The sequence below is a fragment of the Pelobates fuscus genome, chromosome 5 (assembly GCF_036172605.1).
Source record: "Pelobates fuscus isolate aPelFus1 chromosome 5, aPelFus1.pri, whole genome shotgun sequence".
Taxonomy (NCBI): Eukaryota; Metazoa; Chordata; class Amphibia; order Anura; family Pelobatidae; genus Pelobates; species Pelobates fuscus.
Genome location: NC_086321.1, coordinates 335309527 through 335381615, shown reverse-complemented (window position 1 = coordinate 335381615; position 72089 = coordinate 335309527). Strand labels below are relative to the sequence as shown.

The following is a 72089-nucleotide window of genomic DNA, read 5'->3' as shown; positions in this document are numbered from 1 at the left end:
GATTGAAGGCACACGAAGAAGGGGACGACATAGATGGAGATGGATAGATGAGGTCACTGAAGCCACGAACATGAAGTTGTTGGAGCTCAGAGGGGCAGGGACTGACAGATGTACCTGGCGGGTTATGGTCCATATGGTCACGGAGAGTCGGACACGACTGAACGACTAAACAACAACAACAACAAATAAGCACAATATGGCTGCTTTTTAGTAAATTACAAAATGTTTGGTCTTAGACACCTACATATATATATATATATATATATATATATATATATATATATATTTACATCCTGTCCACAAGGGTAGAGCTTACAATCTTGCTATAAGCTTTCTTACCTTGCTACAACGGCCTGCCACGTATCACAGGAACCAAAAAGAAGTGCACACAAGGGTTTGCTAATAACACAATCTTTACTGCTTTATTACTGTATAAGTAGGAAATCATAAAGATGACTGATTCCTCTCCTGCAACTGTCATTAAAAAACACGTTAGTGAATACTATTCTACCAATCTACTTTTCTAACCCAATCATTACCTTTTGTGTCACTTTACCCCACTCCCCCGAGCATGTAAGCTCATTAAGCAGGGTCCTGAACCCCTCTGTCCCTGCGGGTCCATCTCGTCTGGTCACAATTACGCGTTTGTTGGTCCACCCATTGTACAGTGCTGCGGAATATGTTGGCGCTATATAAATAATAATAATAGTAATAATAATAATACAGAAATCAGCATTTCAGTCTCTACATAGAGACTTTCAAGAGGACCTGCATACATTATAAGTGTGTTGCTCGGGCCAATGAATACGACAAACAAGATGTAGCGCATTCATTAAACACCAACTCTCACAAAACTTTAACACCAAACTAAACGCCAAAATGTAATCTTTTTTTTTTAATTAACCGACTTAGGCAAAATCAATGATGGTTTAATTAGAGTAAATGATCATATATTGCATAAGCCTGTTACAGTCCGCTGTCCCAATATGGATGTCCATCGCCACGGAGGTTCTGGTCTATAATTTTCGGATCCCTTATTTTGCCAACTTACCCCATTGATCTATTCCCCTAAAAACTGTGGCCGCTGTAGTGCCAGCCTACCACTGTAACTTTCACGATAGCAATATATCAACCATGGGATCACACCCTATATGCCTCAGGACTCAAAAACGGTGTGACACAGAACCTAAGGACATCACAAGTGGCTGTAGTGTTTATGATGCCAAGTGTGCCTCTTTAGTATATTTTCGTTTTAATTTCTTCTTATTATTATTTATTATTTTTAGTATTAATAATTAGCTTTCTATACCATTTTGGCAGCTTTATGCTCTCTGTAAAATGTAATGAAAAAAATTGAATTATATATTATAAGATAATGGACTGATAATTTCCTGCCGCACCTACCAAGTATTGATTATGGACTAGACGGAAAAAAATCACTTTAAATAATTGCGCTTGATTTAACAGATTAAGAAAATATGCACAAACTAATCACATTTATTTTTTAAACCACAGTACTCTACACAACACATGTAATTCTCAATTGCATGTGCAGGCGATACTGCCTCTTTAACAGCTGATACAAATGAAAAATACATTCTTTTATTTTATACTTAAAAAATACCTTTAAACAAATCCTCTATAGAAAATGAATACATTTTAAAATGTAAGAACCACTTTTTTTTTCTTTCCCGTTTTATGTATTCCATTTTATACCTCCAAATAACACAGAACATTCATAATGGGGGGAAGGGACTGAGCTAGAAATGTAATTATATTGGTCTCTTTTTCCATTTTTATTTATTTATTTATATATATATTTTTTTTTTACTGATGGGATGAAGGATTTCTGAGTCTGCAGAAACAATTCAATATAGTTTAAAAAAAAAAATGGCCCAAAATTATACAAAAAAAATAGAGATTAAAAAAAAGAAATTAACCAAACTGACACATGTAACCATATCTCCACCTACAGGCAAGATAGAAAATAACAATCCATTTGGCAGTAATTTAAAAAGTGGAACAGCAAATACTGTATGCACCAGAATATACAGTGAAAATACTTTTTGTTTTTCCTAGAAGACTGCAGATATTGAATTTTTGGCTGGGACTAGTCAAAAAATCCACAAATTGAATTTTAAAATCTCAATCAATCAATGCGCCTTGCCTTGCGGTCCTGCTACTGCTCCATGCTAAATCTTCTTGACCCCATTCTGTCCATGTTATTTACATTTTTCCAGATTGTAGTGTAGGCTGTTGTTAACCTGATGTTCTAATGCTGTCCACATGTAGTCTCATACTGTCCCCCAGGGGCGGCTTTCTAATTAGGCAGTTTACGCGGCCACCTAAGGCCTTGCGCTGGCTGGGGCCTCGCGGCCGCCTAGACCACCTGAGGGCAGACTGTGTCAGGTCCTCGGTCAGTGACTGAGGACCCGACACCAAGAGGGGGCCCGGCGAGTGCGAGGCACCTCCTGTCTGCCCGGCCAGCCATCAGACACCGGTCTGCAGATCCGCAGGAGCAGAGCTGCAGACCATGTGTCTTGCAAGAACTGGCCAATCAGAGCATTGCCACGGGTTACCATGGCAACGCTCTGACGGGTCTCGCGAGATACATGAGATACAGAGCTGCAGACCGGATGTAATGGCCACCGGACCACCAGGGAATAAAAAAAGGAATGTTGTCTCCCCCCGCTCTCTATCAGACTCCCCTCTCCCTTTCACATCACCCCCCTCCCTAAACATCACCCCCCTCACCATCACCCCCCCTCAGCATCACCCGCCTCACCATCAACCCCCTCCCGCAACATCACCCCCCCTCTCACATCACCCCCCTCACCATCACCCCCCTCACAATCAACCCCCCTCCCTCTCACCATCACCCTCTCTCCCTCTCACCATCACCCCATTCCCTCTCACCATCACCCCCCATCCCTCTCACCATAACCCCCTCTCATCATCACCCCCTCTCCCTCCATGATGCCACCAGAGGAGGACAGGTAAGTAGCAGTGAGAGAGCCTAGCACTGAAAAAAGCAAGCAAAAATACTAATTTTATTATTTTTATAAACAGGGGTAATCTGTATCTAACTATGGACAGAAACACTAAACTGTTAAGAATTCATGTTAGTGTGCCTAACACTAGAATGTTCCTTTTGCATAATATTTATTTTTAACTTTTTAGCGGCATTATAAAATTGTAAAGTGCTGATGAATATTTTGGCATTATAGTAATAACATTAATCATTGTAAATTGGAGATAGCTACTGCTGGCAGTGATACTATGCTGCATAGATGTAAGAAATAATACAGGGGGCGGAGCTAGCAGCCATACCGAGCGGACGCACATGTCTCGAGCTCCGAGAGATATTCACAAACTGGGCATAAAAACAGAAGAAAAAAGGCAATTTTCACTACTAACTGGGCAGCTGCCTGCTCTAGGATAGGCATGGGGCGGCAAAACAAAAAATCGAGACCAGACAGACCTCCATCTACCGCGGACATCGGAGAACTTCTGCGGAGGCCTCAAAACCGCCAAAGGCCCGATATGGCACCGCAGCTGGAAGGCCTATACCACTCATTCAGTGAGGCCACAGAGTCAGAGGAGGACGACTACGGTACCGGGGCAGTGAGCGGACCGACTAACCCGCCCGAAAAATCTAGCATTATTGAGGAAAAGCTCAAGGACATGCTGGGTGAACTACGCCGCAATATAGCGGCCGACATAGGCGTGTTCCGAGATGAGATCAGCGGAGTGGTAGCCCGCCTGCAAAACGCGGAGCTTAATACCGCCGCACAGGAATCCCGACTGGACTCAATGGAGCAACAAATTTCTGCCCTACAACAGACACAAAGGCAGCAACAAGACAATATGGCGGCGCTAGAAGACAGGAGGCGCTGGAAGAACCTTAAAATCCGAGGCCTACCTGCAGCGGTGGAGACCGTGGAACTGCCGCATTTATTTTGCAGATTGCTCAACACACTCTTTACGGCCAAGCAGGCCAAAGGAATGCCGCTAGACAGTTGCTTACGCATCTCCAGACCGCAAACTGGGGCACCAGAAAAGGGAAATGATGTAATTATCAGATTTCAACAAGGCCGAGATCGCCAGACCTTCATGGCGGCCGTGCGCAACAAGACGCCTTACAACTTTGAGGGCCACTCACTGACCTTCTACCTGGATCTGTCTAAGGCCACCATAGACTGGAGACGGTCTTTGCGGCCACTGACCACAGAGCTCTTGGCACATAATATACCTTACCGCTGGGGCGCACCCAAAGCCCTGATTATCCCCAGAGACACTGGTCATCTGAAACTACATGACGCTTCTGAAATACCTGACATCCTGCAGCAGCTCGCATTGGGACGGCAGACACCAGGCCCAGCAGAACCTAACAAGCCGACGACAACTACAGCCTGGAACCCTGCCACAGCGCGACCCTTTGTACCAGCGGCCCAGAGGGGAGAAAAAGCATCGGCATCGGTGCCATGAACTCTTTGTCACTAACAACGTTTAAGTCTACTTTATTGGACCCTGTTCTCAAGTCTTTATAAGTAACGCTGTACTTGTGCTTTTTTTCTTTTTCTTTCTATTTGAGTTTAGAATGTTGCCCACTACTTTAGACATGTGTGCTTATCCTCTCCATTGATGTATGTGCACAATGCCTAATATTTACTCCCCCCTCAATCCCCTTTATATTCTTTAGAGAAATTAGTCATTATAACTGACCCAGGGGTCAAGTGAAAGGGGACTCTAGCCTCTCCAACACGCTCCTAGCTCCACCTAGCGACCAGAGAGGCAACTGTTACACCTTGTCCCATAGGTGCTGAGAGCACACTCACCCTTGCATCACTTCAGCAAGTGCTGCATGCTAGACATCCAACTGTTCCCAACATGTAATTGTAACCTCAACAATCTATTATATAGACAATAATTGTAACCTCTACATACGTTTAAAAAAAAAAAAATGTGTGACCACGCTAGCCACTGTCATACTAATTTTCTATGTTGATGTATGTTGATATACACTGTTGTGGCGTTTGTGAGAACCATGTACCCACCCGCACAACAAAAATAAAGAATTTGAAAAAAAAAAAGAAATAATACAAAATTCTATTTATGTTTAATCTTAATCACAGAGGTTGATGGTCATGGTTATTTTTGATAAAAGTTAAGCTAGAATACCCTCAACTTGTTTCAGTGTTTTCATTAAAAAGACAGAAAAACAAAAGGAGCCATTAAAAGGATACAATGTGGGCACCAATGCAAGGCTAAGGAGTACTCTATGGTCTAAGATACCTTAAGCTCAATTAGGCTTTTTTTAGTGTATAAATCATGCCCCTGCCGTTTTCACGGTTTATTTATCTGCAATTTAGGAGTCACATTTGTTTCTGTTTATGGAGCTCTAGCCACACCTACCCTGGCTGTGAGCATGAAAAGAAAATGGTTTCATTTTCAATCAGATCTTACAGAACAGTGTGTTTACTTTAGAAGTTATTAGCAGATAAGAAATTCTAAAGTGCAAGTTTGAAAATTAGATCTATCTTTACATAAAGTGTGTAGGGAGTCTGTGTAAGTCTAAGTCGGCATATATAATTTTTCTTAAGTATATGCAAAACACTAAAGCGAATTTAGAAAAAAATAAAATAAAAACAAGGAGATATAGAGGGATAAAAAAATGATTCATGCAAAAACAAAACCTGCAAAGTGACATAGATGCTTTAAAGAGGCTCTTTCACTTCACTACAGATTTTTGTCATTAATTAATTCTTTTTTTTACTTTTTATAGCTCCTCATTTTAAAAAAATTCACCTTTGTTTTGTTTATACATAAGAAAAAGTAAGAAATAATTATTCTTACGTGGAGCTTGATATTTCGTAATATTTGATGATAGGAGGGACTTAAGCAAACTTTAATTTCAGTTGTGTGGTTAATTTAACCACAATCCATCAGTTCAAAATGCAGACAAGATAGGCAAAGGAGAACAAAATGGCAGCGCCCATATATTCAGATATAATGCAAGGAAGAAACAATAATAAACCTAAATAAAGGCAAGTGGGGATATAATCATTAAGGTACAAAAGGCATAAGGAAAGAAACCTAAAACAGATAAAAAATTACAGTTGTTAAATATATGATGAAACCTAATTAGTATAGAAAGGAAATAACTGGAGTATATTTAATAAGTAACTTTATTGTTACTGTCATTATTATAGTGAAATGTTCTGTCTGCATGATGGGTACTTGTCATGTGGTATTGTTAGCATCTGTCAGAAACCTGCCTTAGACAAACTGACATCATACACTATGACATCATAATCAGTTACCATAGCAACCATGGATGCTAATCAGTAGACAGTTGAGAGGAGGCACTGTCTCCTGTGTATCTAGTTCTACCATAGAAACCACGGGGTAAGTGTGAAAGAGTTAAGGACCAAAGGAAGTGGGGGTTACTACATTAAAGGGCCACCATAACTACCAGAACAACTACAACTTGTGTTTTTGCCAATGATATACGGCAGGTTGCTTCCACACTGTCATTCTCTGAAGTTCTGCCTGTGCATAACACTCAGAATCATGGCCGGCGCTACCTGTAAGGCGGACTAGGCAGCCGCCTAGGGCGCCCCTTGGGAAGGGGCGCCGCCAGGAGCGCCGGCCCCCCTAATGCTGCAGCCGCCCGAGCGCTCTGTAGAGAGCCTCAGGCGGCTGCAGCTTTGCCCGGGCTGGTGCATCCATGAGGGCGCACCGCCCGGGCGCAGCATGAGGAGAGGGAGGGGGCTGACAGGAGGGAAGCGCTCAGCGCTCCCTCCTGTCACTCCCTCTCTGTAGCGTGACCGAGCGCAGTATAGTCCGCCAGTACAGGGAGCATCTGTCTCCTGTACTCGGACGGACTAACAGGAAGTGAACACTGGTGTTCACTTCCTGTTAGTCCGCCGGGTACAGGAAACAAAAGCTCCCTGTACCCGCGGACCATGATACAGAGCTCGGCCACGCTACTATACAGGTAGGGGAGGGTGGGGGGGAGATAAATAAATGGAGAGGGAGGGGAGGAGGAGAAATCAATGAAGAGGGAGGGGGGGAGAAATAAATGGAGAGGGGGGGGAGGAGAAATAAATGGAGAGGGAGGGGAGGAGGAGAAATCAATGAAGAGGGGGGCGGGGGGGGAGAAATAAATTGACAGGGAAGGGGGAGAAATAAATGGACAGGGAGGGGGAGAAATAATTGGACAGGGAGGGGAGGAGGAGAAATCAATGAAGAGGGAGGGGGGGGAGAAATAAATGGACAGGGAGGGGGGAGAAATAAATGGACAGGGAGGGGGGGGGGAATAAATGGACAGGGAGGGGGTAAATAAATGGACAGGGAGGGGGAGGGAATAAATGGACAGGAGGGGGAGGGAATAAATGGACAGGGAGGGGGGGGATAAATGGACAGGCAGGGTGGGGGGAATAAATTGAAAGGGGGGGATAAATTGACAGGGAGGGGAATTGACGGGATTAGGAGGGGGAATGAGAGTGGGGAGGGGAGAAGAGAGTGACAACGGGGGAGACGAGAGTGACAAGGGAGGGGGAGAAGAGAGGGACACGCAGGGGAGAAGAGAGTGACAAGGGAGGAGGGGGGAGAAGAGAGGGACAAGAGGGGGGAGAAGAGAGGGACAAGAGGGGGGAGAAGAGAGGGACAAGGGGGGTTGAGAAGAGAGTGACGAGGGAGGGAGAGGGGGAGAAGAGAGTGACAAGGGAGGGGGGAGAGATTGACATCCATCACACACACACTTGCACACAGAAAAACACACAATGCATTACACACACAGACACACACACACAAGCAATTCAACCCTTACACACAATGCATCCCTTACACACACAGAAACACACAATGCATTCCTTACACACACTCAATGCACCCCTTACAGACGCACACACTGCATCCCGTACATACACAGAAACACTCATTGCAGCCCTTACACATACAAACACAGATTCACACAATGCATTCCTTACACACATATCAGGACATCCCCTACTCCTGTGAACAAACTAATTGGTGGAACATGAAGGTGGACCCTGGGGCCCAGACCTTGAGCTGTGCAAAGGGCCTTAAAAAAAATGGAGCCTTCTTCCTGTTCTCCCAGAACACAAACAGCCTCCAGAGAGCCTGTTCTACACCAGACCAGTGGAGCCAGACTGCAGGTAGAGCCCATCACCATCCTCATCTGATTGTAAGTAGGCAATCTAGTATATTATTTGTGGCACTAATCTCTAATTTACCTCACATTAAAGGGACACTTTAGTCCACAGAACCACTGCAGCTTAATGTAGTGGTTCTGGTGTCTAAAGCCTGTCCCTGCAGGCCTTTTAATGTAAACACGGTGGCACTGCAGCACTTGCGTTAGTTAACATGGGGCATTGTGATGTCATATCGGGGGGGGGGATGGGGGGCGGCAAACTTTACTTTTGCCTAGGGCGGCAAAAATCCTTGCACCGGCCCTGCTCAGAATGACAGGCGGATGCGTATTAGGGACTTTAACTTGTGGCTTGGTGAATGGTGTCGGGAGCAAGGATTTGGCTTTATTGCTCATGGTAGCTCTGTTTGGAATGGAAATAAACTGTACAAAAAAGATGGTTTGCATCTTTCTCAAAAGGGAACAAATGTTCTCAGTGAGCAGTTCAGAGGTTTTGCTAGGATGTATTTAAACTAGGAGGGGGGGGGGGCAAAAGGGTGATAAAACATCAATCCAATTGTCCCCCAAAACAAGGACAGAAGGTGCCTGTAGCAAGTGTGTTAAAAAATGATAAGCTTAGAGTCATGTCTACAAATGCTCGCAGTTTAGGGAATAAGATCCATGAACTTGTGGCAATAATGGCAACTGATAGTGTAGATTTAGTCGCTGTTTTTGAGACATGGTATAATGAAAAAAATGACTGGGACATAGCAATACCAGGGTACTCTTTATATAGAAAAGACAGGGAAGGCAAGAAAGGGGGAGGGGTGGCCCTGTATGTGAAGGATAGCATAAAATCTAGCCTAATAAAGGTTAGTGAGACGAACATAGAGTCCATTTGGGTTACGTTAGAATTTGGTAATCACACAGTAATTCGTGTAGATGTGATTTATAGGCCCCCAGGACAAATTGAAGAGTTAGATAATCTACTAGTTGAAGAAATAGCTAAAATGACAATGAAGGGGGAAGTTATCATCATGGGTGACTTTAATCTTCCTGATGTGAATTGGAAAACAAAAATAGCTACTTGTGCCAGAAGCACACATATTCTAAACTCCCTACTGGGATTGTCTCTAAAACAAGTCGTTGAGGAGCCAACTCGTAAAGAGGCCATACTAGATTTAGTGTTAACAAATGGAGATTTGGCATCAGATATTACTGTAGGTGAACGTTTAGGATCCAGTGATCATAAGTCAGTGTGGTTTAATATAAGAACAGTGACTGAGTCACACCACACAAAAACAAAAGTTTTAGACTTTAGAAAAACAGACTTTTCTAAAATTAGAATATGTGTAAAGGAGTCATTATCAGACTGGAGCAACTTAAATGGAGTCCAAAAGAAATGGGATTATTTAAAAGCTGCACTACTGAAGGCAACAGAAAATTGCATTAGGCTTGTCAGTAAAAGCAAAAAATTCAAGAAACCACTGTGGTACTCCGCAGATGTGGCCAAAATAGTAAAAAACAAAAAGTTAGCATTTAGTAATTATAAAAAAAAACAGAGTGAGGAAGACAGAATGACCTATAAGATTAGGCAGAAAGAGGCTAAGCAAGTTATAAGAGCTTCCAAATCACACACAGAAGAGAAAATAGCACAGTCAGTAAAAAAGGAGGACAAAACTTTTTTTAGATACATAAATGAGAAAAGAAAAGTAAAACAAGGATTAGTTAGATTAAAAACAAAAGAAGGAAGGTATGTAGATGAGGATAAAGGTCTAGCTGACTGCCTCAATTAATATTTTTGTTCGGTATTTACAGCTGAAAATGAAGGAAAGGGACCTCCGTTAAAAAAAAGGATAAATGAGTCATTTATTACACGTGAGTTTACAGAGGAAGAGGTTCTATTTCAACTGTCAAAAGTAAAGACAAATAAGTCAATGGGACCTGATGGAATACACCCAAAGCTATTAAAAGAGCTTAGTGGTGTACTAGCAAAACCATTAACAGATTTATTTAACCAATCATTGTTAACAGGAGTAGTCCCAGAAGATTGGAAGTTAGCGAATGTTGTGCCCATTCACAAGAAAGGTAATAGGGAGGAGTCGGGCAACTATAGGCCAGTAAGCCTTACTTCAGTAGTGGGGAAAGTGATGGAAACCATGTTAAAGGATAGGATTGTTGAACATCTAAAAACACATGGATTTCAAGATCAGAGACAACATGGGTTTACTTCAGGGAGATCATGCCAAACTAATCTTATTGATTTTTTTGATTGGGTAACTAAAATTATAGATCAGGGTGGTGCAGTAGACATTGCTTACATAGATTTTAGTAAGGCTTTTGACACTGTTGCACATAGAAGGCTTATCAATAAACTGCAATCTTTGAGTTTGGATTCCAATATTGTTGAATGGGTAAGGCAGTGGCTGAGTGACAGGCAACAGAGGGTTGTAGTCAATGGAGTATATTCGAAGCTTGGGCTTGTCACCAGTGGGGTACCTCAGGGATCTGTACTTGGACCCATTCTCTTTAATATTTTTATTAGTGATATTGCAGAAGGTCTTGATGGTAAGGTGTGTCTTTTTGCGGATGATACTAAGATATGTAACAGGGTTGATGTTCCAGGAGGGATAAGCCAAATGGCAAATGATTTAGGTAAACTAGAAAAATGGTCAGAGTTGTGGCAACTGACATTTAATGTGGATAAGTGCAAGATAATGCATCTTGGACGTAAAAACCCAAGGGCAGAGTACAGAATATTTGATAGAGTCCTAACCTCAACATCTGAGGAAAGGGATTTAGGGGTGATTATTTCTGAGGACTTAAAGGTAGGCAGACAATGTAATAGAGCAGCAGGAAATGCTAGCAGAATGCTTGGTTGTATAGGGAGAGGTATTAGCAGTAGAAAGAGGGAAGTGCTCATGGCATTGTACAGAACACTGGTGAGACCTCACTTGGAGTACTGTACACAGTACTGGAGACCATATCTTCAGAAGGATATTGATACCTTAGAGAGAGTTCAAAGAAGGGCTACTAAACTGGTTCATGGATTGCAGGATAAAACTTACCAGGAAAGGTTAAAGGATCTTAACAAGTATAGCTTGGTGGAAAGACGAGACAGGGGGGATATGATAGAAACATTTAAATACATAAAGGGAATCAACACAGTAAAGGAGGAGACTATATTTAAAAGAAGAAAAACTACCACAACAAGAGGACATAGTCTTAAATTAGAGGGACAAAGGTTTAAAAATAATATCAGGAAGTATTACTTTACTGAGAGGGTAGTGGATGCATGGAATAGCCTTCCAGCTGAAGTGGTAGAGGTTAACACAGTAAAGGAGTTTAAGCATGCGTGGGATAGGCATAAGGCTATCCTAACTATAAGATAATGCCAGGGACTAATGAAAGTATTTAGAAAACTGGGCAGACTAGATGGGCCGAATGGTTCTTATCTGCCGTCACATTCTATGTTTCTATGTAGTTGTTCTGGTGAGTATACTCAATCCCTACAGGGATTTTCATGTAAACACTGTCTTTTTAGAAAAAACAGCAGTGTTTACATTGCCTCCTAGGGACACTGCCAGTGGCCACGTCTCAGATGGCCACTGGAGGTGCTTACTTGGGCAGTGCTGCACATTATGCAGCACTGCCTTTCAGCATCTCCATGCTCTTCATGGAGACGCTGAATTTTCCTCATAGAGATGCATTGATTCACAGCATCTCTATGAGCAGGTGCTTATTGGCTAAACCAGCATTTGGCCCCGCCCCTATCCTGCCTCCTCGCCAATTTTAGCAAATCCAATGACAGAAAAATGCATTGGCTAAAAATCGTAAATTCTGATGCCACCAAGGAGGCAGGTCGGGGTGGAGCCAGTGCCTGCAGACCCTCCAGCCGCTGGAAATAAGGTGAGTTTTAACCCCTTCTAAGGGGAAGGGGAAGTCACCTAAATGGTGGTTTCAACACTATAGGGTCAGGAATACATGTGTGTTAGTGTTCCTTTAAGGTATAACGTGTTTTCAAAAAATCCAATTTGTCATGGAGTATTAGATGGTTTTTATTATACATGCATGAGGTTATAATTGTTTGGAATAATTTGAAGCATCATTTGTAAAGTAACAAAAATGTTCATTACTATAAGACTTACATAATGTATGATTTGACTGCAAACAAATATTTAATTAATATAATCAATAATTGTTATATTTGGCACTGCACCGGTTTGTGAATCCTTTATCATAAGTCTCACCCAGCTTTCTGTTCTTTTTATCTGTCAGGTCACACCTCACAATCCCAGTTATGACCCATAGTTTATTCTACATTTGGCCCACCATGCTAGCCATGATTCAAACCTGCCTCTGTGTTCTTTACTCCAGCCAAGCCCCATACATCCTTCTAAACTCTCTCCCAAATGTGCTTTGCCTAATAGATTCTTCTGCTCCATCATGATCACCTGATACCAATGATTGATTATATTGATCAAACGTTTGCTTGCAGTCAAATCACACATCATATAAGTCCTATAGTAATGAACATGTTTTGACTTTACAAATGAAACTTCGAATTATTCAAAACATTTATTGTAACCTTTTTGTAAATCACCTAATACTTGATGACAAATCAGATTTTTTTTTTTTACCACAAAGTATACCTTAATATAGTAACCATCACTTCCTTTGCTCCTACCCTCTCTCACATTTACCCCTTGGTTTCTCTGGTAGATCTCGATACCCAGCAGACAGTGCCTCCTCTCAGTTGTCTAGTAATCAGCATCCCTGGTTGCTATAGTAACTGATTATGATGTCATATGATTTGATGTGTATGATTGCAGTATGTTTGAGGCAGGATTCTGACAGATGCTAAAATACCACATGACAAATATGTCTTGAAGAGCATTTCACTATAATATTGAAGGTAACACTATACGTACTTATTAAATATTCTCTAGTTATTACCTCTCTATAGTAATTAGGCGTCATCATGCATTAAAGGATCACTATGGTGTCAGGAAAACTAAGCGGTTTTCCTGACACTATAGTGCCCTGAGGGTGCCCTCACCCTCAGGGTCCCCCTCCCGCTGGGCTGAAGGGGTTAAAACCATATCTGCATATATGGGCGCTGCCATTTTGTTCCTCACTGACCATGAAGTCTGCAGTTTGCCCTGCTGTGGATTTTTTTTTTTGGACTGATAGATTGTGGGTAAAGTAGCTTAGCAACTGAAATGGAGGTTTGCTTAAAGGGAAACTCCAGTGCCAGGAAAACAATCCTGGCACTGGAGGTTCCCTCTCCCTCTCATCCACCAATCCCCAGTTACTGAAGGGGTGAAAACCCCTTTAGTCACTTACCTGAGGCAGCGGCGATGTCTTTCGTCGCTGCCTCCTCCTCCGCGCCGCTCCTCCCAGTGATTCCGTCGGCCGGTGGGCGAGACTGATCCCGCCCACCGGCCGAGGAGACCTAATGCACTTTTAGTGTTTACATACACATAAGAAAAAGTACATATGCAGACTTAAACTTACACAGACTCCCTATACACTTCATGTAAAGATAAATCTATTTTTTTAGCTTCAAGGTGTGTTTAGAATGTCTTATGTTAATATGCTTTGTTAATAGCCTGCCTGGACCTGCAGGAGGCTCGTGTGTGCTTAAAGTTCAATTAACAAAACAGGAGAAAAAAACATCTAAAGTAAACACACTGTTCGGTAAGATCTGATTGAAAATGAAGCCATTTTCTTGTAATGCAAGCTTTGTCAGTAACAGCCAGGGTAGGTGGAGCTAGGACTGTATAAACAGAAACAAAAGCCTAATTGGCGAACATTGGAACACGAAACTGCAGGTTCATAGTGTATACATTAAAACTGCTTAGTTGAGCTAAAGGTATTTATAGTACCCCTTAACGTTGTATTGGTGCCCAGATTGTGTCCTTTAAATGGTTATATTTTCTTTTTCTTTTTAAAGACAACATTGAAACAAGTTAAGGGTATTCTAGCTTACAGTTTGTTAAAAATAAGCATAACTATGAACCTCTGTGATTAACATTAAACAAATATAGAATTCTTTTTTTAAATCTATGCAGCATAGTATTACTGCCAGCAGTAGCTATCTCCATATTATAATGATTAATGTTATTACTGTAATGCCAAAATATTCATCAACACTTTTCAATTGTATAATGCCAATAAAAAATAGCAAATAAGTGCTATACAAATTAATGGAACGCTTTAGTGTTGGGCATACTAACATGTATTCTTAATGCTTTAGTATTCCTGTTATGGCCCGGCCCGCATGGTGTAGCCACTGGGGCTGCATTAAAGGGGTCCATCGGGTGGCCCATGCTACTACTAGACAGCCACTAGAGGTGGAGTTAACCCTGCAAGGTAAATATTGCAGTTTATAAAAAAACTGCAATACTTACACTTGCAGGGCTAAGAGTAGTGGGAGTTGGCAACCAGACCACTCCAATGAGCAGAAGTTGTCTGGGTACCTGGAGTGACCCTTTAAGTCTCGCCCATTATCAAAGTATGCAAAATATCAAGTTCCCCGTAAGAATACGTAGTTCTTATTTTTTCTTATGTATAAACAAAATGAAGGTACATTTTCTTAAAATTAAAAAACCTGTGTAAGTGACAGAGCGTCTGACACTTTGTAGGTTTTGCTTTTAAATGAATCCTTTTTGTGACTTTAGTTCTCCTTGTTTTTATTATTTTTCTAAATTCACTTTTAGTGTTTACATACACATAAGAAAAAGTACATATGCAGACTTAAACTTACACAGACTCCCTATACACTTCATGTAAAGATAAATCTATTTTTTTAGCTTCAAGGTGTGTTTAGAATGTCTTATGTTAATATGCTTTGTTAATAGCCTGCCTGGACCTGCAGGAGGCTCGTGTGTGCTTAAAGTTCAATTAACAAAACAGGAGAAAAAAACATCTAAAGTAAACACACTGTTCGGTAAGATCTGATTGAAAATGAAGCCATTTTCTTGTAATGCAAGCTTTGTCAGTAACAGCCAGGGTAGGTGGAGCTAGGACTGTATAAACAGAAACAAAAGCCTAATTGGCGAACATTGGAACACGAAACTGCAGGTTCATAGTGTATACATTAAAACTGCTTAGTTGAGCTAAAGGTATTTATAGTACCCCTTAACGTTGTATTGGTGCCCAGATTGTGTCCTTTAAATGGTTATATTTTCTTTTTCTTTTTAAAGACAACATTGAAACAAGTTAAGGGTATTCTAGCTTACAGTTTGTTAAAAATAAGCATAACTATGAACCTCTGTGATTAACATTAAACAAATATAGAATTCTTTTTTTAAATCTATGCAGCATAGTATTACTGCCAGCAGTAGCTATCTCCATATTATAATGATTAATGTTATTACTGTAATGCCAAAATATTCATCAACACTTTTCAATTGTATAATGCCAATAAAAAATAGCAAATAAGTGCTATACAAATTAATGGAACGCTTTAGTGTTGGGCATACTAACATGTATTCTTAATGCTTTAGTATTCCTGTTATGGCCCGGCCCGCATGGTGTAGCCACTGGGGCTGCATTAAAGGGGTCCATCGGGTGGCCCATGCTGTAAGGGCCACCCGATGATAATGAATATCCAGGTAGCCCCGGTCAGCGCAGCGGCGCTTTAACAGCGCAACCAGGCCCCCTGTGATGACGTCAGGCGCTGGAATGAAGTGACTGCCCAGTCACATCTCCCAGCTATTAGAGAGCCGCGCAGGAGGAAGGAGAGGGAGTCGGAGTGGGAACTCTGACTCCCATCAGCCTGAGCCACCACTGGACCCCAGGGGAAGTCACCCTCCTGCACCTAAAAGGTAGGAAACAGGAGGGTGACTTAAACATTTTGCATGTGTGTGTTAGTGTATGTGTGTCTCTGTATGTCTGTCTGAATATGTCTCTGTATGTGTGTCTGTATGTATGTTTCTCTGTATGTGTGTGTGCGTGTGTGTCTGTATATGTGTGTGTCTGTATGTATGTGTGTCTGCATGTGTATCTGTTTGTCTGCATGTGTGTGGGGAGGGGGGTTGACATATGGGGGGAGGGGAGATGTAGACCAATGGGGGAAAAGTAGACGTATGGGGGGATAGACCTATGGGGGGGGGGGTCCCAGGGCAATTTTCACACCGGTCCCTGTGGTTTGTAGTTACGCCATTGATTGTGTGACTGAATTTTACTTGCTCAGTGCCACAGAAGTGTCTCTAGTAGCTGTCAGGAAGACAGCCACAGGGTGGATATATCCATGCAGAGTTAAAAGAGTTTACATTGCAGAGTTAAAAGGACAGGGCCACAGCACCGAGACCACATTATTGAAATGAAGCGGCCTGGGTGACTTAAGTGATCATTTAAGTTAAATAAAGGTATTTACTTACCTTCTATCCCCCCGACTCGCTGGTCTGACCATGGCTCCTCCTCTGGCTTAGATCATCAATACTGAATATCTCAGCCAATCCAATGCTTTCCCATAGGGAATGATTTAGGGCTAGTGCACATATGCGGCATTGACTTCACTGCGGCAATCAGCATCTCCTCGCATAGATTCACTGACTCAGTGTATCTCAATGGTGAACATTCAGTGTCTCCATGCAGTCCTTGAGGTAGGAAACAGGTGGCTTGATGACAGCATAGTACTGCATGGAGACAGTACAGGAGCAACAAGGGAAAAACATGCTAGAGTATTGAGACTATAGTAGAACTGATGTGACAGTAAGGTACAGCATTGGGACATCAGGTTATGCTTGAAAACAACATGGAGAACGCAATAGGACAGCAAAGGAACATTAAAAAAAATCAGTATGAACACAGCCTTTTGTTCTACAACTCCATGATGGTTTTGTCCATGTACTGTTGGCATCTCACCTTCAAAAAGGGACAACCAACTTTCTTATTGGTTCTGTACCTTTTTAGTGTCTTCACTATTGTCCAGGATCCTCATCATACAAGGAAAGTTAGATGCCGAAAGTAAAATCTTTAGCACCCGTGGTTCTACGAGTCCAGATATTTTAAATGCTATATACAATTTTTTTTAGACCATAAGCTTGCAGAACGGGTAGGCAAATAGAAGCTACACAGTAGTAGTCTATTTTTTTCTCTCTGTCAAATTAAGTTTTGTTATTCTGATTACTTAATGTATATTGCAGAATTTGTTTGTGCAGTAGAAATAAATGTTAATACCATATGTATACCTCAATATACTTACTTTTTATATCATATTATCTGTATCAGTATACCGTATTCTATAATATTCTACTGCCTATAAAGGAGTTAAATGTCTGTCCATGAATTCTAAGATCTAGATTAGTTTAGTATTCCTGCATCTTTCTCTTGAAACCCACCCTCCTCCCCAAATCACTTCATTCTGGTTACCATGACAATGTAATTTTCCATTCTCTGTATAAAACAAAAGATAATATTTTTTCCAGGTCTCTCTAAATAGGAAAATAATAAGCAGATTTACTGCTCTGTCTCTCTACAACCGGCTTTTTCATAAGGAAATATAAAGTTTGTGAGTGCCGCTATAACATTATATCGACTACAGACGTCTGTATATTAGTACCCAGCAGACAATATTGTTGACAGTTCGTTCTTGCTTTGTCTGCTTCTCAAGATTTTTATTCTTGGGAGCAGTAGTTCCTGAATCAAACATAGAAACCACTAGACAATTCTCATCGATGATAGCTTTCTTTTTCACATTTCAATCTTTTCATTTATGGTAGTATTGTGAAGACCAGGATTTAGTCATTTTCATCCTCTAGTTTATTAAATTCTATCGCCTCGAATGGTTTCAATCTGAGACTCAGGACTTTTTCTCAAATTTCAGTGTAAGAGGGCAACTTGCCAGAGCCCAAGAAGAACACCTTTCCAGTGTTCCAATATTGGTGGGACAGTACGGTTGTGCTGAGCTTTTAATTAATTTTTCTTTCTTCATCTGGGATAACATTGAAAATAGACTTCATAGACAGTTTCTCCAAGAACTGATCATGAATATACAGTTTATGCATCTTCATTTCATCTGTGTGTAAACTCATTTAATTTGGGGGTTATTGTTCCCAAGACTCTTTCATTCTTGATCCAGTGAGGTCAGGAGGGAGTCCCAAACAAAGGCAATACATCTCAATGTTGCAAGGTCTTTTTAAAAAGGTGAAGGAAGCCTATGCAAACGTACGCGTGCGATATTGATATTTGTGGGCCATACTGGGCAGGGTGAAGGTTTTATTGTATTGCAGATCATTAGTTGGTCATTATATTGTCCTCTGTTGCTTGTTATGTCTGTTGACTGTATTATTTTCTTTATGCGTACTGCCATCTACTGTTAGTTGTCTGTAAGGCTTTGCTGCACCTTGCTATAAGCATGAGCCTGATTTAGGTAGTTTTGTTTCTAGATATTGGTATTACATGACCTATTCAAACTATTCATCGCCCCAAGCCTTTTGGCTGCTTCTATAACTATTGTCCTTGTTCATCACTAGGTTTTGGTAAACACCCTTCTTGTAACAGAGTTGTGTTCTGCCGTGTTCTTCCTATTTTTTATCTAAAGTTCAGTATGTTTGTATATAAAACAAACATACCCAGAAACGTTATCTCGGACTCATTTTGATAACTTCGTGGTCAGTTTGTTTTGATTCTGCTCTATTCTTTCAGAAACAGGTGTCATTATTTTGAGATCATGTGTCACTTTATTTGCACACTGGTAGACTCCAACTGATTGTGTGACTTCTAACAGCAGACGGATGGACTGAAAGAAACCTATAAATGTCTATTCTATTCTATTTTTTTTTTATTCTTTATTTTTGATAGTGCATAGCATAACAATTAGCTAAATAGTGGCATCCCATAAGAGTGTAAGTATAAGCATTGCATAAGTGAGTATTGAGTAGGAAATGTCAGCATACAGCACTTTTTATAGTATTTGAAAAATAGGTTTAGGGAAGAGTAGAATACATGTCAGCAGAAGATTGTAGGTGAAAAACTTCAAAACGTATGTAGTGACATGAGAATGAGCTATTAATACCACTGGGTTAGTGAGCAAGTAAATAAGAAAAAGATAGATTCGGGAGGTTAGTAGTACAGTGCAGAAAGTCTGTCCCCTCAGCCGATGCCCACAGACGGAGGGCTATGGACGTCAGGAGTTGAGAGTTCATGGAGGTATGGGGAGGCCCCCTGCAGCTAGATGTGTCGGTGAGAGCCTGCCGGTTGGACCTTCGTGGCGCATGCCGCTGTCCCTGCCGAGGGGGAATCCATTTACTATGCAGGCGACACAGGGTTGTTTGGTGTGTTCTCAGGGTCCGTGCGAGGTTATGACCCTGAGCCGCCATGGTCAGTGCGCTGTGAGTGTGTGTCTGTCGCGGTCCTTGAGCTCTTCTCACCTCCCTGCGGCGTTTATGTTGCAGTCCCTGCGCCTCCTTCTCAGAGTCATCCAGCCTTGGCCGCGGGGGTGATGGCTGGTTACTGGGCGTCGGGACATTGGTCGGCTCCCAGGTACACTGCTGTGACTGATGGGAGTAGCGGTGGGTATCCGATCCTTCAGCTTCGCCCAGAATTTAGCACATAGCTTGTCAAAGGCTTGAAGTAGCGGGTCAGCTTGGGTGGGCTGTCCCAGGTAGAAACCCGTCTCTGCAGGGCTGGTCCTGGCGGCCATCTTGGTTCTGAAGGCCTCAACACCGTTTGCAGTTGTTAGTCACACAAGGGTATCAGTGGGGACCGGGATAACCCCCACCGGTCCAGAGTGAGGGAACAGGGCTCTTAATCCAATGCTTTCTAGTCACGGCCGAGGAGCGGCCGCCTCCTCCACCTGGAGCCTTACATGAGTTATGCATGTCTCGATCAAGCACTTTCAGGCTCAACTTATGCCCAGGTGCCTCATGAAGAGGGTAAGCAGGTTTGTGCCAACGGTGTGCTAGTAGAAGTCAGATTTTTGGCTAAATTTAAGGATTTCCTTTAGGAGCTTCAGCAATGTGCAGCCATCTTGGGCTGCGATCAGGCCCCGCCCTCTATTTTTTGTATTATTATTTTGTAATATTAAGTATTTTGCACCTTCAAGGTGATAGGTATGTTTTATAAATCCAATGGTAACTATCCAGATAAAACTAATTCTTCTTCCTTTTTACAACACTACAAAATGTGGAGAGATGAATACTTTCACAAGGCACTGTAGCTAGTAGTTGAATCTAGTGTTGTTTTGCTCCTAACAGTTGTTGGGTTCATACCCTACTGTCATGCTCGAGATATGTTAGTGATATCATACCTGTTGGCAATCTGAAGGATGCCCAGTCTAGCCTAAAAAAGCGATTTTGCTATTGTATATCTTAAACAGGCTTTTAGTCCCGTAATTTTGGCGCTTTGCATTAGATTTGTTAGCAACCAAATCACATAGGTTAAAAAAACTTGAAACCTTCTTTCTTTTGTGCACAATTTAAAATGAGAGATTAAAACTCTAGGCTACTTGTCCTTGGTGTTTTTAAAGCAAATTATTTTACAGTAAACGTCATTGAAAAGTGATAGGACTGTAATTTGTAATATGTGACTGTAAAATGTAATATGTGACTGTAATATGTGAAACAATTATCCTTATAAACTGAAATATTAATATTTAAAAGGTTGAAAATGTAATTATGTCCACAACATAAAGGGATACGCTAAGCACCAAAATAACTTTAGCTTAATGAAGCAGTTTTGGTGTATAGATCAGATTTTCAACATGGCAGGAAACTTCATATTTTACATATCTTTCTTTACTGAACTCCATAGCAGCAAAAAAAAAATGACATGGAAACAAAGAACCAATCAAAAACAAGCAAAGTATATATGAGATGACGCAGTCTTAGGCACCTCCTCTTTCTTTGCTGATCCACACAAGTAACAGGTAAGAGTTGTGTCTCTTCTCTGTTTTGGTTATTTCAAGTGATTATGTTATGCATAGTTGATATCCAATTTTTTAGGGATACTGGGCAATTTATTTATTTTTGTCTTAGGGGTCCTGCTCAGCCATCTATCCTCCCCTTCTACTCAGGGCCTTTACTGCGAGGCCTCTGTTTTTTGTCCTCCGTTTTTGGCATCCCCTGCTTCTAGCGGTCAGGGTACCTGTTGCCACTGCACAGGCAGGGTTCTAGCCTGTGGGTCTTCTCCCACCTGATTGGGACACTTCCCACACTCCTTCCTCTCATTTCGGCCATTCTGATGCCAGCCGCGATAGCTTCGCCCCTTTTTATGATGATGTGCATGCGCACTGACGTCATGACATCACTGAAGTCACGGCCCGCCGAAACTTTCAAGTTCGGATGTTTTGGGGGTGTGGCTATCAATTAAAGAGCCAAACTATAAAAAGGATCACTTGCAATGAATCATTGCCTTGTTATGGTTCAAGCTTTATTGTTCTCTATAGTGCTTTTTCTGGTTGGGTTTATTGGTTATTGACTTGGCTCTGGTTTGTCTATTCTGTGTTCTCCTTCCTTTTGACTCGGCTTGTTTATTTGCTTACCTGTTTTCTGTCTCCCTTGACCTCAGATTGTCCCTGACTATTCTCTGTCAATACCTACGTTAGTCCGGCCATTCTAAGGCCCAGTATACGTTCTCCTATTTGCACTCTGCGTATTGGATCCCTGTGTCGTTCCTGACACTAGCAAGCCTCTGTTACCCTTAGCGGACCTCTCTGCATCGTTGTTACTTCTTTCCAGTTCTCGCTCCTCCTTTTTTCTACAGGCTTGTTGTCTATTGGGTGAGAGATTTGTCTGGCATTGTACGCACATGTTTCCAACATGAAAGAGTCGCAAGCTCCGCAAGCACCAACTGGTAGTTCATTATTAAGGTGGCTGTTGCTGTGACCGTGGAGAAAGTTTTTTTTCTCAAACTCCTACACCGACCCTGCCCTTCTGTGCCTTTAGATGTCCAATGCCTCACACAGCCAAATCTGCCTCTGCCGGGAAACACTCTTGTCCCACCAAACGCTATTGCAAGGGCACGCGTACCATGAAGTCCAAGGGCAAAGTCTTGGCTAAGTGATCCAGGCAGGTACACCTCTGGCTCCTGAACACCTCCCCCTGTATTTCTCTGATGATGATGACCAGAAACTGCTCCAATCACTCTCCATAGTGGAAAACCAGGTTGGATTTGACTTTCGTTCAAGAAACATTTTTGGATGAGACCCAGTACAAAGCGGAGGATTCCTCTTGGATGCCTGGGTCAGCCGATATTTGACCATTTCAACATCAGGCACCCTTGCTCTGGAGATTGGACACCGACAGATCATCAGGCTAAATTCATGCATATGTAGCTCCAAAAGCCATTAGAGAGGGATGCCTGGAACAGTTTGCGGTTGGAATGTCCACTACCCACTTTATCGCATAGATTTGCTCAGACACCTGAATTTGACCCTCTCATGCTAACCTTCATGGTGTGCAGTGAGCATGACCAGTGCAAAATTATAGAGAATGGCTTTAAGAGAGCTCAAGACAAGCTCTTAGATACCATCGTATCTCGCTCCTGCATGATGTACCTGGCGCATGATGCACTGTCCAAGACTGAATCTTTTGATACCAATATCGTGTGTGAATGGGCTCATAACATTGGAGAATAGTCCCAGTAGTGTTTTTGCTTTGTGGGCAACACCAATGTCGCTTTTTCTTTGGAAAGACGCAAAGCGACCTTGCTCTGAAAAGTACTGGAACCCGAAAACACAAGGCTAACTGTTCAGCAAAGCATTCATTAGGGAAATTCACAAGCAAGTGAATATCTTCACTCTGCTTAAAAAAACTAAAATCTCTATGAGAAAGGTATTCAAGACAACATTCTACAGTGGTGTTTTTGGCAGGACTGCCATTTCTGGCCATCAGGCCTCTGTTTTACCCAACTCAAACTTATTCCTGGGTGTGGACAGATGCCTGTCAAGATTCCCCTATATCTTCCTTTCCGATCGGCATTACCCGTACGACTTCCAGATTTCGCCTATCTGACTCCTATTTAGGAAGGATAAGAAGGAATATAATTGTCTGCCCTCTGGGATTCAGCTACTCAACTCCTAACAAGACTTAGTCATTAATTATCTCTGCCAGAACCTAAAGGACTCTGTCTCAGTTGCTAAGAAGAATTAGCTTGTGTTATTATTGCTGAAGTTAAAGAACTTTATTATATGTTGCTAATTACGGAGTTTCCTTATTTTATTTAATTTTGCCAAAACAGTATTCATATTGAAGCAATTACCTGCAAGATTATCTTTGCTCATATATTATCATTTTAGAATATTTTTGCAACAGAAGATTACCAATACAAAAATGTTATTTTCATAACGTGATTGTGGTTGACTGCCAATATATCTCTGCCACGTATTCCCTTTTCCCCAAATAAAAACATCTCCAATAATCCTGAAGTAAAATATCAGCCAATATTGCATATCCCCCTACACATGAGCCGATGCTTAATGCTAGGAGTAGAACTGTTTAATCAGCGTATAGTCACAGAACTAATACATTCACAAAACTCCTCCTCTGAGCCTGAGAGATAATTGAGTCAGGAACGATACAAACTCAATTATCTACAGGGAAAGAAAAGTATAACAATTTTAAAAAACCCCTAAAGTAACCCCAAAGTGCATAGAAACCGCGCAAAAGTCACATCCCTGGATAGACCTGATCTGAGTGACCATCATATCCAAAACAGTTCCAGGGAAATTGTGGCAAGGGCCGGTCTCTGTTTACTGGATTTTGTACGAGAACCACAGAAATAAGCCGAAAAAGGTGATGGGGTGATTCCTTTACAGTGACAGTATCAAATCTCTCCATTCACCTGCAGTTCAGTTCCAAATAACTTTTCCACAAGTATTACAATGCCAATAATATCCGTTCTAGAGAGGTACAGACTTTGTACAGACAGAGTTTGTGGTGTTCGCAGAAATGTTTGAACGAAATTCTCCTCTGGTAAGTCTTCATCATGTTTCACCTCCCAATTGTTGCAGAACTGCAGGTCATCTTTCACTTTTCTTCCAGAAGTGGGTAGACCTCTCCACAGATGTATGAATATTACAATCTGTATAAGGTTACATGATAGAGTTCATTTCCAATCCTCTCCAGTTGCTTCCCCGTCTGCTTTTCAATAGAAGATACTTGTATAGTCGATGAAGAGGCTTGGGAATTACACCAGAAATTGGCAATTCGTCCCATAACAGGCTGCAGAGGTTTCTTCAGAAAGCTGTACAATTTCAGGTCTTAGATAAACCTGAGAGACCTCAACGTCTATGTGGTATACCGCTTTTTCAAAATGGAGGGTATCCATCTTCTAAGGGACCTTCTGCAAAGGAGATTGGTTTATATGTCTCGTCCATCCTTCCAGCCAACGCATCCTCTGAACCCTTAATGGCAGTTCACATGCCTTCCTTTTGTCCTCACCTCAGCATTGTGGTGTTTCACAAAACCTCTGAAACTGGTGGCTCATCCGTGAGCCCAAGGGAATCATTGCATCATCTACTTGGACAATATTTTGATTTTCTGTTCTAAAACGTCAAGGTTACGTCGTTAAACATTCTTCATTGTGGGTTTTCTTGAGTCTCTCAAATTCTGTGTGAATTGGACCATTTGCTCTGGTTCCTTCTTAGTCAATTACATTTGTGGATTTCAACAACGATTCTGTCTCTTGTGTTGTCAAACTTCCAGGCTTGAAAGTCTCGTTAATTTGGAAGAAAATCTGCAAAGTACAGCTTCTCGAGTTTATCCCTTTAAGACAGCTTGCAAGACTTATATCCTCATCCATTCAGGTCATTTTTCCAGCTTCACTGCAATACAGAGCAATGCAGTGTTTGAAGAACAGAAAAGCTCCCTCCATATAAGTTGTTATAAGATCCAACTGATGCATTCTTCTCCAGAAGGACAATGTGTCTGCAGTATGATACATCCGTTGGTAAGGGAATGCACATTCTTACCAATTAATGGAGATAACAAAAGAGTTGAATGACTTCTGTATTGCTCACAACTAGTGATGTCCCGAACGGTTCGCTGGCGAATAGTTCCTGCCGAACATAGCTTGTTTGCGTTCACCACGGACGGCGAACATATGTTCGGTCCGCCCCCTATTCGTCATCATTGAATAAACTTTGACCCGGTACCTCACAGTCAGCAGACACATTCCAGCCAATCAGCAGCAGACCCTCCCTCCCAGACCCTCTCACCTCCTAGACAGCATACAATTTAGATTAATTCTGAAGCTGCATTCTTTTTTTTCTTTTTTTTAATTATTATTATTCTTTATTATTTTTTTTTGGTGTGTATGTGTTTATTATGCATTATCCTCCATAGCCACTAACCTTTGTTTATTATACATTATCCCCCCATAGCCAGTAACCTGTGTTTATTATACATTATCCCCCATAGCCAGTAACCTGTGTTTATTATACATTATCCTCCCATAGCCAGTAACCTGTGTGTATTATACATTATCCTCCCCATAGCCAGTAACCTGTGTTTATTATACATTATCCTCCCATAGCCAGTAACCTGTGTTTATTATACATTATCCTCCCCATAGCCAGTAACCTGTGTTTATTATACATTATCCTCCCATAGCCAGTAACCTGTGTTTATTTTACATTATCCCCCCCCATAGCCAGTAATATGTGTTTATTATACATTATCCCCCCACAACCAGTAACCTGTGTTTATTATACATTATCGCCCCACAACCAGTAACCTGTGTTAATTATACATTATCCTCCCATAGCCAGTAACCTGTGTTTATTATACATTATCCCCCCATAGCCAGTAACCTGTGTTTATTATACATTACCCCCCCATAGCCAGTAACCTGTGCTTATTATACATTATCCCCCCATAGCCAGTAACCTGTGTTTATTATACATTATCCTCCCATAGCCAGTAACCTGTGTTTATTATACATTATCCTCCCTATAGCCAGTAACCTGTGTTTATTATACATTATCCTCCCATAGCCAGTAACCTGTGTTTATTATACATTACCCCCCATAGCCAGTAACCTGTGCTTATTATACATTATCTCCCCCATAGCCAGTAACCTGTGTTTATTATACATTATCCCCCCACAACCAGTAACCTGTGTTTATTATACATTATCCCCCATAACCAGTAACCTGTGTTTATTATACATTATCCTCCCCATAGCCAGTAACCTGTGTTTATTATACATTATCCCCCCATAGCCAGTAACCTGTGTGTATTATACATTATCCTCCCCATAGCCAGTAACCTGTGTTTATTATACATTATCCTCCCATAGCCAGTAACCTGTGTTTATTATACATTATCCTCCCCATAGCCAGTAACCTGTGTTTATTATACATTATCCTCCCATAGCCAGTAACCTGTGTTTATTATACATTATCCCCCCCCCATAGCCAGTAATATGTGCTTATTATGCATTATCTCCCCCATAACCAGTAACCTGTGTTTATTATACATTATCCCCCCACAACCAGTAACCTGTGTTTATTATACATTATCGCCCCACAACCAGTAACCTGTGTTAATTATACATTATCCTCCCATAGCCAGTAACCTGTGTTTATTATACATTATCCCCCCATAGCCAGTAACCTGTGTTTATTATACATTACCCCCCCATAGCCAGTAACCTGTGCTTATTATACATTATCCCCCCCATAGCCAGTAACCTGTGTTTATTATACATTATCCTCCCATAGCCAGTAACCTGTGTTTATTATACATTATCCTCCCATAGCCAGTAACCTGTGTTTATTATACATTACCCCCCCTCATAGCCAGTAACCTGTGTTTATTATACATTATCCCTCCCATAGCCAGTAACCTGTGTTTATTATACATTATCCTCCCCATAGCCAGTAACCTGTGTTTATTATACATTATCCTCCCATAGCCAGTAACCTGTGTTTATTATACATTATCCCCCCATAGCCAGTAACCTGTGTTTATTATACATTATCCTCCCCATAGCCAGTAACCTGTGTTTATTATACATTATCCCCCCATAGCCAGTAACCAGTGGCGTACATACCAGGGTCGCAGGGGTCGCGGCTGCGACCGGGCCCGGCCCACCAGGGGGCCCGGCCGCCCCTGGGACCCGGTATGTACGCTCTGGGCCAGCCTCTTCTCCTGGGGGGCCCAGGAGCCGGCCACCTCCGGGCCCCCCGAGGCTGGCCCTGCTTACACCCGGCGGCCGGCTGGTGCGCGAGGGAGCACTCTCCCCTGAGTGCTTCCTCTTCAGCTCCCTCGCGCACCGCACTGATACCGGAGCCGGAAGATGACGTCATCTTCCGGCGCCGGTATCAGTACGCGGCGTGCGAGGGAGCTGAAGAGGAAGCACTCAGGGGAGAGTGCTCCCTCGCGCGCCCGCAGGACCAGCCAGCCCGCCGGGTGACCGCCCCCCCCCAAGAGCCCAGCAGCACCACTGGACCCCAGGGAATTCCCTCAGCACTCCAAAAGGTAAGGAGGCTGGGGGGATTAAATAAAAAAAAAAAAGTGTGTGTGAGTGTAAGTGTGTGTGAGTGTAAGTGTGAGTGTAAGTGTGTGTGTGTGAGTGTAAGTGTGTGTGTGTGAGTGTAAGTGTGTGTGTGTGAGTGTAAGTGTGTGTGTGTGTGTGAGAGTGTAAGTGTGTGTGTGAGTGTGTGTGTGTGAGTGTAAGTGTGTGTGTGTGAGTGTAAGTGTGTGTGTGAGTGTAAGTGTGTGTGTGTGAGTGTAAGTGTGTGTGTGAGTGTAAGTGTGTGTGTGAGTGTAAGTGTGTGTGTGAGTGTAAGTGTGTGTGTAAGTGTGTGTGTGAGTGTAAGTGTGTGTGTGTGTGTGTGTGTGTGTGCGAGTGTGTGTGTGCGAGTGTGTGTGTGAGTGTGTGTGTGTGTGTGTTAGTGAGTCTGTTTGATGTCTGTTAGTGAGTGTGTGTTTGTCAGTGAGAGTGTATGTTTTGTAAGTGAGTGTGTATGTATGTCTGTTAGTGAGTGTGTCTTTATCAGTAAATGTGTGTATGCATTTGTTCGTGAGAGTGTGTGTGTGTGTCTTCAGCACTTACCTTTCTCCAACGCCGGACTCCCATGGCGCTGGGGATCCCTCCGCCTCTCAGCTCCGAATGCGCATGCACGGCAAGAGCCGCGCACGCATTCAAACCGCCCATAGGAAAGCATTACTCAATGCTTTCCTATGGACGTTCAGTGTCTTAAAATGGCGGAAGCGCCTCTAGCGGCTGTCAGTGAGACAGCCACTAGAGGCTGGATTAACCCTCAGTGAAACATAACAGTTTCTCTGAAACTGCTATGCTTTCAGCTGCAGGGTTAAAACTAGAGGGACCTGACACCCAGACCACTTCATTGAGCTGATGTGATCTGGGTGTCTGTAGTGGTCCTTTAAGTGTGTGTGCATCTGCATGCAGTGGCGTACATACCGCGGTCGCAACCCCTGCGACCAGGTGCCCGCCGCCATGTGTTGCTGCCCCGGCCCGCGCAGAGTAAGCGCGAGGGGGGGGGGGGCCCACGGATCAATTTTCGCACCGGGGCCCCATGGGTCATGTGTACGCCACTGCCAGTAACCTGTGTTTATTATACATTATCCCTCCCATAGCCAGTAACCTGTGTTTATTATACATTATCCTCCCATAGCCAGTAACCTGTGTTTATTATACATTATCCCCCCCCATAGCCAGTAACCTGTGCTTATTATGCATTATCTCCCCCATAACCAGTAACCTGTGTTTATTATACATTATCCCCCCACAACCAGTAACCTGTGTTTATTATACATTATCGCCCCACAAACAGTAACCTGTGTTTATTATACATTATCCTCCCATAGCCAGTAACCTGTGTTTATTATACATTATCCTCCCATAGCCAGTAGCCTGTGTTTATTATACATTATCCTCCCATAGCCAGTAACCTGTGTGTATTATACATTATCCCCACATAGCCAGTAACCTGTGTTTATTATACATTACCCCCCATAGCCAGTAACCTGTGTTTATTATACATTATCCTCCCATAGCCAGTAACCTGTGTTTATTATACATTATCCCCCCCATAGCCAGTAACCTGTGCTTATTATGCATTATCTCCCCCATAACCAGTAACCTGTGTTTATTATACATTATCCCCCCACAACCAGTAACCTGTGTTTATTATACATTATCGCCCCACAAACAGTAACCTGTGTTTATTATACATTATCCTCCCATAGCCAGTAACCTGTGTTTATTATACATTATCCTCCCATAGCCAGTAGCCTGTGTTTATTATACATTATCCTCCCATAGCCAGTAACCTGTGTTTATTATACATTATCCCCACATAGCCAGTAACCTGTGTTTATTATACATTACCCCCCATAGCCAGTAACCTGTGCTTATTATACATTATCCCCCCCATAGCCAGTAACCTGTGTTTATTATACATTATCCTCCCATAGCCAGTAACCTGTGTTTAGTATACATTATCCTCCCTATAGCCAGTGTGTTTATTATACATTATCCTCCCATAGCCAGTAACCTGTGTTTATTATACATTATCCTCCCATAGCCAGTAACCTGTGTTTATTATATATTACCCCCCCCATAGCCAGTAACCTGTGTTTATTATACATTATCCTCCCCATAGCCAGTAACCTGTGTTTATTATACATTATCCTCCCATAGCCAGTAACCTGTGTTTATTATACATTATCCCCCATAGCCAGTAACCTGTGTTTATTATACATTATCCTCCCCATAGCCAGTAACCTGTGTTTATTATACATTATCCTCCCATAGCCAGTAACCTGTGCTTATTATACATTATCCCCCCATAGCCAGTAACCTGTGTTTATTATACATTATCCTCCCATAGCCAGTAACCTGTGTTTAGTATACATTATCCTCCCTATAGCCAGTGTGTTTATTATACATTATCCTCCCATAGCCAGTAACCTGTGTTTATTATACATTACCCCCCCCCCATAGCCAGTAACCTGTGCTTATTATACATTATCTCCCCCATAGCCAGTAACCTGTGTTTATTATACATTATCCCCCCACAACCAGTAACCTGTGTTTATTATACATTATCCCCCCACAACCAGTAACCTGTGTTTATTATACATTATCCCCCCATAGCCAGTAACCTGTGTTTATTATACATTATCCCCCATAGCCAGTAACCTGTGTTTATTATACATTATCCTCCCCATAGCCAGTAACCTGTGTTTATTATACATTATCCCCCCATAGCCAGTAACCTGTGTTTATTATACATTATCCTCCCATAGCCAGTAATTATACATTATCCCTACATAGACAGTAACCTTTGTTTATTATACATTATCCTCAATGCCCAATCTTTTAATAATATGCACTGGAGTGTCAGTGTTGAAGGAGATCGAAGCTGCCCCTATTCTAAATGAAAGACCCGAGACATGGATACAACCCAATCTTAGGAGTAGTGTTCTGGTGTAACAGTAGTGTACATTTAAAAAAAAAAAATACAGGGGGCTTGTTGTCACCTTTCGGGGACCCTTGGTGTTGTACGTGGCTGGGTGGAGGAAGAGACCTTCAATGACATCAGTGAGGACAAGGAACGGGACATGGCTAGCTTGGTATCCAACCTAGTGCAAATGGGGAGTTTGCGGTTGTGCAAATGGACTGTTTGTGGTTGTTTGCGGTGCGTTAAACGGGGAGTTTGGTCTGTCACTGTGAAGCGCGCGTAACCCTTACACTACCTGATCGATACAACATCATACCTAATGTTTTAAAGCACGTTATTCCGAACAATTTCCATCACTATTGTGGCCAGAAAGAGTCCTTGTGGGTTTTAAAATTTGCCTGCCTATTGAAGGCAATGGCGGTTCGCCCGGTTCGCCCGTTCGCGAACATTTGCGGAAGATCGCGTTCGCCATTCGTGAACGGAACATTTTATGTTCGCGACATCACTACTCATAACATTACTTTTCGGGAGGAATACCTTTCAGGAGAGTTGAACTTAACAGCAGAATGGTTCTCCAGACACTAGTAGCAACTGAATGTGGAGTTGTTCTTCCTTTTGGGCTCATTGAGGGGGACTTTTTAACTGGGTGTGTTTGCTTCCCACACCAACCATCAGATGCCAGAATTTTATAGCAGGATTCCGGACTCTGAATGTGAATGTGCCTTTCTCCAACCCTGGTGAGTCTGGAAGCGTATGCATTTCTCCCTTTCACAATTATTGCAAGGGTGATCCATCACATTTGCTTCCTGCAGGAAAATATTGTTCACTCCATCCCAGATCTTCTGAAATTGCCATGTGAAGATCTTCTTCTCCTACCAATTTTTCAACTTTTCTCACAGATCCAAGGGGGGGTACTCCACCTTCTAATCTTGGAAGACCAACTTCGTCTAATGACTTTGGCGATATTCGAGGCTCCTGTGAGACTTGTGTGTTCTGGGCACAAGACAAAGTTATCTGTCCTCCAGAAGTTTCTGGATTCATTGGTGTGTGGACCGAGATCTCGACCCCTTACTGCCCCTGTCATTGACATCCTGAACTACCTGTTGGATCTTTTTTCCAAGAGACGATCCTATCGGTCCATCAATGTGATGTCTATCGTTTATTGATGGGAACGCGTTTGCAGCTGCCCCTTGGTCCCCAAATATGCTTCTCTTTGGGATGTTACAGTCTGTGCCAGTTGTCTCCAAAGTTTACGCTTCTTTTGTGTGTTGTTTTTTGGTGTCGTTTTATCTAGTTTGAGATGTTCAGGCTTCTGACATAGACGCGTATTCCTTTTTCAGCAGAGGGCATTCAATTTCAGATTTCTAAGCCTATGTAATCTGATGCCACTGAAATTTTGTATCTGTTTTTCCTTTAAATCCCCAACTCAACCATCTTTAATCATCAGTTAATCATTACTTATCTCATTATCGCATCATTACTTATACTTGTCTCGATTACTACTCTTGCCAGATGGATTTGTTGACCAGTGATCTGGGTCCTCTTTAGAGACGGCTTCACCTCATATATACTTTGTTTGTTTTAGATTGTAGTTTTTTCTTTACTGCTACGGAAGTCAGTAGAAAAAGAAATGCAAATTTTCAACACCTGTCACTACTAAAATTAAGATTATAAGTACACTAAAGCTAGCATAAGCTTCACTTCTCGGCAATTTAGGAGCTAACTCTTTTTGTTAATGCAGCCCTAACAATACCTCCCTGGCTGAGACTCACACTGCCTCACTACACGCTACCTGTATAAGAGTCTCCCTTACTGAACAGTACGTTTAATTTAGAGTTTCGTATTTCCTGCCATGTTGATAGCCTGGTAGAGCCTGCAGTTAACTACTGCATGTGATTAAAATTCAATTAACAGAGCAGGAAAAGTTTGAAAGATTTGTTTCAGGTTCTGTGAATTTACAGTATGCTATCTACTATGCAATATAGTCTTGTTCTTTTTATACATGGAGGCTTGATAAGTATTTGATATGTTACCTTTTGTGTGATAACTGTATTCATTCACTGAATGACCAATTTGTTTTTCACTGTGTCTATGTACGTTGTAAACCTTTATATTCCCCTTCCAATGTAACACACACACAGTTTGAGTCTAATGTTTCAGCAATTGTTCTGCAATATTGATCATAGTTATAATTAAAAAGCCATGAGAAATCGGGACCTAAGAACCAAGGTAATTATATTTTTACCTTGTATTGTCATGTCTCTGATTGCAAGTAAATGGCTATCTGTTCTCGAGTGATACCGAGCATTGATTTATCACAAACCAGAATATTAGAAGGACCATATGATCTGTATGGCAAGATATGTTGTAATAGTTATCAGATAGCCATCTGGGCACAAAGAAGTATAGTTTTGGAATTCTAGCTTTCTATTGCATACGTCCTTAATTGAATAAATCTCATACTATCAAGTAACTGAAACATGCAAAAATTATATGATTGGTGCTATATTTTTTATGTTCTAACGTCTAAGAGGTCTAATCTCCAATCAGTGAAGTTTGGTAAATTTAAATTTACATTTTCAAACTGAAGGGCAATGTAGAGAAGTTGGGAGTGTAGAATAATCTGGAGACATTTTTTAACTCAACCTTAATTATTTAGAAAAATTAGAAAATGGGGACATCCCGTGATCCTACATTAGAAAAACCTGACCGTCTGATTACCTTGTGAAGCTCTGATGTAATGGGATCCTTATCTTTGTGCACTGATAGCTTCCCTTTCATTCCTGTTCTGGAGCAATAAGTGGATGTGATGTAATATCACTTCCTCCTAGCACATAAAGGAGGCAACATATAAAGGACGAGAGCAACTCACAGAGGACAACCAGATCCCCACCAGGAAACCAGGGAGGTCGCCATCCTTGTCAAAAAGTAGACTAAGAGGAAGTAACAATAATTTTTGTCCAAAAAAAACAGAACTGATATTTTAATGCAGAAATAGGAACTTCTGCTTTAGTGGGATCTAACCTATCTTATATCTTCCTGAATATATTGAGGAACACAATGTCCAACAAGTTTATACACTCAAGTCTAGAATTTACAATAGAGCATCCGAATGGACATGAATGATTAAAGCCAGTACAGATAGCACAGGACACCTTAAATTCCAAACAGGACAATGGGAAATACATAGTTCTAGAATCATAGAGGAGTTTCCATAAATACTGTAATTTTTTTTACATACAGGATTTACATGTGAAAAAGACAAAGAGATGTGCTTATTAGGCAGAAATCTATGAATCCTACCCTATTTACCTATAGTAAACAGAAATCACAAAAGCAGTGCAAATCTGGTGATTTTCACCAAGTATGGAAAATTCGGACCACACAACTGCATAGTCAGGAGAGGGAGGAGGGGGTGTTGGCAGAGTCGCTGACTGGGTAAGTAATAACCCATCCTAAAGGGGGCATGTCATGCCAGAGTGACAGGCTGCCCATACACAAAGTACTACTTTCATGCTCGCATATGGATTTAACCCCTTAAGGACACGTGACATGTGTGACATGTCATGATTCCCTTTTATTCCAGAAGTTTGGTCCTTAAGGGGTTAAAGGCACACTCCACTGCCCAAAAAACAAAAGAAATATAAATTCACAGTTTAGTAGATATACCTCCAATGAAAACATGAATGCATTTTATTATGTATTTTTTCATTAGGAGCATATCTAAAACAGCTTGCACAAGATACAGATCTCTTGCCTGCTGACGTTACAAGCCCTCCCCTTCTAACCCTTCCCAGACTTTCTGTGACTGTCCAATCACAGACTTCCAAATGCAGCTGAATGAGAAGTCTTTGCAAGGCAGGTGCTCTGGGCAATTGCTGCTTCTTGAGTTTAGCTTCACTGAGCTAAGCAAACCAGGAAGTAACAGAACCTGTTGTCTGATTGACAGCCAGGGGCGTTTTAATCAAGGTTATATTTATAAAAGGGCAAATTTCTATTGAAATCTGCATTTGTTTGTAAAATTACAAAAAGAAGATATACTCCACACATAAACCACTGAAGTGCTTTAGGTTGTCTGAAGTGTAATCTTACACTAGATTTCACTCTGTCCTCCCAACACCCAGTGACAGAGCTAATCTGTTGAGTAAACGGGAAGACTGAGGGAAAGCTACCGCTTGACTTGTGAGGTCCAGGACTACATTTGCGCTTTAGTATATAACACTGACAGTATAACGTAAACGATTTGATATCATTTGCCTGGAACATAATGAATATATTATTTCTGTGCTGACCAATGGGAATTCACTGAAAATAGCATGGGATCCCAGTTTTGACTCTCAACCTAGAGATAAAGATGGAATGGTAGCGATTGACTTTGAAGAAATATTGTGTATGCTCAGTGATGTTGTTGAATACAGAAATATTGCAAAGCTGTAGCAACACTGCCATCTGGTGGCCTGTAATGAAAAACTTTTTTTTTTTATCTAGCAATAAAACTCCTAAAGTCTTCATCATACATAAAGAAGAAAAGTAGATATAAATATAAGATCTTAGAATATTTCAGCTGTTCCCTATTCATATTTTAATAGTATTCATGTTCATATAATATTTATCACTGTTTGGGTTCGTGCAACCAATGTACAGGAAGTGGTGAAGGCAATAAATTTGAAATGATTCGGCAATATATCTATTCTGGGGGAATGTATGTTAAATAAAAAAAAAGAAAAGCCACATACCTTTCAATTGCGGTAAATTTGCAGACAGATCCCTCCTCCACCAGAATTAGGTGTTCTTATCAGCATAGTGACTGATCGCATGTCATAAACCTCTGTCCAGCAGAGGTTTATGGGATACATAGTTTATCCACAAAGAGCAGTTTCAGTTATCACATAGGATGATTGGCACTGGTCAATAAACTGAAGCTGTTATTCACATGGCAATTCCTGCTTCTATGCACTTGGAAACTGTAAATTAAAAAAACAAGAAAATGGAGACCAAACAATTGGAAAGGTACAGAGCGTAAAGGAAGAGGGCTGAAATGATATGGTAGCAAAGGGAGAGAAATTAATTTACAGACTGGGATGGGGAACGGAAGCATCAAAAACATGTCTCGTTTCTGCTGAAAATTGTAATGCTACACCACTGTTCTGGTGTCTAGTGTTCCCAGATTAAGTGTGCTCCCAGGGCCACAGGCAGGATGCCAGATTGGGGCCCACTCTTAAAGCCCTTGGTTCTGTTTTGTGAGTGTTGAGTGGGGAGGGGATGAGACTGAGGGTTGCATTCATGTGGGAATATGTGTGTGTACTGACTGAGTGTTGTGTGTGTCATAGGTTGATGAGATCTGGATGTGGGGGAGTTTGAGTGTGGTTGAGTGTTTTGCGTGACTGTGAGTGTTTTGCCCCTCCTGCTTACCTTTCCCTGGTGGTCCAGCTAGGGAGCGTTGTGGCCTGCTAGCCTGCACCTCTATTAAGTGCAGATCACTTTAAAAGCTCCCTTGTGGTCTTGGCAGAGACTCAGAGCGCTTGCTGCTATAAATCTATATTTCTAAATTAGCTAAAAAATATATAATAAATAAATATACAATTTTTGTGGGGTGGGGTCTGGCTGTAATACTGAACGGCTATGTTTGTGGTGAGCTCCATGAAAACACTCCACAAAGTTGGCAATTTAAGAGATTTTCGTTTTTACTGGAAAAAACGATAATGCCTATGTTGAGTACACTCTGCAAATCCCACAGCTAAGTTTTGAAGCATTTGGCAGCTATGTCAGTAGTCTACACCCAAAGCTTCTCTACGGCCTGCAAGTGGACGAAGATGGGGAGAAGTGGAAGCTCTCCCCACTGTTATTCCTGTGTGTGCATGTAGTGGAGCTTGGGTTCTTGTTCCCCCCCTTGCTGGTGAGAGTTTTCCCGGCACATGCCCTCTGTCCCTATTTACCTTAATATGGGTGGACAGGGCTGTCTTTAATACTGATTGGACCCTGGGCAGGTATTTGATTTGGGCGCCTTGACCTAGCACTTCCCCTTCCTAGCATGCAATCACACCATCAACGCCCACACAAAAATTAAAAAAAAACCACACACTTAGCCCTCTCATTTCTTACTGAGACAAAATACACACACTGACACACATACAGATGCAAACACTGACATACATAGAGATACACAGGTACAGACATAGAGAGGTACACAGACACACAAGTGCATACAAAGACACACATGCAGATACACTTACTGACAAACATGCATATAAACAGAAACACTAACACACTGACATACATGCAGATACACACAATAACATACAGATACATACACTGACCCACATGCAGATACACACAGATACAGACACTGACACATATACAGATACACAGACACACATGCAGCTACACATACACAGATAATGATACACATTCAAATACACAGAATGACACTCACACAGATACAAACACAGACATACATGCAGATACAAAGACATGCAGACACACATACAAACATACACACAGATACACATATACCAACAGACACAGAGACACACAGATACGCAGCTGCCCCTTTTGCCCCGTGTTAAAGACGGCCCTGCAAGTGGAGAGGAAACCCAGCAGATGCCCTCCTACCATAAGGCCTATCACAAGGCCTACCTCACAGCCTCAATCAAGATTGCCGACGCTACGCTTACACATATCACAGTGAGGCCTGTTGGAGATGACCATGGCCTGGCTGGACAGGCAGAGCCAGCCTGTGGAGAATAATCGGAGAGGCAGCACAGTATGCAACTCACTTCCTAATCCTCCTCATCCCGGGTCTATCTTGACTCGGCGGCGCACTTCTGCACATCCACTCACTACTAGTGTCCACATCTTTCCCGGGCTGAGGGCCTTGAGGAGATGTACCCCGATGCACACCACGTATTTTTGGAGGAAACAACATTGATGACAAGTTACACCTCAACCCTTCTGGGATTTTGTTACTGGTGCCAAGAGTTACCAGAACAGTGGTAGCCACATATGGGCTCTACCTGGGGTCTGAGGCTGGCAGTATGGATGGTGCAGGATCTCTGGGACTCTGTGTAGTGGTGGGGGCAAGAGACCGAACGTGGTTATTGAATAAGCCACCTGTTAGTGTGTTTATACATGGGGTGTGAGGTGTGAATACAGTAAACACAGAAAAAGAAAAAGATAAACTTATTCACCGGCCACCATGCCCAAATGGGTATAGTGCCAGGAAAAAGTAGTACAACCCTTTTAAATCTGCTAAAAAGTGAAGGTCAATACTTTATTAAATGCCAAAGCTTTAAAAATACTTGGACTCCAGCCTATCAATACTAGAGCAGGTAGGTAAAGCTATCAAAGGCAAAGTTGCAGGTAGCCTCACAGGCAGCAAAAAACGGAGAGTTAAGGAGTCAATATGGACCCAGTGTATGTGTGTAGCGAGCTACACCCTCCATATATGTCCACTTATACTGTCCACATGACCCAGTGAACTACTCCGTTTGACTAGCCAAATGCTACAAGAGGGAAATCCCTTCTGCCTGTAGTCTCTATCCAGGTAGTCCACAGTACGGACCGAAAAGAGTGGGTATAAACCTAGTTCATATGGTAAAGGCGAGCGGTAAACTCAATCCCTATGTAGAACTCAATCTTAATAGGTCTAATAACAACTCTCATCAAGGCTCCATACTAACAGAAACACATTCTCTGTACTGAATACCTATTACCTCGGCAATAGCCTAGTGCTAATGCCTACCAATACCCTTAGATTAATAAAAGATAAACGTCCAAGCTCAACCACCCATAACCCCAGTGTAAATCAAAGAAATCAATATAAGTTTAAAAAAGAAAAACAGCCCGACGCGTGTTTCAGCGTCTCCAGACGCCGTCGTCAGGGGCAAATGTGAAATGCTATCGCAGCTTCCAGCCTTTAAATAGCCGGTATGTAATTATATATACCGAGCAGCTCATTCCCCACTAGTGTTCTCACCTAACGGAAGACTGGATACAGAGGTCCACCCACATCATTCACGAATTCCCCACGTGGTGTCTACGTCAATTGCCAAATCACGTGGGCGGGAGGAGAGAGAAAGGGGCGGTGAACGCCGCTCAGAACTCCTCCTCCACAGAATGGGTGAATCCTCCGCCTCCATTGCCGAAAATAAGTTATTTTCGGCAATGGTTTATCAACATGCCTATACCAGCAATAGGCAACCCTCAAGCCCCTCCATGTGTCACATTCTTCCTCTCAAGCCTATCCATGTGTCTTATTCTCCTCCCAAGCCCCTCCATGTGTCTCATTCTTCCCCCCAGCCCATCCATGTGTCTCATTCTTCCCCCAGTCCCTCAATGTGTCTCATTCCCCCCAGCCCCTCCATGTGTATAATTTTTCATTCTCCCCCTTTCAGCCTCTCCATGTGTCTCATCCCTTTCCACCCCCCCCCATGTGTCTCATCCTCCCAGCCCCTCCATATGTCACATCCTCCCACCCTCACTCCTCCATGTGTCTCATCCACTCCATGAGTCTCATTCTCCACCCCAGCTCCTCCATGTGTCTCATTCTCTCCCAGTCCCTCCATGCGTCTCATTACCCCCAGTCCCTCCCTGTGTCTAATTCCCACCCCAGCCCCTCCCTGTGTCTCATTCCCACCCCAGCCCCACCATGTGTGTCATCCTCCCACCCCCCATGTGTTTCATTCTCCCCACCCCCTCCATGTGTCTCATTCCCCAACCCCCTCCCCTCCTCTGCCTACTGACCTCCATATAGTGTAGCCAAGCTACATGCAGTGACTGGCAGGAAGAGGAGCATTGTGCAGTGGGCTCCCCTCCTGTTGGTCACCTGGCTACTGCACTATGACAGCCACGACCACCTGCATCCGTGGTAGTTACGCCACGGGACACGGGCAATGAAGCATTAGGAATGCAGGTTTGTATTCCTAATGCTTTACTGTTATTTTAAGCATATAAATTGGATATGCCTTAGTGTGTTCAGTCAACAAATACAACAACTATGCTTGTGTATTTTCATAACTTTTTATACCTTTTTACCTTTTGTATAATTTGTTTAATTCTGATAAATGATCTTTCAAACTATTCTGTTTGTTCTATCTCATTAGTCACTTCTGAGATCCTTCATGGATTTTAATGTAAATGTTCTGTTTATCAACATGAATGATGATACCCTATACCAGGGATAGGCAACCTTCGGCACTATAGATGTGGACATCTCCCATAATGTTCTAAATGCTAGTTCCAGCATCAGGGGTATTGTAATTCACAACTTCTGATGTTCAGATGGTTGCCTACTCCTACTCTATACACTTGCTAAAATTTTTACCTTGTGTTTTTTTTACAAGTTAGTGATACTGTATGCAGGCCAGAAAATGAGAAATATGTGGAACCATACAATTTTATTACATGACAGGAGGCTTCGTATTTTGCATATCTCTCTTTACTAAAACTCCATAGCAGTAAAGAAAGTGGTAATAAGAACCAATCAAAAAACAGTAGGAGGTATAGTATTCCCAGTGAACAGGCTCCTCCTCCTCTTTCTTTACTGCTCCATCAGCAGACAGGTCAGAATATTGAGCTCCTCATATTTATTCATTATTTGGTTTATTTGACTTTGTTATAACCTATACTCCTTGTTATTTACTGTATAGCACTGCTTAAACCTTATTGCCTAACTGTTCTTACCTCATTTTCTGATTCTTTCTTTTTTTTTTTTTTTTGTAAATATGTTTTTATTGAAAGCATATCATCATTTTAGGTATTTTCCACAATGAACAATGTGAGACTCGCAGGTCTCTCGAATCACCTGAAATTGCATGGACGCGCAGGTCCAGCTGTCGGTTTACATATAAGCAGATAAACAATTGAAACCAGCCATATGGCTTTGAACAAAAGTCTAATTCGGCATATTTATATCCCCATCGTAATTACTAAGAGAGAGTGAATGAATCGAGGGTTAAACATACAAGTTCTAGGTCTACGCAGTGCACTCTGGATTGTAGGCCTAGTGCCGTTCCGTTTGTATATGGAACGAAGGCTTAAATACCTGGGAGGCAGGATTACGGATACTATTGTTTAATACTAGACTAAAGTATTTGTATTTGTATGAATGGATTTTCGGGGGAAGGGGCAGCATAGTCATCCATTAGTCTGGATACCGAGTGGGGAGCCGAATGAGTGGATCAACAAACCCCCAATACAACGAAACAAGAACCGTTCAGAACTTCTACTGGCCTGTACCCTGTCTGAGTCACAGGCACTTGTTTTCGGCCACAGTACCTAAAAATGGTGCATTCTATATATGTTCTGATAAAGCAAACAAGTTGCAGAAAGTACGAGCAACTAGCATTTAGCATTCTAAGATATCATTTATAGCTAGTTCAAAAGTACACGGATACTGGCTCACTTCCACCCCCTACCCCCGTGAGGCCGTAGGTTGTTTTGGGTACCGCATAAGGCCGCACCCCATCAGGCGTCGTAGCCCCACTTACGCCCCCGTGGGGCTGGTCCCCGCCCAGCTCCCCGGGCCCCCGATCCCTCGCTCCGCCTGGACCGGACAGGGGGGTGGGGTGGGCGGGATAGGGTGTGGGAAGGAAGTACTGAGTTTTGAGCCGAGTGTGGATTATCCCGTTAGTCTCCTAGTGTCTCCTCCTGGGGATCGTCAGTTCCTCCCCCCATTTGTAAATGCACAGTCCGAAATGCCTCTGTACCCACCCGTGTCAACCAGGGTGCCCATGTGTCTAAGTATGTCTGCATTCGGTCTTGGGCTGAATACCAGCTTTCCTCTGTCACTCGTAACTCCTCCATTCTAGTAAACCACAGGGAGAGCGGTGGGGTTGTGTCTTTTTTCCAGTGTAAAGGAATTAGGTGCTTTGCGACATTAAGAATTCGGATGGTCAGGGAGCGTTTGTATCGTGGCGTGGGGGTTGTCGTGTGGTGTAGGAGATACGGGGCGGGCTGGAAGGGTGGGGCGTTGTCCGTGAACAGGGCCACTATGGCAGCTATTTTCTCCCAGAACGGTACTATGAGTGAGCATTCCCACCATATGTGGAGGAAGGATCCAACCCCTCTCCTGCACCTCCAACATAGGCCGTCCGTGTCTAAGTGCATTCTCTGTAAACGTTCTGGTGTCAGGTACCATTGTGTGAGGACCTTGTAGGCCGTTTCCTGTGTTTTGCTAGCTATTGCGCAGTGGTGTACTAGGTCACAGATCTTGTGCCACTGGGTCTCGGTGAGTATTTCTCCTATGGCGGTCTCCCATTTGGACATGAAAGGGGGTGGGGGGTGTCCCTGTTGTCGTTGTAGCATAGAGTAAATGAAGGATACGCTATGGGGCAAGGGCTCCGGGTCCTGGCACAACTGTTCGAATGGTGTAAGGTCCCTGTATACGTCGGGGTGTTGTGGTATGGCGGTGATGTAGTTCTTAATTTGGGTGTATCTGAATGTCGTCATGAAGGGGTGGGTGGGTGTGCCCGTTAGCGTCTGTAGGGGCAAGATTTTCCCATTGGCCGTCATGTCTCGGAGTCTGGGTAAGTTTTGTGGGAGGACGCAGCGGAGGTTTCCTGGTCTTGCCCCCGGTTCAAAGTCCGGGTTGTATACCAAAGGTAGCAGTGGGGATGGGAAGGAGGAGAGGCGTAGTCTCCTCGCTTGTGAGTGCCATAAGGTTAGAGTGGCGGCGATGAAGGGTTGTTGGTGCACTGACCGCCTACCAATAGAGGGGTCCAACCACAGAAGGGCCGCGAGGGGCCTGCCTGCGTGATGTGTTTCGATGGCCTTCCAGGGTTTGCTGATTCCCTCCTTTGCCCATTCCAGGGCCCGTTGCATGTGGCATGCTTGGTAATACAGTTTGAGGTCAGGAACTGCCAGGCCACCTGCTGTTTTGGGGAGTGTGAGTTGTGTGTACTTGAGTCTGGGTTTAGTGCCTTTCCAGATAAATTTAATGAGGAGGGTTCGGAGTGCTGAGAAGAAGGTGGTAGGAAGTGAGATTGGTATTGTCTGAAATAGGTACAGTACCCGTGGGAGAATGTTCATTTTGGCGATGGCAACCCTGCCAAGCCAGGAAAAGTGGGGTGTGGCCCATTCTGTCAGATTCTTCCGTATGGTTCCCAGCAGTGGGGTGAAGTTAGTATGGTAAAGTTTGGAGAGGTCGGCCGTGAGCCTCACGCCCAGGTATTTAATAGCGGTGTCTTGCCATTGGAAGGGGAAGTTTCGTCGGATTTGGTCTGCCCTCCCCCTGGGGGAGCCAATGTTGAGGATAGAGGATTTAGCATAATTAATCTTGAGGTTGGCGATTTGGCCGTATGTCTTAAACTCAGCCATGAGATTTGGGAGGGAGATTTCTGGGTTAGTGATGAAGAATAGCATATCATCCGCGTATGCTGCGATTTGGTGGTGGTCTGCCCCCACCGTCACCCCCGAGATATCTGGGTTGTCCCTTACTGCTTGTAGGAACGGCTCCAGGGCCAGGATGAATAAGAGTGGCGATAGGGGGCAGCCCTGCCTAGTTCCGTTCCTAACCGGGAATGCATCTGTATAGACCCCGTTTATGCACACCCTGGCCGTGGGGGAAGAGTAAAGAGATTCTATCCACTGGCGCATATGGGTCCCCAGGCCGACGTGTTTCAGTACCGAGAATAGGTAGTCCCACGCCACCCTGTCGAAGGCCTTCTCCGCATCCGTAGAGAGGAGGAGAAGGCTCTCCGGAGTGCGCTGCGCGTGGTGGATCAGAGAAAGGGCCCGGACCGTATTATCCCTGGCTTCCCTGTGGGGGACGAATCCTACTTGGTCGGGAGAGATTAAGTCTGGTATGTGTGGGGTCAACCTCCTAGCTAGTATTTTAGCGAACAGGCGTAGGTCGCAGTTAAGTAGCGATATCGGTCGGTAGCCCGTACACCGTTCGGTATCCCCCCCCTCCTTTGGTAATAGGACAATGTTGGCCGCCAGTGTTTGCTGGGGGATGGCATTTCCCTCTGTTATGGAGTTGAAGGCCGAGACATATTGGGGGGACAGTGTGTCCAGGAAGGTTTTATAGTATTTGAGGGGGAGGCCATCTGGGCCCGGGCTTTTTCCTATCTTTGAGGTTTTGATGGCCATGGCCAGTTCCCCCTCCGTCAGGGGCGCCTCCAGGGCCTCCGCTGCGTCTGGGGAGAGTTTTGTCTTAGTGTATTTAGTGAGGTATGCGTTCATGCGGGTCTTTCCCAGTTTCGGGTCTGCTCGAGGGGCGTGGGGAGGGATCGCGTAAAGGTCCGTGTAGAAACGGGTTACAGCTGTCGCGATTTGGTCTGGCATGTGGTGCAATTGGCCTGTGGCGTCGCGCATTCGTGCAATATATGTCATGGACCGTTTTTTATTCATCATTCTGGCTAGCAACCTGCCGCACTTGTCTCCTTCCATGTGGAAAAGAGATTTAGTGCGCTGGAGGGCCCTAGTGTACGATTGCCGCAGGACCCGTGCTAGTTCTTCACGGGCTGTTGTGAGTTCCTGGAGAAGCGTGTTGTCTAGTGTCCGTTTATGGGCCTGTGTTAGGGTCCCTATCTTGGCGGTTAGTTCTCGGATTGTATGTTCCCGTGCCTTTTTCAGGGCAGAGGAGTGTGAGATAAGGATCCCTCTAATCACACACTTGTGGGCCTCCCATGTCAAGAGGGGGGACGTGTCTTGTGGTAGGTTCTCGGCGAAGTAATTCGTCAGGGCTTGTTGTACGTCTTGGGCCACCTGCGGGTTGGATAGAAGATTTTCGTGGAGCCGCCATGTCGTGGTTTTGGGTTTGTGTAGTGGCGATGTGAGTTGAATCGTGAGTGGTGCGTGGTCGGACCACATTGTCCCCCCTATGGCGGAGTCCCGCAATCTGGGTAGATAGTAATATGGAAGGAAGAAGTAGTCGATGCGTGTGTAACAGTCATTCGGGGTCGAGTAGAAAGTGTAGTCCCTAGCCGTCGGGTGTGTCGCCCTCCAGCAATCTGTAAGTCTGTAATGGTGGAGAAGTGTACGAATTTTGAGCAGTGTGTGGGGGGGTGTCGATGAGTGGCCCCTGGATGCGTCCATCGTCGGGTGTAAGGCGATGTTGAAGTCCCCTCCCAGGACCAGACAGCCTGTCGCAAAGTCGTGGAGGGCCCGGAGTGTGACCCGAAGGAATTTGTCCTGTCGCGTGTTTGGGGCATAGATGTTGGCAAACGTATAGGTTTCGTCCAGGATTTTACCCCTAACAAATACGTATCTGCCCGAGTTATCCATCATGGTCGTGTTGGTTATGAAGGGTATGGATTTGTGTAGGAGTATTGCTGTGCCCTTAGATTTCCCGTCCGGGTTATTGCTGTAGAAGCCTTGGGTGTATATGTGGTTACAGAGTTTCGGAGCAGAGTCAGTTTTAAAGTGGGTTTCTTGGAAATAGACCACATGGGCTCTGGTTTTTTGGCAGAGGCGTAGTGCGTGTGACCTTTTTTCGGGGGAGTTTAGGCCCTTTGCATTCAGGGATAGGAAGTTAAGTGGGGCCGGTGCGTATTTGGGTGCGGGTGTAGCCATATTGTCAAGTCCCACGAGTGTCTGATACGCCCCGGTCTGTGGGGGCAGGTGAGGGCCCAGGTAGGTAGAGCTCGGTCCGGGGCAGGCAGAGCGGAGCAGGGTGGTGGGTACCCCTGTGTGGTGGGGCACAGAGGGGGCCGCCCTAATAATGGAGCAGAGGCACCGGTGGGGGGGGTAGAAATCCCTGGCCCGGGGACCGGAGCGGGGGACAGCCTCCCTATACAGATGACACCGACCTCACGGGGCGTGGAAGGCGCCTTATCGACCAGCCAACAGAGGTGGCTGCGGATCGCAGCAAACACTAGCAACTGTAACCCAAACCTGGGAACACTTCTGTCGTGTCCCCGGTGTGAGTCCCCCAGAGTATGGTCAGGTTCCAGCCGGAACTGTGACCTCTCGTTGGTACTTTTGTGTGTCTGCGGGAACTCACCCCCGGGTCCCGACCTTGTCTAGGCTGAAGGGAAGGTGTACGAGCCGACCCAGGGCCGGACCCCCCTTCGACAGCTCATACGCCTAGGATGTTGACAAACCCCCCCCCCTCCCCCCAACCCGCTCCCCCATGTGCACCAGTGTAGCCCCGTGGCACCATCCCTCCATCCCCAGAAGCGGTATGGAAAGCCTGTGTCCCCCCTGAGGGTAGCCCGGTCACTGTGTCCCCTTCTGGGTTCCCCCATCTTTTTGGAAGTGGGTTGTATCGTCCTGGGGTCAGCGTGTGCAGGTGTTAATACAATGGTAAATATACAGCTGTACCCTAGAGTAGTATATTCTGACACCTGTGTTGCAAACTAGCCAATAGACATTTTGGACTTGCGTACGTGCCTAATCTGTGGTGTAGATAGTGGACAAGTTTAGTATGTGCAGGGGCATAGACCATGTTATACACAGTACCATGGACAATTGTAACATGCACAGGAGTGTATGTAGGGTGATTTACGGACCAGGGGGTACTGGTAGCATGTGTAGGCACATATACCCAGTGGTCCGTGCAACGTAGTAAGCCATTCTAGCATAAGCAGGCGTATGCACCGAATGATATAGAAGTAAAGCAATTAGAGATAGTACAGAAGCGAGTCAAAAGAAACCCTATAAATAGGGGGACCAGCTCTTAGCTCCTAAACAAGATATACCATGCAATTGACAATGTTAGCGTGCGCGGGCGTGTGTGCAGGGTTATACACCCACCTAGGAGCATCTGGAGCGTGCGCAGGCGTGTATATAGCGGCCGGTACAATGCAGTAGACAGTTTTGGCATGTGTGGGCGCCTATGCCATGTTACGTGCCCTGCAGTGGGCAGTTGTAGGGTGTGCGGGCGTATGTGCAGTGGTTTGCAGCGTAGAGGGTGATTGTAACCTGTGCGTGCGGGTATATGCGGGATGTACCATGCCGCCAATAACTATAGCATGCGCTAGCACATATGAGGGTAAATACAATGCAGCGGACAGTTTCAGCATGTACATGCGTGGGTGCCATACGAGACACAGCGCAGTAGGCGCTCCCAGTGGGCCAGTGCCAACCTTTGTGAGCACTTCCAGGTACCACAGTCCCTTGGGTCACGTCCCCCAACCCACCCCTTCCCAACGGGGTAGCCGGGGCCCTCATGTCCATGGTGACACTTTTGTAAGTGAGGGCTGTAGGTGGAGTGTGGCCCAGCCTCTGTTCATGCAGCCCGGCAGGGGGTGCTGCGCTGAGGGGTGTAGGGGCAGAGTGCCATTATGGAGTGTCCAATCCGTGGGTTGGCCAAGTTTGTAATTGGGGATAGTGTCCAAGTCCTGTAGCGGGGCTATTTGTGCCTTATAGAGGGCCAAACCGGTGCAAGGCGGCCAGGCGGGTGCAGTGTGGGGGGAAAGGGGGAAAAGTCATGCCCTCTAACGGGCGGTACCTGTAGGCCTAGTGGCCTCCTGGCGTCCCCCTCGAGTGCGTTGCGGCAGCGCCGGTCTCGGATAGGGGTTTCTTGCTGTGGTATAGATGTCCAATGGGTCAGGCCATCTCATGTTGATGGCGGGCAGTTGGAGCTCCGTGCCCAGTGCTATGTAGTCGCTGTGTGTGCGGACCAGGAATGGGCCTCTTGGCGTGTGGACAAGTAGTCCTGTGGGCATCTGCCATCTGTACCGGATCTGTTGTGCCACCAATACTCTCGTGAGTGGTTTCAGAGCGCGTCGGTAGGTCAGAGTAGCCGGCGATAAATCTGGAAAGAGTTGCAGGTCTTGATTCCGGTAGGTGAGCGTTTGCTGGCCTCGTGCGTGTTTAAGGATAGTCTCCTTTAAGGCAAAATTCACCAGGCAGCAAATTACATCCCTGGGTGGGCTATCCGGCGGGCCCTTAGGGCGGAGGGCTCTATGAGCTCTTACAAATTCTATAGGTGCCTGGTGGTCACGGCCTAGGATCTCATTAAATATTTCCAGGAGCCAGTCCTGCAACTGCTGGGGGGAGTCCTCAGTCTCAGGGAGGCCGCGCAGCCTTAGGTTATTGCGGCGCCCCCTGTTGTCCAAGTCCTCAATATGCAGGGCCATGCCACGTACCTGTTCAGATGAGGTTTCTGCAGCCTCAGCTAGTGTGGTCTGAGCCTCTCTCAGGCTGTCACAGGCTGCCTCCACGTGGCTCACACGGTCTTGCAGGCCTTGTATGTCAGCCCTCAGTGCCTGGATGTCTTGCCTTATGTTAATTCCCAGCTCCGAGGTGGCCGAGCGGAGGTCTTCTTTGGTGGGCAGAGCTCTTAGGAGGTCCAACCATGGGGGTTTTTCCTGACCTCCCGTGTGCAGGTCGGATGCCGGCGATGAGGGTGCGGAATCTTCCGACGCCATTGAGCCGTCGGCGCCATGCGGCTGTGTCGCGAGGTCCGCGGGGGTCACCAGGAACTGGCGCAGGGACGAGGTGAGCTGCCCCTTCTTCGGCTCTGGGGTCTTCCCGGTCTGTGGGGCCCTGTTAGATCTCCCCATGTCGGCAGCGTAGCAGGTAATCGTGCTGGTAAGTCGGGACCCGGGCGGAGAGGGAGAGTTTAAGCGGCCATGTTCGTCGGCTGCCAAGCCACGCCCCTCTGATTCTTTCTAATTTTGCTTGGGGCTCCTTTATTTACCTTTGCCCCTTTTACACTGGGCACCCTACTTATTCCTCCCGGTTTCCGTTTTACACCGGGTGTTTTCGCCATTTTTTATTCCCCCTTCCACTAGGGAATCCTTGCCTGCACAGCCCTTTCCACTCCCGGCCGCCTAACCGCGCGTTTTAACGCTCCGGCCAACGGCCGGATCTACTTTCCCACACTTTCAGTGTGATGGCGGCCATCTTGGATCTCGCGAATCGCGAGACCCGCGGCCGCCATCTTGGAGCCTCATACACACTCGGTTGCTGAGATCTGCATCTGCTCGGAATCTCCAAGATAAGCATTTGTATTTATATATTTTTCTGCTTAGGTTTATGTTAATCCGCCTGTTGCAACATCCAGTTGGTCACTCATATTCCCTTACTATTTCAGATTGCTATCAACTCACATTGCTCTCATCCAGGCTGGGGTCCCTATAGAAAGTCTCTGTTACTCCTGTGGTATATGTGCACTATAGGGCTCAATACCCTGTGCTCCCTGGGGTGAAGCCCCATAAAGGTGCTGCCTATCAGAGCACTACTGTTGTAACCTCTGTATACTGGGTGCTGTCCAGGCTGCCTATCAGAGCTCTACTATTGTAATCTCTGTATACTGGGTGCTGCCCAGACTGCCTATCAGAGCTCTGCTATTGTAACCTCTGTATACTGGGTGCTGCCCAGACTTAAAACCCAATATTACCCTGCTGGGGTTATATCTGGTACTGCTGGTACCATAACTACCGTATGATACTCTCCTACCATTGACCCCTGCCTTACTGCCCTCTTACCAGTGCCAAGTCCTTACCAAACATTATGGAAGACTCACAAACTACTCCAGTGGATTTTCAGTCCATGGTTAATGCAGCAGTGGCCGCGTCTATGGAAAAGGCCCTATCCCACATGATGGCCATTCAACCGGAATGCTCCAAGCCACGCCACACACGCCAAGACACTGAGTCTGAGGACTCTGAAACCCAGTCTAAAGACGACACCCGGGCTAGTAAACGCCATTGGAAAGTGGAAACGGACCCCAAACTGAACAAAGGAAAACGACCCACCAAGAGGAGCAAAACGACGACAACTGTCGCCCCTGCTCCTCCCCAAGTACTATCCTCAGAGGAGGAAGAAGATATCGATGGCACTATGGCCATCTTGGACGAATGGCAAGCTAACGCGGACTCAAGATCTAAACCCTTTCATACAGGTGATTCAGACTCTCTCGCTGTAGAATGGCAATGGACAGGGGACAACACCCTGCCACAAGCCAAAGCTATTCTGGACCCCATGGGCCAGACACTCTTTGACCCACGTAACATCAGACACCCCCGCTCGACAGACTGGATAGCCCCGGAACACCTGGATAAGTTTATGCACTTATGGATGCGTAAACCTATGGACAAGGTAGTTCGCAACCGACTGAGATCGGAATGCCCCCGCCCTTCCCTACCAGATCAAGTAGCCATGACACCTGAATTTGACCAAGTAATCACTACTTTCATGAGTAGAGGTGGTCACAACCCCCGCCGCGGGGTGGAGAGGGGATTCAAAGGAGTCCAAGACAAGCTCCTAGATACCTCCGGACCCCTCTCACGCATCATGTACCTGGCAGACGATGCTTTCCAACGGGCAGACCAATTCAATGCCGATATGGTCAGGGAATGGGCTCACGATATCCGCGAATGGGCTCAACGCGGTTTTTGTTTCCTCGGAAACGCAAATGTGGCCCTCTCATCTGAGAGGCGTAAGGCAGCACTTCTCCGCATAGACGGGAAGTTGGTGGATTTGGGCACCAAAGAACTCGGACCTCTGGCACAGGGCAAGTTATTTGGAGACCCTTTCCGAAAGGAATTGAATCGCCACGTCAATGTCTTTACCTCATTAAGTAAAGCCCAAACCTCAATGAGGAGGGTTTTCAGACAATACCCCACTAGGGGTGTTTTTGGACGGGCTGGCCGCCACAGGGCCCGTGCTGCCAGCCGTTTCTGGCCATCAGGCCCCCGATCCTCAAGACCGCAACCCTTCTACCCAGAAACGGGATACCGCCAACCTTTCACCTTCTCAAGAGGTTCGGACAGGGGACGCAGTACCCGAGGACGTGGCAGATCCCGCTTCACTCCAGGTAAGCCATCATCTACCTATGACCATCTTGCATGCAGGCCGTCTCTCTCTTTTCTTTCAGAATTGGACGACCATTTCGTCAGACGCTTGCATACTCCAGACGGTACAGGGATACATCATAGATTTCGTCAGCACACCCTACCAAGAGTTCCCACCACGACCGATCAACCGTTCGACAGAGGACTCCAAACTCATCCAAGCCGAACTTCGGGAACTCTACAACAAGGGGGCGATAGAACCCGCCACAGACTCCGGAGGATTCTTCAGCAACATTTTCTTAGTGAAAAAGAAGACGGGAGACCTCTGACCGGTCATAAACCTACGTACACTCAATGCTCACGTGGTCTACCGCCACTTCAAAATGGAGGGAATTCACCTATTACGGGACCTCCTACAAGACGGCGATTGGTTCACAAGATTGGACCTCAAAGACGCCTACCTTTCAGTACCGTTTCATATCGACAGCAGACGTTTCCTCCGCTTCATGTGGAACGACCAACCATGGCAATTCACTTGCCTCCCTTTCGGCCTCAGTTCGGCCCCATGGTGTTTCACCAAACTGTTGAAGCCGGTAGTTACTCATCTGCGCGCAAGAGGAATTCGCTGCATTATATACCTGGACGACCTCCTAATCTTCTGCTCCGTCAAATCACGACTCAGACTACACACACGTTTTGCCGTGGAACTCCTAGAATCCCTAGGTTTACGATAAACCATCAGAAATCAGCTACAACTCCGTCCCAAACCATACAGTTCCTGGGCTTCGAAATCGACTCGGTCTCCAGCACGCTCCGTCTGCCGACAACCAAGATCACAGCGATTCGGAAGGAAATCCGCAAGACGATCTGATGCCAATCAGTTCCCCTACGCAATCTAGCCAGATTGTGGGCCTCCTCTCGGCATCCATCCAGGCCATCTTCCCGGGTCCACTCCACTACAGGGCGATGCAACACCTCAAGGCATCCTTCCTCCGCCGAAACCCCACTTACGATCAGCCTGTACCAGTAACGGCAGAAGTCCGGGAGGAACTTCAATGGTGGCTGGACAGCATGCAGGCCTGGAACGGCCGAGCTATCTTCGGCGAAACCCCAGATTTCGTGCTGGAATCGGACGCCAGCCTTTGGGGTTGGGGCGCTAGAGCGAGGGTGTATCGACAGGGGGAACCTGGACTCCACAGGAACTCAACCTACATATCAACTGCCTCGAACTACTGGCAGGCTCCTTCGCCATACGCAGTCTGGCAAAGGACAAATCAAATTGTTGCATTCTCCTCAGGATGGACAACATCTCGGCTGTCCGCTACATCAACCGCTTAGGCGGAGTCCGCTCACGACTCCTATCCGAACTCACGAAAGAGGTGTTCGACTTCTGTCTCCCACGCAACATTTCCCTCAAGGCGGAATATCTCCCAGGGGAGACGAATTTAACAGCCGACTGGTTCTCTCGCCATTGGAGAGACGGCAGCGATTGGATGCTGGATCCAGAGATATTCAATGCCCTCTCGAGAAGGAGAGGACCCTTCCATCTAGACCTCTTCGCATCCCGCAACAACAGACAAACGCCAGACTTCTTCAGCTGGCTCCCAGATCCAGAATGCAGAGCAGTGGACGCTTTCCTCCAGGTCTGGCCACCCTTCGGCGCCTACGCATTTCCCCCATTCGCCATGATAGCGAGGACTCTCCACTATCTGAAGACACACCAGATCTCTCTGCTCCTGATTACTCCCCTATGGCAGAGTCAACCATGGTTCCCGGACCTTCTAGCACTATCCTACGCAGACCCGCTCTTACTGCCGTTCCATCCGACTCTCCTCACAGATCCGAAGGGGAACCCCCACCCGCTAATAATGGAAGAGAGACTCTCCCTGGTGGCTTGGACTCTTTCCGGGGCACCTGGCGAGTCAGCGAACTATCGCAGACTGCTAGGGACCTCTTATGGGAGTCGTGGGCACCGGGAACGAGACTATGCTACCGCTCTGCTTGGGCCTCCTGGTCCTCTTGGTGCTTGGAACGGGACCTCGATCCACTTACGGCACCTATTCCCACCATCCTGAACTTCCTGGCATCGCTTTTTGCAACAGGGAAATCTTATAGGACTATTAACGTAGTTCGATCAGTGATCTCAGCGGCCCATATCCCTATCCAAGGGATTCTGGTGGGCAAGGATCCTATGGTATGTAGACTACTGAGGGCCATGCGACTCAAACGTCCTCCGGCCCCCAAATACACTCACCTATGGGATGTGGACCTCGTCCTCAACTTCTTAAGAGAATGGCCGCCTAACGACAGACTCTTACTCCGCCAACTGTCAGCCAAAATTACGGTGTTACTCTGCCTAGTTTCCTTTCGTCGGGTATCCAACGTTAGAGCCTTCAAAGCCAATGCCTTTTCAATAGATCCTGAAGGGGTGACATTCCATGTCTCCCGACGCACCAAATCTAACTCTACCACTATTTTTTATCCCTTTTTACTCACGGAGCCTCAATTGTGCGTGGTCGCAGCCTTACGCAGCTACATGACGGCTACCACCTCTCTCCGCCCGACTCCCTCCGGTCAACTTCTGATCTCCTATGTCAAACCGTACAATCCAGTTTCCTCTACCACTCTCGCTAGATGGGTACGCTGGATCTTGTCACTGGCAGGCGTGGACGCCACTTTCGGGGCTCATTCGGTGAGAGGCGCGGCTGCTTCTTCGGCCTTCACAGCCGGAGCTTCACTATCAGATGTCCTACGCACGGCTGACTGGTCCCGCGAATCCACTTTCCGGACCTTCTACTTTAGACCGAACTCCTGCGCGGCTTTTTCCTTATTACATCAGCGTTAAAAATGCAAAATACGAAGCCTCCTGTCATGTAATAAAATTGAAGATTATGCTAGCTTTAGTGTACTAATAATCTTAATTTTAATAAAGACAGGAGGCGAGTATTTTCCCACCCATACCCACCCTTTTGGTCTTCTAATCTTTCTATACTGTCCTTCTTCTATTCTCCTATCTTTCTATAGGGAACTAGTCTCTGCTCTCCCTTCATATTCGACTGTTCTACGTATTCTGTGGATATCTTAGATCATGACTATTATTCCCTGTTGTTCTTTAGAGAGAAGAGTATGTATTACCAGTATATTGCTATTTAATACTATAATCTTACATAAAAATACTGTACGAATGACTCCAATGCTTTCAAAGTCTTTCGACTAGTACCTAACCTATTCCACACTCTCGTTTCAGCGTAAATCAACGTGGACCTCCAACTATCGCTATGTGGATTATCCCAAGTTTATCCTAACTGGTTTGGATTGATTCTCCCAAGTTTTCTCCTACACTCCACATGGATGGTCCTAAGACACTCGGATTTATTCTTCTGTTACAGACCCAAGACTGGTTTCGACTCAACATTGTTTGAACTTTGCCCGTCTGCGATGTCGCTAGTTGAAAGAGGGGGAGGAGCCTGTTCACTGGGAATACTATACCTCCTACTGTTTTTTGATTGGTTCTTATTATCACTTTCTTTACTGCTATGGAGTTTTAGTAAAGAGAGATATACAAAATACTCACCTCCTGTCTTTATTAAAATTAAGATTATTAGTACACTAAAGCTAGCATAATCTTCAATTTGGATCCACCTCCTCTTTCTCTTACTTCTATTCCGTTTTCCTCATTTAAAGACAGTCTACATGATACCAATTGCCCTTGGTAATAAATACCCAGAAGAAGAAAACTCTCAGATCTGGACACACTCCACTTACCAATATGCTAATACTGCAAAGCTAGAATGTTGTGTAAGCCTCGTAATATATTTTTACATTTGTTTTATCTCACTCTCGTGTCAATATATTCTATTGTTCTCTTTACAAGGACATGGGAGAATACCAAAGGGGTTTTATCATTTAATAAGTAAACAAGCATTATACATAGTCCTGTCCCCTTGTTCTTTGAAATAATACATACGTAACAGCCACATTCTTATACAGCCAAACACTTCTGCCATTGAGGTAAAACTACCTTGGATGAGTTTGCAGTAAGCCTGAGGTCCATGAAAGGATTATAGTACAACCCTGATTAAAAAACCTTACATTGGGTCCATAAATATCTGCCAGTTTTGAGTTTTTGGAATTACATTTAAGGAGTATTATGACTATCAGACTGACAGATCTCCAAACTCCAAAATTTGATTTCCAAAGAGATGTTTCATAGGAAAGGAATTACATTTTGGTATTATTGCGATAATGTACCCCTGTCACCTAAAATCCAGAGTGTATCCATTAATCTATTTTTTAAGGACGAGTAGTTGTCTCAAACAATGGATCTGCAGCATAAGGCATAAGGGGGGAAATTGCCCTTCTCAAAATGGCCCTTTTCTTGATTTAAATGGTGGATGTGATGGATAGTGACTAAACATATAATGGCTTTGTCCCCCACCGGAATTATTTCTGCATATAGCTCTAATACTAAATAGGCTCTCGTTTCTTACAAGTACAAACCAGGAATAATTTCCCTAAATTTTTTTTGTATATTCCTAAATCAATTTAATGTACTTTTCATTCAGGCGTGTAAGGCTCAAAAGTGCCTATATATTGGTCCAATATATACCATAGATGCACAAATTTATATGGCATTATAAAAATAAGGATTATACTAACTATGACAAATATTTTAATAGCTTTTGCCCTGGTTTTTTTTGCATTTGTTTACTATATAATTTAAAGGTGATTTCAGGTGACAGGTTAACTTAACAGTTATAAATACCATTTACAAGGTCTCTGGTAACGTTTGGTTTTACCAAAACCTCATTTTAGTATTTCTCTCTGTGTTGAGACAAGCATCTTTGCAGTTGATTCTGAAGTGCACAGAAAATACTCGTGTCTTGGCCTTCAGCAGACAAGTATCTGTGGATCACACTGCAAGCCTCTCTGAGTTCATGCATGTGGATTTGATGTCCTGGATCTTCAGATTTAATTGCAACTGCAGAAATCCTATTACCATTCAAAGATTTCGGATATGAACGAGAGACGTCTATTCCAGATTGGTCCCCTGAGTACTCAGCAAATAACTTATCAGTACTTGTCTCCCCAGGCAAGAATCCGACTGTCACTTTCTGGATAGGGCTAAATGGATTCTCACTTATGGTCTCACATCCAAACCCTTCTTGTTCAACATCACTCTCTTCTTTGATAGTAATTTTTCTATATGTTCCAACACTGGCAGGGAATTGTCCCAAAGTGTGGCCATTTCTACTCTCATGCGGCATCGTGGAGAATGAAGCATCTTCATCAATTGAAGCATGTTTTGCTAGGCAAACATTTTTAAAGCCTCCTGGTTTTTGGAAACAGTTTTTTATGGTGCGGGCTGTCACTCTCACCCATGCCTTGTTCATGGTATAACTAGCTTCTACAAGTGTCATATGAGATATAAGTTGGGGTAGATCAGTTTCTCTGCTTAAATTTGCATCTTCCTCAAGTCTTTCAATAAGCAGCTGTCGGTAGAAAGCATTGAATTCATCGATCAGATCTTGGCCAAAAAGATAGTTTGAGGATATATTGTCTTTGGAGAAAATACATAAAGATATATTTCGGAGTTTAATTTTTGGCACACAGCTGTTGGCATTAAACGCAAGGAGAACTTTCCTTTCTTGCCTGCTAAGCTTTCCATCCCAGCTCAAAAGCCACTCTGCAAATAGATTCTCGGTCAAACACCCATTTGCACTAGTTTTCAACGACACAGGAGATATGGAGTGGGTGCCTAGAGATTTTGGTGGGAGGTTATGAGTGACCAATAGCTTCAGCTTCTCTGTTCCATTTATATTACAACAGAACCAAATACTAACTGTCTCCTTCTGCTTCTCAGTAATGTCTCCTTGACTTCTTGGAATTCTAAAGTGAAAGGAAGAGGCTACTGCACAAAATATGTCATCAGAGCAATAGTCTTTTGCAACATGCGCAAGCAAACATCTTCCTTGCGTATTTCCTTCGGAAGACTCTGCGCGCTGGTCTAAATGCATGTGAGCCGAGTTCCTTTCTCCATTAACTAGTTCACCTCTGTTTAATGGGTAGCCATCAAATCTCTTTGCTGATACCCTGTTAAGTTGCATTGTTACCATTTGGGTGACATCTGGAAACCTTTTGATGCCTTGACCTTGCACAATGTCAGTATGTTTATTCTCAGCAGGAAGGACTTCTGTCCTGTAAAAGAGTCGATACCTCTCTTTCCACCTCCACAACCACCCATTGGAGGCTTTAAATTGTGGACATCCTATCTCCTGAGCAATAGCCTCTGCTCGTCTCATTAGGATAGGCCCAGAAATGGGCAGCTTATTTGCCTTGGCAAAAAGAAGCCACTCCAGCAATGCCTCGTCTACCTTGGCGTGTTTGAAAGGTCTATTCCTTTTGCGACTTGGGTTTTCGTTATGCTTCCAGCGTTCCAAGATCTCATCCCTCTTTTTCATCACCCGACTGATTGTTGACTGTGACAGACCCATGTTCCTAGCCACAGAAGACTGAGAAGCTTTGGGTTGCTGTAAGAGTTCCAGAATTTTAACTTTTTCTGCCAAAGTAGAGTCTCTCCTTTTCTTAAAAGTCTGAGAACGGGCAATGGTATTCATTTCTGAAATAAGAAGAGTTGAAAAAACAGGCATTAATGGCATTTAAACACAGCATTTTGCTATGGATGTGTGATTGAAGCACACATATTTAAATTAAAGAACTACTCCAAACATGCTGTGGTTATGATGCCAGGAGTTGCATGGCCCCATCTCCCAGTAATGTTTGCAACAATTTGCCCTCTTACCTGGTCCTGCTGGGCACCTGGCCCACTTTAAGGCTGGCTGTGATGTGCTTCTGTAGAGCTAGATGCCGATCCTGCTTTCCATTCATTTGCTGAGAGCGTCAGCTGACCACTCTTAGCCAATGATTGCCATTTTGCGCATAAGAATATGTATAGAATTGATAACACATCAGTGTCATTACTTCCTGCAACAGAGGGATTACTCTCTGTATGTGCAGGGTTTCATAGAGAAATGCTTCACTGCATATACACACCCCAGGCACCATGACCACTTCAAATAACTTAAGTGGCCGTGATGTTTGGAGTAACCCTTAAACGGAAAAAAGTAGAGAACATAGTCACGTGAATAGTAATCATTTTCAAGGCTTCTCACAAAACTAGATGTTCAAAACTAAAAACTATCTTGCATGCTGAAAACATTTCTTGGATGTGGACACCATGCTTTGACCTCATAATTTGCATACACTCACATTACTTGAGTATTGCATTTGTGAGCAGGCTGCCTGTGTGTGTGATGGAAATTAACTGTGTGCTTATCTGCTACTCAGAAAAAAAGGAAAATAAAAGGGGAACACCCAAAACATTTATTTCTAAGCAGTGGTGCTGCTATAAAGACCAAAATATATACACAATACAGATTAAGACACTGCGCACACACAAAAAATAGTTTTACATTTTACAAGGTTACTTAGATTCATATACTTTGACAAACAAATATGTGGATTCAGTAACACAATAAGGCCATATTTATTTATCTATCTATCTATCTATCTTTTTACAATGGGAGGGTATATTTGTCCTACTGTCTAGATTTGGCTTCACCTAGGACAACAACAAAACTAAATACATTACTGTTAGCTGGCTGGGCAGTCAATGAAACGTTTATTTATATGTTGTGTAGGAAAATGTATTTAAACATATTGAGGGAGAGGCATTAGCAGTAGAAAGAGGGAAGTGCTCATGCCATTGTACAGAACACTGGTGAGACCTCACTTGGAGTATTGTACGCAGTACTGGAGACCATATCTCCAGAAGGATATTGATACTCTAGAAACAGCTCAAAGAAGGACTACTAAACTGGTTTATGGATTACAAGGTAAAATTTACCAAGTGAGGTTAAAGGATCTTAACATGTATAGCTTGCGGGGAAGACGAGACGGGGGGATATGATTGAAACATTTAAATACATAAAGGGAATCAACACAGTAAAGGAGGAGACCATATTTAAAAGAAGAAAAACTACCACAGCAAGAGGACATAATCTTAAATTCAGGGCCGGTGCAAGGATTTTTGCCGCCCTAGGCAAAAAAAAATTTGCCGCCCCCCCCCCCCATATGTCCAGCCCACCATGTGACATCACAATGCCCCGCCCATATGCTCTGCCATATGGGCCAACGCCAGTCTTCACAAAGTGTCTTATCTGAAAAGACAGTGTGTTTACATTAAAAAGCCTACAGGCACAGGCTATAGACACCAGAACCACTACATTATGCTGTAGTGCTTCTGGTGACTATAGTATCCATTTAATGTGAGGTAAATTAGAGATTAGTGCCACTAATAATATATTGGATTGCCTACTTACCACCAGATGAGGACAAGAGGCTGATGATGGGCTCAGTCTGGCTCCACAGGTCTGGTGTAGAAGAGGCTCTCTGGAGACTGTTTTTAACAGTGCTCACAACAATTAACGAACAGGAAGCAGCTCCGTTTTTTTAGGGCCCCTTACACAGCTCAAGGTCTGGGCCCCCAGGGGGCATACGCCTACAATGCCCACCCATAAATCCACCTACATGGCCCATCCATGAGTTGGGGATGTTTTATGTGTGCAATTTGTGTAAGGGATGTAGTGTGTTTATAGGGGATGTAGTGTGTGTTTGCGTGTAAGGAATGCATTGTATGTTTCTGTGTGTGTGTGTGTGTGTAAGGGGTGCAAGGTTTGTTTCTGTGTATGTAATTGAATGCAGTGTGTGTCTGTAAGGGGTGCATTGATTGTGTAAGAGAACGTAAGGGATGAATTGTGTGTTTCGGGTGTGTCTGTGTGTGAGTAGGAATGCATTGTATGTTTCTGTGTGTGTGTGGGGGGGATGCATTGTGTATGTGTGTAGTGTAAAAGAGAGGGTTTGTGGGGGTAGGATAGGGACTGAGATGGGAACAGCTTTCTTTTTTTAAAAAAAAATTCATAGTGCTCTCCCCTCAATTATTGATTTCCCCTTCCCTTCTGTCCCTCCGTGTTCTCCCCTTCTGTCACTTAGTGCTCTCCCTTGGCCCCCTGTCCCTCTGCAGTCCCCCTTGGTGGTCTTCTCACTCCCCCCTCCCCCTTTAGTGGTCCTTCCTCTCCCAAACCCCTTAGTGGTCCTCCCTCTCCCAAACCCCTTAGTAGACCTTCCCCTACTCCCCCCACCCCCTTAGTGGTAATCACCCTCCTCCCCTCTCCTTAGTAGTCCTCCCTCCTTACCCCCCTTAGTGGTCCTTATCCCCCCTCCCCTAGTGGTCCTTATCCCCCCCAACCTCCCATAGTGGTCCTTATCCCCCCCAACCTCCCATAGTGGTCCTTATCCCCCCTCCCTCCCCTAGTGGTCCTTATCCCCCCTCCCCTAGTGGTCCTTATCCCCCCCTCCCCTAGTGGTCCTTATCCCCCCTCCCCTAGTGGTCCTTATCCCCCCTCCCCTAGTGGTCCTTAACCCCCCCCCCCAACCTCCCATAGTGGTCCTTATCCCCCCCAACCTCCCATAGTGGTCCTTATACCCCCCCATCCCTCCCCTAGTGGTCCTTATACCCCCCCCATCCCTCCCCTAGTGGTCCTTATACCCCCCCATCCCTCCCCTAGTGGTCCTTATACCCCCCCATCCCTCCCCTAGTGGTCCTTATACCCCCCCCATCCCTGGTGGTCCTTATACCCCCCCTCCCCTAGTGGTCCTTATACCCCCCCCCCCTCACTTAGTGGTCCTTATACCCCCCCTCCCTTATTGGTCCTTATACCCCCCCCCTCACTTAGTGGTCCTTATACCCCCCCTCCCTTAGTGGTCCTTATCCCGCCCCCTTCCCTTAGTGGTCCCAATACCCCCCCCCCCTCCTCCCTTAGTGGTCCTTAATACCCCCCCCCCTCTCCCTTAGTGGTCCTTAATCCCCCCCTCCTCCCCCCCTTAGTGGTCCTTAAACCCCCCCTCCCCCTTAGTGGTCCTTAACCCCCCCCCCCCTTAGTGGTCCTTAAACCCCCCCCCTTAGTGGTCCTTAACCCCCCCCCCCCCTTAGTGGTCCTTAAACCCCCCCCCTTAGTGGTCCTTAACCCCCCCCCTTAGTGGTCCTTAACCCCCCCCCCCCCTTAGTGGTCCTTAAACCCCCCCTCCCCCTTAGTGGTCCTTACCCTCCCCTCCTACCCATGTAGCGTGGCCGGGCGGCGCGGAACGCGGGACAGGAACCTTTGTTTCCTGTACCCGGCCGCTGGCGGAATCACAGGAAATGCTCACTGAGTGAGCATTTCCTGTCATTCCGCCGGCGGCGGGTACAGGAAACAAAGGTTCCTGTCACGCGTTCCGCGCCGCCCGGCCACTCTACATGGAGAGACCGGCAGGAGGGAGCGCTCTGCGCTTCCCTCCTGCCGGTCATAAACCCGGCCGCCCTCCATGCAGCAGTGCTGCGCCGCCTGGGGCTTGCTAAAGCGCTCAGGCGGCGCAGCATGAGGAGGCGCAGCGGGGACAGGGATCCGGCGCCCCCTGGTAAGTTGCGCCCTAGGCGGCTGCCTAGGTCGCCTTACAGGTGGCGCCGGCCCTGCTTAAATTAGAGGGACAAAGGTTTAAAAATAGTATCAGGAAGTATTACTTTACTGAGAGGGTAGTGGATGCATGGAATAGCCTTCCAGCTGAAGTGGTAGAGGTTAACACAGTAAAGGAGTTTAAGCATGCGTGGGATAGGAATATGGCTATCCTAACTATAAGATAAGGCCAGGGACTAATTAGAGTATTAGAAAATTGGGCAGACTAGATGGGCCAAATTGTTCTTATCTACCGTCACATTCTATGTTTCTATATCTCTCGTTTTGAATATGTCCTGGATACGTAGTCCTGAAAGTTAAGCCGTGCAACAGTTACCCATAGCTAATGAATAATATTTCCCAAGGTGTTTATGTAAATTCTAGCCTGGCATTATCCAAAAAGAAACCCAGGTCCCCAGTTAATCAGTGATCAGATATAGGGTGTTAAAGGGTTACACTTGTTCCAGGCTGACTAATGACTCCCTTATGACACTGCCATATGTGGAGTTACACCTCCAGCAGCAAATGGGTTAAACTCCGCTGTCACGAACGCACCCTACTCCAAGAGTGTGCGTGACATAGTTGTGGTGGTGAAAGGGTTAAAGTACACTATTTGTCTGCACTAGATCGGAAATAATGACAAAATCCCCCTTTTTAACACCACCCACACTAAAACATAATAATATAACTATTACTATATTAACGCTGCCACCACCAAGACAATTTATAAATGGGGTGCCTTGGTCCCCTGGGTAAATCAACAATAAAAACCCACCAAATATTACTTAGCACAATATCTATGTAATTACAAAAATACTAACTAGTCTCTTCAGGTAACGTGATTCTTAACCAGACAAAGGTAGAACTTAATAAATGAATGTTTATTATGAGCAAAAATAGTCACAGTGCATATAACAATATATAATAAACAAATTATTTACACCAACAGCATTTAAAAACAAAAAGGATAAAATAACAGAAGTCCTAATTACTCACTTAGGTTTTCAAAGTACAACTTCTGTCCAGGGGGTCTCTGGCAAGGAAGGATGATGGTGACTCACTCAAAATTAGATCTTGGCCCCAAGCAAGTACACTAGCACCCTTCAGGATCACAGGAGATATACCCTGTTGATTATCACACCTCACCCAGGGGTGGAGCCAACGCGTACCTATAGTGATTCTAAGTGACCACCTCCTTTGTTCCAGAAACAACAAGCCAAATATAAACTTTTGGTTTCATCTCCTCTACTGTACTTGCCACAGAAATAATTGCTTCTATGAATTTGTTATTGTTTTCCAATTCCATAGACATGTTGCACGCCCCGCCCACGATCCAATAGGACAGACATCACAACTCCTGCCACACGGTTTAAGTTGTGCAACTCATGTTTAGGCTTAATTAAGAGATTGGGCTTGTCCCATTCCAAATATAATAAAAATGAGGCTTAATTATTAACCTGTGGGTAAGTATTAATGTTTCACTTGGATAAGATATTGGAACACAAGGATCTTCATCGAACTAATCCCGTTACCATATCAAAAGGATTGAACTATCCTTTACAAGGTACATGCCAAATGGATGAAGAGACATTCAGACTTTTTCCAAGTGTAGAACCTCACACCTTGCAGAGCCTTAATTACTTCCCGTCCATATAGTAAAATCCTTTTCACATTCCTATGCCATTCATACCACCCCTTCTGTCATCTGACCTCTGTGAGGGTTCCAGCTTCAAAAGATGTAACCCCTGTTGACCTCAGCGATAGCATCTCTGTAATTTGTGCCATTTACTACACAAATTACATTAAAGGATAATATTTCATAGTGTAATAATAAATTATGCACCCTTGCCGTGACATCCGCATAAGCAGCTTTTCATAGCGAAATACTTCACTACAGACCCCAAGCACCATGACCACTTCAAATCACTATAATGATAATGGTGCTTGGAGTAACCATTTAAGAAACAATATTGCACTGTTTTGTTTCAGCCAGAGCTCCACTATACCCTTAGTAACCTGTTCGATAAACCTCTGACTCTTGGCTCCAGACCATGGCTCCAATCCACTATCTCAAGTATCTCAAGTCTAACCCCTCTATGCTATAGCCTAATTCTCGGACAGACTTCCTGGCTTGATAACCTGCTTCTGATATAAACGACAGCTCTAACGCATAAGCCCCTTTTTAATTTTGCTTATACACTGGGACAGATCTCCTGGCTTACAAACTTGCTCATGGTAAATTGATAAGGCTCATGTCTAAACCCTTTGTACCGCTGCAATATCAACTAGACAGATATCCTTAATAACTCAAAGGGACACTATAGTCACCACAACAACTACAGCTTAATGCAGTTGTTCTGATGAGTATAATCATTGCCTTCAGGCATTTTCATGCAAACACTGCTTTTTCAGAGAAAAAGCAGTGTTTACATTGACCCTAGGGACACCTCCGAATGGCCACTCCTCAGATGGCCCTGGAGATGCTTCCTGGGGCAGTGCTGCACAGTAGGCAGCACTGCCATTCAGCTTCTCAACGCTTTGCATGGGGATACTTAATTTTACCCATAGAGATGCATTAATTCAATGCATCTCCATGAAGAGGCGATAATTGGCCAAAACGGCGTTTGGCCCCACCCCCACCCTGCCTCCTTTTCGATTTTAGCCAATCCAATGCTATCCCTATGTGAAGGCAATGGATTGGCTAAAAATCGTCAATTCTGATTATGTCATCAAGGAGGTTTGGGGGCGGGGCCTGCGCTGGCAGACCCGTTCGGCACTGGAAATAGGGGGGCTGAGGGGGTTCAAGCCACCTAAATGGTGGGTTTAACACCATAGGGTCAGAAATACATGTTTGTGTTCCTGACCCTTTAGCGTTCCTTTAACCAACTGTAAGTTATGATACTTTGGCTTTACTGCCAGACCACACTATAACTAACTAGTTTACATTGTTAAACTTCCCTTGGATTAAAACATTGTTGTTAAATACCTCTTTAAAGTCTAGTTTGTTTGCTAAGGATTTATCTCAGCTATTAGTTTCTATTTGGATTGAGTTTAAAATGATATTTAAGGAGGAATATATACTATATATCTGTCTATTACTGACCTCTGCTTCATAGTTTTAAGAGTAAGAATCCACAATCAATGTATTCCAAGTACAAATTACAATTACCTTGTTTACGTTGGTTACATTTAAACGTTCTGCACCCACATATAATTTAGTCCATTTTATGGGCTCTTATGGCTCAATTTATTCAAGTGCGTCTAAAGTAAACATGTTTCAATTATTCTTAAAGTTATTGTGTCTTTCTATCATCACAATTCACAATACAAAGATAACTAAACCAATTGACAATTCCATTCACTTTCTCCAGTTGCACAAACTCATTTTTCCAATTAATGTAATGGAGGACCAACTTGATATAGGGGCTAGTGGAGCTGTATCTCCAAGTCCATGCCATAGAACAGGACAATGATCAAAAAACAATTAACGTAAACCTGGCTTTGTGCACTGCTATGTTTAGCTCTCGAACAGCCCAGCGTCGTCCTGTCATCATGTGGCATGCCCAATTTTCTGTTACACTCACTACATCCACCTACTTCTCGATGCCACCCTGCATACCAGTGCAAGAGTCTGCCTGCTAGTAAGAAGGGGGAGAGAATCGTGGACAAGTGAATCCTCAAGAGATAAAATTCCAGCATTTATGATTAGTGAGAGGAGACAAAAGCTTTGTATTTGTAAGATTAACATATAGACCTGGTCGAGATATGGTAGAGAGATTTACATAGGGTATGCGTATGCCTGAAATGCATCCTGCAGGTGTCTCTCTGGCACCATCTCCACCAGATAAAAGACATTTGGGAGGTATGGTTGTTTTTTTTTTGCGTTGTATCTCTATATGATTCTGTAAGTCGAACCTTCATAATTGTCAGCACCAACCTACAGGCCCTTAATCTGGCACTGATGAGATGCCACTCACTGCTGCATTGCACTTTGTGAGTCATTGAAATAAACTGTGAATTAAGTACATGTGTGACGTCATAGGTGTGCACAAGCTATGACGTCACACATATACTTCCACAGCAAGCTAAAGGAAAACAGGGGCTGCATGAAAACGCTCAGCCAGCTAAAAAAAAAAAAAGCTATGTAGTATAATCAGAAACGTGGAAAAACCTGGAAAAGAGAAACATTCAGAGGTTTTATTGTGTTTGTTTTTTAAAGCATATATATGAATACAGTTCTATGCGAATACAAATGATGTGGCAAATCCACCCCGGAGTGTCCCGTTAAATACAGAATTATTTAGAATTGCTGCCTTCATTGCAAAAACAACTAAATTATCTCATCTTACTCGGGCTATAACCTAAAAACGGGCCCAAGGGAAGTGGCTAAAAGTCCATGGACATTTCCAAATGTACAAATCAATTGGCTCGCCCTTTTTGCATTGATAGATCTTAACCCTTTAATTGCAAGGGGGGAGGCCAACCAATGTTTTTGCAATGTATTGCAGGATCATTAGAGGATAATAAAGATCTCCTGCCGGCTTAGATCTGGGGGGGGAGGAGGAGGAGGATGGGGGAGCAAAAATAACCTACCTGTCTGAGTTTTAGACATTATTTCTGCTTCTAATCCCTTAAAGGGACAGTGAAGTAAACAGAGAGGTTTCCTATGTAAATGCCCTTTGGGTATCCACAGCTGTGCATCTGCCGAGGACTTGAATGAACCTTTCCAACAAAACAGAGATCCGGAAGGGAATGCTCTGCAGAGGATCATGGGAAATGTAATATTAACTCTGAAAACCTCACCATCGTTAGTTCCGAGTGCAGATGAATGTGGCTAGCTGGATACAGTGTATCCTAGTGTCACATCCATATGTCTCAAACCCTTTAAGGACCAATGATATTTAAGGCTGTCATCACACTTTGTTCTATGAAGCCCCTTTGCCAGCATGGAATGTTCTGCTTATTTAATATTTGCAAATCTATACAGTCATTAGATGAGTGGAACATTCCATTTATATTTAGGATTTATAAAGGCTGTTTTTGCTATGATGGGATCATTGGCTCTTAATGGAGTAATGCGCAAGATTATCCAAACAGTGACACTGCAGACACATCCGTTTAACTCTTTGTTGTAAAGGAAGCCAAGCAGTTGAACCTTAGTTTAGAATTGTGCAATATTTTTGATTGGCTTTTAATGTGTGTTTTATTTGAAGGTGTGATTACAAAAAAAATAACACAGTTACGTTTAATATAAGTTGCAAAAAAGAATTGGCAAAAAACAAACAAACAAAAAAATACAACTAGATTTTAGATTAGTGCTTCCAGGGGAACCCCCTTAAATTACCCCTAGCCCTCTTCCTCCCCTTTCCTTAACCCATTTCTGCTCCAGGGCCTCCTAGTTGGAGTCTGTTAGTATCTTTATTTTAATATAAAAAGTAGATTCAATTGTAAGACTTAGGTATTACATTATACAAGTTGTGTGAAGAAAATGAGCTTTAAAAATTGTATTTAAAATATAATGTTCTTACTTTTAAGTGCAACTGAAAAAATCAAGCAAAAACGTTAAATGTGGGGAATATCTAGAAATGCAAATTATTATTTTTTTATCTTAAGATGGATTAGATAGTTATAGAGATAAATAGCTGGGGAGAAACTGTCAAACACAAAAGATTATGCAAATCATTCGCTATTTGCGAAGGTTGCAGATCATTTGCATATGAGGTCACTGGATTGTATTTTAAAACATAGATGAAATCATTTTCTCGCAGGAACATGCAACCAGTTGGCGTAAAAATTTATTTACTATGAATCTGTCGTTGAAGATCTAAGTTCGCATTCAAATCTTCCGATAAAATGGGCAACAAAGCTTAGACTTGAGAAATTTGCAGGGTTATCTAGTAAACTGAAAAAAAAACAAGTATCAAGAGAGGTGAGAACGGACAACAGCTCGATTAGCCTGCCCTATCTAGTAAACTGGTGAGAAGATGTAGCCACTGATCTCGTAATTTGATTTGTCCAAATCGAATTCCAATTCAAAATTATTGGCATAATTTCACCCAAACCAAACCAGGAGGAGATTTGGATCAGAAGGAATTTGCCCAATATTCAAAATGTGTTACCTCCCTCACTTAATAATCCTTTGTGAGATTGCCATATTTAAGGTTACAAGTGAGGGAGCTTTTTAGTCGAGAGCCATTATATTTGGTATATCTGGTATGGCAATCCCATGTTAGGATATCAAATTAGGGAGCTATACACCCATTGTACAGCGCTACTGAATCTGATGGTGCTATATAAATAATGAAATAATAATAATAATAATCTACTAAGCAACTGATAGATCAATATGTATTTATTTATAAAATATTTTACCAGGAAGGATACATTGAGAATTCTCTTGAATTTAAGTATGTCCTGGGCCCACAAATGCTGCATTGTTACAACAGGATACAATATAATATTACAAAAAAATTGGAGGTTATAGGCGGTACAAACAGCCCTATTCGGTAGGGTGGGAGCTTCCCAGAAAAGCTCTTAAACACAAGGCTGGAAAGATAAAGGGTGCGTTAGGATACTAGCAATAGCCAGTTTAGGTCTTTTTTATCCCGTCAATTTTTCTTTAATAGAGGCATTGAGAGGTAGGGTACAGAATGAGGAAAGGGAATTATAGCAAATAGTCACATTTTAAAATTACACTCATATGCATAATGCCATAAATTCTGAGATATAAAAGCCTAATTTTAAAATTAAGTTACCAAAGCAAAACAGACACATCCATAAAACATAGCCGTATAAATTGCCACACAGAGTAGGCTAGATGTGTAGGTAGGTAGGTATATGCAAGGGGCAGCATTGTCGAATAAAGAGTTTGTGTGGTAGAGTAGCCACCGAGGACCAAATCACTTTAGCAGCACTGTACATCAAATGTAAATTAAATAAGAAAGGCTAAAGTAAAATAAAACATAGTTTAGCTCTTTTATCATGTTACAATGGTGGGTCATGTAAATACATTGTAGCACAAAGCAGTAGAATGAGTTATACAGCGTATTAAGTTTGTGAAGGTAGATTTGGAGGCTTAGGTCACATACACTACATCCCCATAAACAAGGACTGGCATTAGTATTTGTTGCACCTGTTTCCTTACTGTAGAGCTTCGGCAGGATTTATATAATTTAGGTACAGTTCCAAAGATCATTGTGACAGTTTTGTCAGTGTTTAGGGAGAGTTTTTAATCCGGGCAGTGGCGGATCCACGGGGGAGGGGGGGGGGGGGCAACGGGGCAATTGCCCCCCCTCCCCTCCCGAGATTCTCCCCTGCCGGCTAATGCAGGGCTGGCATTGTCCAAGTGCCAGCCCTGCGATGTGCCTTCACGGACCGGGGAGGGAGCATGGTCTGCAGGCACCATGCTGGCAGCCGGCAGGGGAGGGAGGGAGAGACTACCCGGGAGCTCAGCCTGCAGCTCCTCTGGGTCCTCCTCTCCCGAGCATGGAGCGTTGCCACGGTTACCACGGCAATGCTCCAAATCTTGCGAGAGTGAACTCTAGCCCTGGAGCTACGGGCTAGAGTTCACCTCACCACCACTGGGACCACCAGGGATTCCCCACGGACCACCAGGGATGGAGAAATGTCCTCCCTCCTCCCAGTAAAGGTAAGAAGGTAGGGGGGACATAATTAATATTTATTTTATTAAATATTTTTTTTTTTTAAAACCTCCCTACCCTCCTTCTCCCCCCATACAAACACTGCCCCCCATACACACACTACACACACTGCCCCACAAACACACACTACACACACTGTCCCCCATACACACACTACACACACTGTCCCCCATACACACACTGCACACACTGCCCCCCCATACACTGCCCCCCCATACACACACTGCCCCCATACACTGCCCCCCATACACACACTACACACACTGCCCCCCATATACACACTACACACAGGGACGTATTAGCCGCAAGGCAAACAAGGCATTTGCCTTGGGCGGCATTTTCCAGGGGGCGGCAAAAAAAGCCGCCCCCAAACGCCCAGGGCAAATGTCTTGTTAGCCTTGCGGATGGGCTGGCTGCTAGGCGCGGGCGGCACTGGCGAGGGATCACTTTCCCCTGAGCTCTCTGCTCAGCTCCCTCGCGCGCCGCCCGCAGAGTGAGACTGGGAGCCGGAATATGATGTCATATTCTGGCTCCGCCTCCCCGCCTCACTCTGCGGGCGGCGCGCGAGGGAGCTGAGCAGAGAGCTCAGGGGAAAGTGCTCCCTCGCCAGTGCCGCCCGCGCCTAGCAGCCAGCCCAGCAGCCCGACCAACAGCCCCAGGAAGAGGGAGAACCCCCCCCCCCCCAGCATTCCTAAAGGTAAGGAGGCTGGGGGGGGTTGTTAAATAAATAAAATAAAAAAAGTGAGTGTTAATGTGAGTGAGTGTGTGTGTCTGTTAGTGTGTGTGTCTGTTAGTGTGTGTGTCTATTAGTGTGTGTCTTAGTGTGTGTGTGTGTGTGTGTGTGTTTCTTAGTGTGTGTGTGTCTGTTAATCTGTCTCTTAGTGTGTGTGTCTGTCTGTTAGTCTGTCTCTTAGTGTGTGTGTGTCAGTGTGTGTCTGTCTCTTAGTGTGTGTGTCTGTTAGTGTGTGTCTGTCTCTTAGTGTGTGTCTGTTAGTGTGCGTCTGTCTCTTAGTGTGTGTGTCTGTCTATTAGTCTGTCTCTTAGTGTGTGTGTCTGTCTGTTAGTCTGTCTCTTAGTGTGTGTGTCTGTCTGTTAGTCTGTCTCTTAGTGTGTGTCTGTTAGTGTGTGTCTGTCTCTTAGTGTTAGTGTCTGTCTCTTAGTGTTAGTGTGCATCTCTTAGTGTATGTATGTTAGTGTTAGTGTGCGTCTCTTAGTGTCTGTATGTTAGTGTTAGTGTGCGTCTCTTAGTGTGCGCCTGTTAGTGTCTGTCTTAGTGTCTGTCTCTTAGTGTCTGTCTCTTAGTGTCTGTCTGTCTCTTAGTGTCTGTCTGTTAGTGTGTGTCTCTCAGTGTCTGTCTGTCTGTAAGTGTGTCTGTCTGTTAGTCTGTCTCTTAGTGTGTGTGTCTGTCTGTTAGTCTGTCTCTTAGTGTGTGTCTGTCTGTTAGTCTGTCTCTTAGTGTGTGTCTGTTAGTGTGTGTCTGTCTCTTAGTGTTAGTGTCTGTCTCTTAGTGTTAGTGTGCGTCTCTTAGTGTTAGTGTGCGTCTCTTAGTGTCTGTATGTTAGTGTTAATGTGTGTCTCTTACTGTCTGTATGTTAGTGTTAGTGTGCGTCTCTTAGTGTGCGTCTCTTAGTGTGCGCCTGTTAGTGTCTGTCTCTTAGTGTCTGTCTCTTAGTGTCTGTCTCTTAGTGTCTGTCTCTTAGTGTCTGTCTGTCTCTTAGTGTGTGTCTCTTAGTGTGTGTCTGTCTGTAAGTGTGTGTCTGTCTGTCAGTGTGTGCCTGTCTGTTAGTGTGTGTCTGTTAGTGAGTGTGAGTGTGTTTGCCTGTTAGTGAATGAGTGTCTGTTAGTGAGTATGTGTTTCTGTCAGTGAATGTGTGTGTGTGTGTATTTAGAATGCGGGGCAGGGTGGAAGGCTTGGGTGGGGGTGGCGCGTGGAAGGGTTGGGTGGGGATGGGGGGGTGCCTGAGTTTTGTCCTGCCTAGGGCAGCACAAAACCAGGATACACCACTGACTACACACACTGCCCCCATACACACTGCCCCACAAACACTGCCCCCATACACACAATGCACATCCATACACACACTATACACACTGTCCCACAAACACTGCCCCCATACACACACTGTCCCCCCCCATACACACTACACACACTTCCCCACAAACACTGCCCCCATACACACACTACAGACACTGCCCCACAAACACTGCCCCATACACTACACTGCCCCACAAACACTGCCCCCATACACACAATACACACACTGCCCCACAAACACTGCCCCCATTCACACACTGCCCCACAAACACTGCCCCCCATACACACACTACACACACTGCCCCACAAACACTGCCCCCCATACACACACTACACACACTGCCCCACAAACACTGCTCCCCATACACACACTAGACACACTGCCCCACAAACACTGCCTCCCATACAAACACTAGACACACTGCCCCACAAACACTACCCCCATACAGACACTACACACCTTGCCCCCCATACACACACTGCACACCCATACACACACTGCCCCACAAACACTGCCCCCATACACTGCTCCCATACACACACTGTCCCCCCCATACACACTACACACACTTCCCCACAAACACTGCCCCATACACACACTACAGACACTGCCCCACAAACACTGCCCCATACACTACACTGCCCCACAAACACTGCCCCCATACACACAATACACACACTGCCCCACAAACACTGCCCCCATTCACACACTGCCCCACAAACACTGCCCCCCATACACACACTACACACACTGCCCCACAAACACTGCCCCCCATACACACACTACACACACTGCCCCACAAACACTGCTCCCCATACACACACTAGACACACTGCCCCACAAACACTGCCTCCCATACAAACACTACACACACTGCCCCACAAACACTACCCCCATACACACACACTACACACCTTGCCCCCCATACACACACTGCACACCCATACACACACTGCCCCACAAACACTGCCCCCATACACACACTACAGACACTGCCCCACAAACACTGCCCCACAAACACTGCTCCCATACACACACTACAGACACTGCCCCACAAACACTGCCCCCATACACACTGCCCCACAAACACTGCCCCCATAAAAACACACACTGCCCCCCATACACACACTACACACACTGCCCCACAAACACTGCCCCCAAACACACATACTGCAACTCTCAAACATACTGCACTGCTTACACACACACTGCCCCACACATACACTGCCCCCTAACACACACTGCAACCCTGACATACACTGCCGCCCTCACGCACTCGCACACACATGTCACTGCTCACAAACATACACTGCACCTTTCACACACACTTCACCCCTAACAGATACCACTTCTCCTATGCCCTATATCCAGGGCCGGATTAAGAGCCAAGTGGGCCTGGAGCTGACAATTATGATGGACCTAATTACGGAAATCTTATCGACCAAAAACACTAAAACAGTCATACTTCCCAAGCATCATGTATCTGATGGAGATGGTGCTGGAGGGAAAATCAAAGGTATATAGTCTGAGACAGAGAAAAGGTGAGTGTAGAATAAAGGGGACAACGTCTGCATTACCTAAACTAATTTTATTGTCAGCCAGTCCACACAAGTTTTGT

The 72089-nt window shown here is 44.6% G+C and overlaps 1 protein-coding gene across 1 annotated transcript; it reads right to left on the bottom strand.

Annotated features, from left to right (window-relative positions):
- Positions 1-54123: 54123 nt before the first annotated feature.
- LOC134610315 (tigger transposable element-derived protein 4-like) lies at positions 54124-65486 on the bottom strand. Its single transcript, XM_063453261.1, has 2 exons — positions 65368-65486; positions 54124-56843 (listed from the first exon to the last, which is right to left on the bottom strand). Exons 1-2 carry the CDS (start codon positions 65384-65386, stop codon positions 55036-55038), a joined length of 1827 nt encoding a protein of 608 aa, XP_063309331.1. The 5' UTR covers positions 65387-65486; the 3' UTR covers positions 54124-55035.
- Positions 65487-72089: the final 6603 nt, after the last annotated feature.